Genomic DNA, 70791 nt, shown 5'->3' with positions numbered 1-70791 from the left:
GACCCCCGCCCGTCTTAGGGTGCCTTCTCTCCATCTGTGGGGGGGGGGTTGGAGATGAGGGGAAATGGATGGGAGATGCAGCAGGAGAGCAGAGGGAGAAAAGAGGGAGAAAAAGAATATGATTATTCTTATTTATAGATTCACTATGTTTGTGATCTAGATCACCTTGAAAGACCAAGTACCAGCGCTAGACAACCTTTCCATTAGTTTCTTCGAGGGTGTTCTATGGCTGTTAGATGTTAGAGGAGAACAGAGAGCAGTGCTGACCTTCCAGTCCCTGCGATGAGCGACAACAAGGACCACATATGCCAGTGATCACTCCCTCCCAACATTTTCCAACGTCACCCTATCGTACATAGTCGACTTACTTTGACCAGGCCCCAAAAAAGGATCTGGTCAAAAGGAAAGGCACTATGAAGGGACTATAGGGTTGCCATTTGGGACACAGAGCCTCTCTTTAATAATAGTCGTACTAGAACTAGCAACATCTCATACAAAGGATTAGATGTTCACCATATCTGCCAAACTTACTACATAGTAGGAGAATTGTTTTTGATTGTGTGTTGAACTGTAGTCAGCTCTATTATTGTAGGAATAGTTAGTTGTCTGATTCGTCAGTCCTCAGGGTCCGCAAATGAGGTCCTTTTACAATGCCTTGACTTGGATACAAATGCTGATGATGGTGGAGTCGTTGGTGTGTGACTAAGAGTCAGTTTAAATCGCTCTAGTGAGTTGTATGATGTATTTCCTATTCACATATACAGTTTGAAGTTCGGAATGTTTACAATACACTCAGGCGCGCAATATCATTAAACTGCAGTTTTTTTCATCAATTCCTGACATTTAATCCTTAGTAGATAAAATTTCCTGTCTTAGGTCAGTTAGGATTCACCACTTAGATTTTTTATTTTTTTAATTTGTCCCTTTTCTCGGCCCATTTTCGTGGTATCCAATCGCTAGTTGAACTTACTTATTCCGTTGTCTCATCGCTACAGACTCCCCGTACGGCGCTCGGAGGAGGAGCGAAGGGTCGAATAGCCATGCGCCTCCGAGCACAACTCAACCAAGCCGCACTGGGTTCTTAACACAGCGGTCGCTCCACCCGGAAGCCGCGCGCACGCAATGTGTCGGAGGAAACTACTCGTGCACTTGCCGCCCCACTACGGTTTAGGCGCAAACTGGCCGCCCTGGGCGCGCGCTCACAGAGTCGCTGGAGCGCAGAGCAAGACCAAGGATTACTCCCTATCGGTGCACAACATACCCTCCCTAACGCGCCGGACGATCGGCTATGTCCCAGATTGTGCGTCGCGCCAGCGGCTCCCGTCGCGGCGGCTGAGACAGAGCCTGGGCGCGAACCGAGCTCTGGTGGCGCAGCTAGCACTGCTAGTCACTGCTGCTACGGCACTGCGCCCCAGGAGGGCCTCGACCACTTAATTTTAAATGTGAAAATGGTCCAGAATAAGAAGTAGAGAGAATTGGATTATATTTCCAAGCTTGTATTTCTTTCATTCACATTCCCAGTGGGTCAGGAAGGTATTACATACATGGTCGAATTAGTATTTTGCTAGGATTCCTTTAAACTTGGTTAAGCTTGGGTCAAATGTTCAGTCAGCCTGTCCCACAGTAAGTTCGGGTGGAATTTTTTGGCTCATTCTCCTGACAGAGCTGGTGTAACTGGAGTCAGTGTTGGTAGGCCTCCTTGGCTCGCACATGCGTTTTCAGTTCTGCCGCACAGATTTTCTAGTGTGAGTTGAGGTCGTGGGTCTTTGTGATGGCGCACTGATCCAATACCTTGACTTTTGTTGTCCTTGAATAAGCCTATTTTGCGCACACTTTGATAAGTATGCTTGGTCATTGTCCCATTGTTGGAGAGACCATGTGCGGGACCAAGCTTTAACGCTACTGACTTGATGGTCTTGAGATATTGCGTTCAATCATATTCCACATAGTTTTTTATACCTGCATGATGCCCATCTATTCTGTGAAGTGCAGCCAGTACTTCCTGCAGGCAAGCACACGCTTCCAGGACATGATGCTGCCACCCATGTGGCTTCACGGTTGGCGATGGTGTTCTTCGGCTTTGCATAGCATCCCCGCTTTTCTCCAAAACGTATAACGATGGTCATTATGGCCAAACAGTTCTATTTTTGTTTCAATCAGAGCCAGAGGACATTTCTCCAAAAGTATGATGCTTTGTCGTCCCAGTGCAGTTGTGAAACCGTAGTCTGGCTTTGTTTAGTGGGCGGTTTTGAGAAGTTGTTGCTTCTTCCTTGCTGAGCGGCGACTTTCGGTTATGCGTATGAGGACTCGTTTACTGTGGATATAGGACTAGTTTTTGTAGCCTGCTCACCTTCCATGTGCATCTTCAACAGGTCCTTTTGGGCTGTTGTCTTGTGGATTGATTTGCAACTTCTTCACACCAAAGTAAGTCATTCTCTAGGAGTGTTTATGAATTGTTATGTATAGATGATTGTAAATTATTGACATAATGATGTACAAGTTATGAGCGTTTTAAAGTAATGATAGACTATAGACTAACAGAATTCTCCCGCTGTCTCTGTATTTTGAATGTTTTTTGCAAGAGGAAAAGAAGGAAACTGTTGACAGACAACTTGTGACAAGACAACTTGTGAACCTGATAACAGGAAAGGAGTTTCTCGTCACTCGCACTCTGGGAGGGCGAGAACCCCCGTTTAGGGCTTGCAGTAGATTGTGTACACTGTGGTGCGGATATGGATAAGCAATGTAGTGTTGATAAACTTGGTGTTATAAAGCAGTGTCTTTCGTCAGAGAAGGAGGAGCGGAGCACTTATCGACGTGTGATTGTGTGTTATATAAATAATGTGGCATTGGTATTTATGAATTTAGGGCTCAGCGAATAAACATGGTTGACTATTGTGTAACTGGGCTGCGGCGTCTGTCTGTTTCATTTCAACCAGAATTCTTACAAACTCTGGGTTGCAGACTGAGTAATTTTGTCTAGAAGTTAAGTTTATGATACATTTAAACTTCTTCAGGCTGCAAGCCCGACATCGGGCTTAATATGACAACAGCCCACTGCAAGTGCAGGGCGGCGAAATTCAATCTATTTTTTGTAAAGTATTTAACTTTCAACCAACTTACAAAGGTCCAATATCAGCATTTGAAAGATAAACATCTTTGGTCATAGTCCAGCCAACATGGTCCGATTTTTTTAAATGTTTTACAGAGAAAACACCACATATACTTTAATGTTAGTTCACCACCAACATAAAAAAAGCGAGGACAGACAGTTTTCACAACGCACAAGTAGGATGGAAGTAGCATGCACAAGCCACAAACTAACTGTACCAAACACAACCTAAATACCTAGAAAAACTATCCTCAGATGACAGTTCCTTATACACATGTTAGCACAATAAATCTTATGTTTTGTTAAAAAAAAAATGAATATTTTAGCTTTATAGATCAGTTTACATTACTGGCTACCGATCTTAGCCACCATCATTAGCTACGTCCAGAAATTCGCACGGGCAGTAGCCAGAAAAAGACGACCACACGTAACTACTAATTCACATCAGAAAAAGATTTCATAGAGAATATATGGCTGGATATGCTAATGAAAGAGAAAGTATTTGTGGAATCCAGACAGATATGTTCCGATTTCTGGAAGTGTTTTACAGCGAAACACAATATATTCGTTATATTTAGCTTACTACAATGCTACACTACAGCTGCATTGATTTATGTCAAACGCTAGCGATAGCATAGTATTCGACGAATATATGAAAAAAGCATCCCAAATTGGCGTTCCATTATTCTTTGTGATTTTCCTCAGACTGTTCTCCAAAGGCCTTTGTTCAGACCGTGTCTCACTTGACCTAGAACGAACGATGTCCCTGTTGAATTAGCATTGGCACACTGGCCAGTGCCGTGCTAACTCTCCCGTCTTGAAAAATTCCTTGCAATCTGGAGGGTGACCGGCGGTCTCTTCAACATGACCAGAGGGGCAGTCGGCGCGACATGGGGAGGCGTGGCCTGGGTGGGCTGTAAGAGCTATGACATCACCAAGACGGTGGTGACCAGCGTGCCGGCCGCCGGCGTGGGATTAGTCAAAGGCGGCGTTTCCGTGGTGACGGGAGGAGTTGGAGCGGTAGGGTCCGCAGTAGCCAGTAAAGTTACACCAAAGAAAAAGGACAAGTCTGATTAGACCTAGACCCAACTACCACCCCATTGCTACAGTATAGTTTATAAATGTCTCCCTGTCTCTCTGCTGTGTTTAGGTTCCATCTGGTTACTATGGGGAACCATTCAGAGTTGAAAAAGGCACAAGTAACTCGGATTTCCGTGTAAATCATTCGTTGACGTCATTGGGCGATTTGCACGGAAATCTGAGGTAAGGTTGCGGATCTCAAGTCAGAATACTGCCCTAAGGAAGCATTACAGAGGGGGATTATGGGAACGTTGATTTGTTAGGATATAGGAATTGACCAGAATGTGGAACTTACTGCCGAGGTACTCTTGAGAGGGATCTCATGTCTTTTTGATTGATCTGGGTCTGGGTGGGGAAGGGCATGATAATATGAAGACAATCCACAACAATTTGGTAGCGATTCAGCAAGGACAAATCTACACATTTCTCAAAGACTTGAGTTCATTTTAAATTCTTCCAGTTTTATTATCTTTACATTAGTATTGAAACAAAGTGAAAGGTACTTTACGCAACTTAATTTCATCAGTTTGACATCGGTGATCGGAGAATAGACACCAAACGATGTGTGTATGTGAATATGTACAGAGTATGTGTTATAATAGAATGGGAATAATAGGTACGTGAATCCTATTGATGCAGATTGAGAAGGTAGGAGAGGGACTTTGCAGTCTTGAAACTCCATTGCAACTTGGATTTTTTATTGTACAACAGGTGACGGGATTTTTTTTGGTTGAGTTGGAGACCTGTTAAATAAAGCTTGTTATTGTATAGAAACGGATCTAAAAAATCCTGAAAAATACCTTTTTGTATACATGTTACATATATCAGCAGAGGTCCTGGGCTGTTTGAATAAATGAAGCACCATTTCACCACCAACGAAACACACGTACGTAAGGTCAAGGGTCATAGTTCATGCCTGCATGGCAAATGTCACCCTATTCCCTTTATAGTGCATTACTTTTTACCAGCCCTCTTGTTTAAAAGTAGTGCGCTATATAGGGAATAGGGTGCCATGTGGGACTCATCCTATGTCATTCACTTGTATGGACTTTCCTCAAATCTATATGTATGTGCCTACCTGTACAATGTACACACATTAGATAGATAAGTACTGATAGTTGATAGTTCACACTGACATTCCCGGAGTATGAGGGCCAGTTGAAAACTAACCTGCTTCTTCGTTCCATGAATCCCATTCACTTCTGGGCGCCAATATGTTTGGCATGAAAATGAGTTGACAAGATGCCACAAACAGATCTGGGTACAGGCTAATTCATTTCCACACGGTTTACATTATTACCATAGTACTGAATTACTGTCCATTCTGATGAGACATTAGTTGTACGCCAATCTATTTTTTGTTCTCCTTTTTGGTTTGTTTTTCTTTTTGTTTTGCATTTGAATATTCACTAGAAAGAGAACACTCTTGGCATGGCATTTCCACGCCCTTACGTTATGCATCGCATGCTTCAAGTAGTCGTTTTTCTTTCTTCCTGTACACAGTACGCTGTTTATTATTATGACAAGTCTCGCCGATTTCATTTTCTGCTTTTTCCTCGTCCTGTCTATTTACTGTTTTCCTCTGCTCTTACTTCTGCTAGATAATATATGTATCGGAGACTCTGTTACTGTAACCTGTTGTGCGTTCCAAATGACACCCTATTCCCTATTTAGTGCAGCACTTTTGACCAGGGCCCATAGGGGCTTTGGTCAAAAGTAGTGCACTATATAGGGAACATGGTGCAATTTGGGACGCATACCCTGGACTTTTAAGACCAAGTCGATTTTTGTCTATGATAGAACTATTTTTGCAAAAACTGATGCTGTGTTCTATAAATAAAGCTACTCTGTATTTTAATTCAGATTGTTGCATTTTATTCGGTCGCTAAAAGAGGGTACTGATTTATGTCTGTATGTATGACCCTCTGCCCTCTCTCTACCCCACCCTCACCCTCAGAGGAAGTTATGGGTCCAGTTATAGGTCCAGCTGATAGCAAGGAAATCAATAACATGTATTGGAAAAGCAGAGACATTTGTCAGAATATACCAAACGTCTGCTTTTGTATTACATAGTATACATTTCCTCGACTCATATCTCAGTAAGCTTGACTTTCTGCTTCTGCCGCTGTTGCTGTATTCTACTTCTGCTGGTGTTGCTGACTATTCTCTCCCGCTACTCGCCTTATACTGTAGTGGCCGTTTGCTGTGTACAAGGAGCAGTGATAGGAGACGAGGATAGACGTTCAGGTTGAGTTGTTTTCAACCACTCCAAAGGTGTGAAATAATGTACTTTCCAGTTTCTATTTCATCCGTATGTGGATGTGCGGTTGATTTCGGCTTCGGTCATGCCTCTATAATGATTCTGTTCAGTGACACATGGCAACAGTCAGCACTACACCTATTACAAGCCCCTATGGGCCCTGGTCAAAGGTAGGGCACTATAAAGGGAATAGGGTGTCATTTGGGACTCAGGCTGAGCATATGGGAAGTGGCTCAAGCTGTGCTCCATCATCTCTCCCCTGTGCTGTGCACTGTACCGAATCACCAAATCACCTAGGCAAAGGGAGGAGTTGGATCTATCTCTGATGTTACTGTCAGCCCTCGTCTAGCAGCTGTGCCTCTTACTGACATGGTCTCCGCTCCTGTCCAGGGTGATGGAGGGGGTAGGAAGTACTGGTTATTACTCATAATTGCCCATGTTAAATGGGCATAATCGGATCCTACAGAGATACATACAGAGCCACAGTATGCAATGCTTGCTATCACCCCCTCAGAGCAGATCATGTCGACTTGATAGGTCATATCAGTGCTCAAGCATTGAATACGGCTACACTGTCTCCCTATTGGTATAATGTATGTCCATTTAAACAAAGGGAAGTTCAAGTAAACCTTGGTTTGAGATCCCTTTACTCCTCTCCCCTGAATGAGACATGAGCTCCCCCTAAATGCAACGAAAGTCCAACTTTGGGTGTGGTCTCTCTGTCCACAGAGCTGTCCACTCAGTAGTGCTGAATTTCAGCTGAGCTCCTTTAAACACATCGATTTTTTTGTTGTACTTGCTCATTTTCGCCCACTTGTTTGCCACACACCMTTCTTAAGGATCGGTGTCCCGCTAGCGGGACAACTTCCGGTGAACCTGGAGGGCGCGCAATTCAAATAAATAATCATAAATATTATGGATATTAAACATTTATGTACATATAAATGTCTTATTTCGACTGAAAGCTTAAATTCTTGTTAATCTAACTGCACTGTCCGATTTACAGTAGCTATTACAGCGAAAATATGCCATGCGATTGTTTGAGGACGGTGCCCCACATCAAAATATTTTTCCACCTGCACAGGTTTCATACATTCACATATAACGATAAAATATTCACTTACTTTTTGAACATCTTCCTCTGATTTGTCATCCAAAGGGTCCCAGTTATAACATGTAGTGTCACTTTAGATAAACTGTTAGATAAAATCCTTCTTTATATCCCAAAAAGTCAGTTTAGTTGGTGCCATCGATTTGAGTAATCCACTCGTTTATCTTGCAGAGAAAGGAATCTGAAAATCTACGCCTAAACTTTGTTTCAACAAGTCAAAATACGTTTCTATTTACTCCTCAGATACCCTAAAATGTAATCAAACTATAATATTTATTTAGGAAAGAAGTATGTTCAATAGGAAACAGATTTTAGCAGGTGCGTAATGTCTTCATGGCGCGCGCAACCACGAATTTCCAAGACTGTGTCCCTSTACTAAAACTGTTATTTCTTATTCGTTTTTGAAGTTACAGGCCTGAAACCTTGAACATAGACTGCTGTCACACTGGGGAAGCCATAGGAATTGCATCCAGGGAGCTAGTTTTCAATATGACCTATCTCTTGCTTTCTAAGAGGATGGTCTCGCTCTCAAAAACAATTCTGGTTGGTTTTTCTTTGGATTTTCTCCTACCATATCTATTGTGTTATATTTTCCTACATTATTTTAACATTTATACAAACTTCAAAGTGTTTCCTTTCCAATGGTACCAATTATATGCATATACTGCCTTCAGGGCCTGAGCTACAGGCAGTTTACTTTGGGCACATCATTCAGGCAGGAAGTGGAGAAAAAGGGTCCTAGACCCAAGTTATTTTTAAAAACATAGCCTATGCCTTTATTCCAATGCATTAGATGTATCCATTGATTTATCATTGTTTGCTGTTGTCAGTCAGCTGTTTAGATTGCTAATTGCTTTGTTTTTCAGATGCGCTCGGGTATTGGTGTTCTCTGTGCCGTCCATAGCTAAAAGATGTAGACCATTTATTTAGCTTTTATTTTCTATCAATATTTGTTTTCTTTCTTGGATCAACTGATGATGGTATCACTAGACAACTAGCCAATAGCTAGACATCAATGTGCATCTAATCCATCCAAAATTAATGACAGTAGGCCTATAGTTGACTCTTTCGGTTAGAAGGATTTGATTTTGCAATGGCATAGGCTTACATTATTAAGGATTTGTGTGCCCATGAGAACTGTTCATGGCAAAACATTATGAAATGTTTCGTAGGCAAAGCTACACTTACAGTATCATGGCTCAGGCCAAGACCCAGATGCAGACACAGGAGGCAGATAGTACGAGTCTCAGAGTTTATTGCAGTACAAGGGGCAGGCAATCGTTGGGCAAGGCAGGCAAATATTCGTAATCCAAATCAGAGTCAAGCAGGTAAAGAACAGCAGGCAGGATCAGGAAACAGAAGACAAAGGGCCGTGAGACAAAGGTTTAACTCTAGATACATGGAGAGTGGAAAGTATACGGATGGTGCGGAGCAACAGAAGGTGAACAGCAGAGGGACTAAGAACCTTAGAGATGGGGATAGGACTGATAAAATGGGGTGGAAAGTTTTGCAGATCCCGAGTGGAAAGTCTCAAACCCTCTGCCCAAGATGGAAGTGGGGAGCAGGGGTCCGGTGGGGGTTCGCCTGTCGTCGATACCTGAAGGTGGTCTTGAGAAGAGCGGCCTTGGCTCTCTTCCAGGTACAGCGACGGACGAACATCTGGAAGAAGGTATGCTAACCACTTGCTCCGGGAATAGCGGGGGCTGAAAAGGCGAGAGACCAGTAGCAGAACAGGGAAGGGTGTTGCAGGCTTATTCCACCCACACGAGTTGCTGGCTCCAGGTGGTGGGATTTGGGGAGATGAGGCAACGAAGAGTCGYCTCCAGGTCCTGATTGGCTCGCTGGCCGTTAGAATGGGGATGAAAACCAGAGGATAGGCTGGCCGACAACCCAATGATGGTGCAGAACACCTTCTAGAACCCGGGATGAGAACTGAGGACCGTGATCGGAGACCATGTCGACCGGAAGTCCATGGATCCGGAAGACGTGCTGCACCATGTGCTGGGCCGTCTCCTTAGCTGTGGGCAACTTAGGAAGAGGAGTAAAATGGGTGGCTTTGGAAAACCTATCCATGGAGGTGTTGCCGTCTGATGGAGGGAGACCCGTGACGAAGTCCAAGGATATATGGGACCAGGGGCAGTGAAGAACGGAATGGTTGAAGGAGGCCAGCCGGAGCTTGCCGCGGCGTCTTGTTATGCACACACACAGTGCAGACGGCAACAAATGCGGAGACGTCAGTAACCATGGTGGGCCACAAAAAATGTTGTCGGGTGAAAGCCAAGGTCCGACGGGAGCCAGGATGACAGGTGAGTCTCGAGGAATGTGCCCATTCCAGGACTGGAGAATGGGCAGAGTCAAGGACAMCCCCCCCCCCCCCCCCCSCCSCYGTCCGGCTGAGAACACTGTGCCTTGCGGACCAGACTGTCTATTCTTCAAATGATAGCAGCCGCTAGACAGGAAGTAGGGAGGATGGTCTCGGGGTCTGATGATGTAGTAGCGGGGCTGTACAGACGTGAGAGTGCGTCAGGCTTCACATTCTTGGACCCCGGGCGGTAGGAGATAGTAAAATGGAAACGAGTGAATAACAGGGCCCATCTCACCTGCCTGGAGATGAGTTGAGGCGCTGGAGTTGAGGCACTGGGCAGTGCGGAGATATTCCAGGTTCTTATGGTCCTTCCACACCAAGAATTGATGTTCCACCCCTTCTAACCAATGCCTCCACTCCAACGCTATCTTAATTGCGAGAGACCATATGAATGGAACCTTGGGAGAGGTGAGTGCAGAGAGGGGGGAAGCAAGGGTGCTGTAACCCTGGGTAAAAATGACGGTAGAGATTAGCCAACCCTAGGATACGTTGCAGCTGCACTCAGGATGTGGGTTGAGGTCAATACACTACCGCTCTCACCTTGTCAGGGTCCATCTGAATATGCCCTGCAGTGATGACGTATCCAAGGAAGGAGATGGTGGAGTGATGAAACTCACATTTATCCGCCTTCACGAAAAGCTGGTTCTCCAGGAGATGCTGGAGGACCTGTCGGACATGGAGGACGTGCTTTTGAGCTGACCGAGAATAAATGAGGATGTCGTTAAGGTTGACAAACACAAATTTGTTCAACATGTCACGGAGCACATCAATGACCAGGGCCTGGAACACTGTGGGAGCGTTGGTCAGTCCAAACGGCATCACCAGGTACTCGTAATGCCTGCTAGCCGTGTTAACCTCTCTGGGATATTCGGGACGCTAGCGTAGCACCTCAACAACAGCCAGTGAAATTATAGGGAGCCAAATTCAAAACAACAGAAATCCCATCATTAAAATTCCTCAAACATACAAGTATTTTACACCATTTTAAACATAAACTTGTTGTAAATCCAGCCACAGTGTCCGATTTCAAAAAGGCTTTACGACGAAAGCACACCAAACGATTATGTTAGGTCAGTACCTAGTCACAGAAAAACACAACCATTTTCCCAGCTAAAGAGAGGAGTCACAAAAAGCAGAAATAGAGATAAAATGAATCACTAACCTTTGATGATCTTCATCAGATGACACTCATAGGACTTCATGTTACACAATACATGTATGTTTTGTTCGATAAAGTGCATATTTATATCCAAAAATCTTAGTTTACATTGGCGTGTTATGTTCAGTAATGTTTTGCCTCCAAATTGATTTTGCAGAGAGCCACATCAATTTACAGAAATACTCATAATAAACATTGATAAAAGATACAAGTGTTTTACATGGAACTTTAGATAAACTTCTCCTTAATGTAACCGCTGTGTCAGATTTCAAAAAAACTTTTCGGAAAAAGCACACCATGCAATAATCTGAATACTGCGCTCAGACACAAAAACAAGCCATACAGATACCCGCCATGTTGTGGAGTCAAAAGAAGTCAGAAATAGCATTATAAATATTCACTTACCTTTGATGATCTTCATCAGAATGCACTCCCAAGAATCCCAGTTCCACAATAAATGTTTGATTTGTTCGATAACCTGTTATGGCTGCAGCCAGACGTCATCCCGACGCCGGTACACCTATGACAACATCCAGCTCAAGTGCACGGCGCGAAATTCAAAATCTATTTTTTTTTTATATTTAACTTTCACACCATTAACAAGTCCAATACAGCATTTGAAAGATAAACATCTTGTCAATCCAGCCAACATGTCCGATTTTTTAAAAATGTTTTACAGAGAAAACACCACATATATTTATGTTAGCTCACCACCAAATAAAAAAGGAGGACAGACATTTTTTACAGCACAAGTAGGATGCAAGTAGCATGCACAAGCCAACCTAACTAACCTAGAACCAACCTAAATAACCTAGAAAAAACTACCTCAGATGACAGTCCTATAACATGTTACACAATAAATCTATGTTTTGTTCAAAAAATGTGCATATTTTAGCTATAAATCAGTTTTACATTACTGCTACCATCATAGCTACAGTCAGAAATCGCACGGAGTAGCCAGAGAAAATACAGACACAACGTCAACTACTAATTACACATCATAAAACATTTCAGAACAATATATGGTGGATAGCTAATGAAAGAGAAAGATCTTGTGAAGAGAGCCAATATTTCCGATTTTGAAGTGTTTTACAGCGAAAACACCACATATATTTATGTTAGTTCACCCACCAAATACAAAAGACAGACAGACATTTTTCACAGCAACGGTAGCATGCAAGTAGCATGCACAAAGCTAACCTAACTAACCTAGAACCAACCTAAATAACCTAGAAAAAACTCCCTCAGATGACAGTCCTATAACATGTTACACAATAAATCTATGTTTTGTTCGAAAAATGTGCATATTTGAGCTATAAATCAGTTTTACATTACTGCTACCATCATAGCCACTCACAGCTACAGTCAGAAATCGCACGGGAGTAGCCAGAGAAAATACAGACACCAACGTCAACTACTAATTACACATCATAAAACATTTCAGAACAATATATGGTGGATAGCTAATGAAAGAATAAGATCTTGTGAACAGAGCCAATATTTCCGATTTTTGAAGTGTTTTACAGCGAAAACACAATATATCGTTATATTAGCTTACTACAATAGCTAGCACAGCAGCACATGGATTCTAGTCAAACGGTAGCATAGCACAGTTCGACAGATATATGAAAAAGCATCCCAAATTGGGTCCTTATCTTTGTTGATCTACCATCAGAATGTTCTCCAAGGGGTCCTTTGTTCAGAAATGTCTTTATTTCGATCCAGAACGAACAATTTCCCTCTTGAATTAGCAAGCACACTGGCAGTGCGACGCTAACCTCTCCATCTTGAAAAAATTATTGGTCGCATCACGTCTAAAGTCCAGAATACATTTCAATAATATAATTAAAGTATATTGAAAAAACATACTTTAGGATGATATTGTGACATGTATCAAATAAAATCGAAGCCAGAGATCATATTCACCTATAACGACGGTTTTCCAGGAGGCTACTCAGATCCAACTTCGCGCCTTCCAAAAAAAATAAAGTGCGCACTTCTCACTCCAAGATGTTGTTATACAATCCCTGACCGAGATAATCAAGTGATTTCTTCTCTCACTTCCGCATGACACCAGAGGAAGGCGTATGACGTGTTTCTACAGTCCTAAGTGACATGCCTTTTATAGACAAGGGCTTGAAAAGCGACATCGATTTTGGAAATCTCACTTCCGGATAGGAAATGGCTGTAAAAATTGTTCTGTTCCACTTAGAGAAATAATTAAAACGGTTTTAGAAACTAGAGACTGTTTTCTATCCAATAGTAATAATAATATGCATATTGTAAGAGCAAAAATTGATTAAGAGGCCGTTTGAAAATTTGCACATATTTTCCAGTTTTTCAATACGCCCCTGCAGCCATAACAGGATAAAGTCCATAATTTATGTCCAAATACCTCCTTTTTGTTTGCGCGTTTAGTACACACATCCAAACTCAGGAGGCGCGGGCAAGTCCAGGCGAAAGTTCAGACGAAAAGTCATATTACAGTTCGTAGAAACATGTCAAATGAAGTATAGAATCAATCTTTAGAATGTTTTTATCATAAATCTTCAATAATGTTTCAACCGGAGAATTCCTTTTTCTGTAGAAATGCAATGGAAAACAGCTAACTCTCACGGGAGCACGCGAGACTGAGCTCGTGGCACTCTGCCAGACCCCTGACTCAATCAGCTCTCATTCCCCCCTCCTTCACAGTAGAAGAATCAAACAAGGTTCTAAAGACTGTTGACATCTAGTGGAAGCCTTAGGAAGTGCAATATGACCCCATGGACACTGTATATTCGATAGGCAAAGACTTGAAAACCTATAAACCTCAGATTTTCCACTTCCTGGTTTTGGAATTTTATCTCAGGTTTTTGCCTGCCATATGAGTTCTGTTATACTCACAGACATCATTCAAACAGTTTTAGAAACTTCAGAGTGTTTTATATCCAAACCTACTAATTATATGCATATTCTAGCTTTTAGGACTGAGTAGCAGGCAGTTTACTCTGGTTACATTTTTATCCAAGCTACTCAATACTGCCCCCCAGTCCCAAAGAAGTTAAAGGCGGTCTTACACTCATCTTCTTCCCGTATCCGAGTCAGATGATAGACGTTCCAAAGGTCCAACTTGGAGAAGATGACAGCCCCCTAGAGACGGCTCGAAAGCCTAGGAGATGAGTGGTAGCGGGTAATGTTTTTTCACCATAATGTCATTAAGACCCCGGTAGTCGATACACGGATGCAGGGTCTTGTCCTTCTTCTCCAACAAAAAGAACCCTGCTCCTGACCTGACAGGGAATAAAGTTGCCCCCGAGATGGTGAGGTGCCCGGGAGAAGGTCGACAGCACAGTAGTAGGGCCGATGCGGAGGAAGAAATGTGGTGCGGGCAGAGGTGAAAACCTCACATAAGTCCTGGTACTCCGCGGGAATGGTGGCGAGATCCGAGGCTTTACCCAAGCCCGCAGGGAGACATCCCAGGGCAGGCTGCGCTGACTTCAGACAATGTGCGTGGAAAAACGGACTCCAACCCGTGATGGAATCCGTAGTCCAGTCAATTAAGGGGTTGTGCCTCTGGAGCCATGAGAACCCCAAAACCATGGGTACATGAGGAGACTCCAGGAGCAGAAACTGCATAGACTCACTGTGGTTGCCTGACACTCGCAGGTTGATAGGAACCATATTGTGGGCGACTGCCAATAGAGTGCCCATCCAGCGCTCTGCCATCCATCGGGATGGAAAGGGGTTGACTGGAGATACCCAGCTCCGACACCAGGGTAGTGTCCATAAAGTTCTCGTAAGCCCCAGAGTCAATGAGCACTCAGATGGATTTGGACTGGTCTCCCCACAACAGGATAGCATAGAGGGGGTTACGAGTAGTGAGAGATTGGAAACTCCCAGTATGGCTCACCAGTGTACTCGTACCTACTGATGAGCCTGGTCTTGTAATGGGCAGGTAGATAAGACATTTTCCGTAGCTCCACAATACAGACAGCTCTTGGTGTTCAGTCTGCGTAAGCGCTCAGCAGGAGACAATCTAGCTCTGCCCAGTTGCATGGGCTCCGGAGGAGGCGAGTCAACAGCCCTCTGTGATTTCCGAGGGAACTCGGGTGACACCGGATTCTCTTGGAAATGTAGACATCAGGGATTCCTTGGAGGCGATGTGGAATTGGAGGACGAGCGAGGGCGACAAGAAACAGACCCCCTCTCGCTCCTACGTTCCCGTAGCCGCCCATCGATCCGGATGGTCAAGGCTATGGGGGAGACGTGTTCCATGGGCTGCGAGCTCATCTTTAATCACCTCCGATAATCCGTGACGGAAGGTGTCGAACAGGGCTTCCAGGTTCCAGGCACTCTCAGCCGCCAATGTGCCCTCCCAGACATCAGTGTTATCAGGTACGCTATCTTCGAGCAGTCCGAGGGGAATGAAGAAGGCTGCAGCTCGAAGATGAGGGAGCACTAGGAGAGAAATGCCCGGCAAGTTCCAGAATCTCCAGCGTAGCGCTCCGGAGGAGGTAAGCAAGGTTCTCGGGACACCGGGGTAGCCTGGGAAGAAGCGCCACTGGTGGTGGGGTTGCTGAGAGTCTGGGGGATCACTGTTGTGGCTTTCTGCCTAGTTGGGAACCCGCAGAATTGCTCCAGCAATGTATTGAAAGCATAGTCTTGGCATTCTGCCAGGGTATTGAGTCCCTCCATAAGGCTTTGCAGTAACTCCTTGTGTCTTCCAATTGTGAATCCTTGGGAGGAGACAGCATTGCAGAGCTGGTCCGAGTCTGCTGGATCAGTCATGGCCAGTTCGTACTGTCACGGCTCAGGCTAAGACCCAGATTCAGACACAGGAGGTGGATAGTACAAGTCTCAGAATATATTACAGTACAAGGGGTAGGCAATCGGTAGGTCAAGGCAGGCAAATACTCGTAATCCAAATCAAAGTCAGGCAGGTACAGGACTGCAAGCAGGATCAGTGTCAGGACAGGCAGAAAGGTCAGAAATGGGGAGACTAGGAAAAGCAAAAACTAGAGCACAGGAAACACAGGAACACATTGGTAAGACTTGACGGGACAAGACGAACTGGCAACAGACAAACAGAATACGCAGGTATAAATACACATGAGGTAATGGGAGACACCTGGTGGGGGTTGGAGACAATCACAAGACAGGTGAAACAGATCAGGGTGTGACATACAGTACATTTTCCGAGATCTCCAAGATCTAGGAATCGTTCAGGGTTTAAGTTCAATGATCTAATTCAATTGTCGAATGCTTAATAATTACAAATAACACTGTCATAAATGTAATTAATGTAAGGAATGAAAGGTAGTGTTTAATGTCACATGATCTGTGAAGACTCCAAGCAGTCAACTCATGAATTATGGACAACTCATGAACTAGGGTGTAAACATGTTTTGGTTCAACTCGTGTATTATATTGAATGTAGTCTACCTGTTGTGCGTTTGTCCATGTGTGTAAAATTGCCTCAGCTGAGAGGGTAGGTTACCGGCAGTGGCGTAGGCCTAGTGGAGGGTAAACGCAACTAAACACAGTTTACCCACCTTTTTCAGAAAAATGCACTGAAAGTATAGGGAGCGTTACTTTTTCCCCCATGACTGTAGCCAAGTGTAATAAATTGACTGTGTGTTAGGGTGACCATCCCCCTTTTCCCCGGGACAGTTTCAGTCCCATTTTAGGTGTCCCAACTTTTTTAGGCTACAAAAAAGGTACATTTGTCAGTAAGACACTTCAATTAATGTAGGCCTAATCAATGGCAATTGTCAAATGTCATTAGGCACACTTTTTGGTGTTTTGTAACAGATGTATTTTTCCATTCATCAAATGGTGTGATTGTACATGCATTGCACTGTTTGGATTATTTAGAGTAGACAACATGCACAGGTAGCCTACTTTTTGAAGTGATTTGTTTGACAATAAAATGAAAGCATCATGACTGATTGTCACGCCCTGACCGAAGAGATCTTTTTATGTGATCTGGGTGGGCATTCTATGTTCATTTTCTATGTTTTGTATTTCTTTGTTGTTTGGCCGGGTGTGGTTCTCAATCAGAGGCAGCTGTCTCTCGTTGTCTCTGATTGAGAACCATACTTAGGTAGCTTTTTCCCACATGGTTATTGTGGGTAGTTGTTTTCTGTTTGTGTTTGCACCAGACAGAACTGTTTAGTTTTGTTCTATTTTGTTATTTTGTTTCAGTGTTCAGGTTTAATAAATGTATTGTAAGGGCTGTTGCTCTCCTCATCCTCGGACGAGGAGAGGAGAGAAGGATCATCAGACCAAAATGCAGCATTCGGGAAGTAAGCCATCTTTTATTTGACTAATGACGATGGCAACACGAAACAAAACACTTTCAAATATACAAAACAAGAAAACGACGTTGACGAAACCTGAACATAAACTTACATAACTAAACGTAAACTCACGGACAGGAAACAGACGACATCAAAATAAACGAACAGCCAAACAGTCCCGTATGGTACATACATACAACGACACAGGAGACAATCACCCACAAACAAACAGTGAGAACACCCTACCTAAATATGACTCTTAATTAGAGGAGAACGCAAAACACCTGCCTCTAATTAAGAGCCATACCAGGCAACCACAACCAACATAGAAACAGATAACATAGACTGCCCACCCAAAACACATGCCCTGACCTAAACACATACAAAAACAACATAAAACAGGTCAGGACCGTTACATGTATCATGAACACGTACCACGCTGCACCATGGTCCACTCCTTCTTCATTAGATGAGCGTGACACTGATTGTGTTCATGCCACATTAAAAGGTCATTAGTTTTTACTGGTAAATTATGTCTTTATTATTAGGCCCCCCTTTTGGGTGTCAGGGAAAATGTATGGAGTAAAAAGTGTATTATTTTCTTTAGGAATGTAGTGAAGTAAAAGTTATAAGTAAAGTACAGATACCCCCAAAAACTACTTAAGTCTTACTTTAAAGTATACCTTGGTTTGAGATCCCTTTACAGTTTAGGGAAGTGTAAGTAAATCTTGGTTTGAGATCCCCTTACAGTATAAAAGACCATTGTTACTTCATACAGAAGCTTTTGTTAAAGTATCAGCAATCTTTTCCCATGACTACTGTACCAGCCAGCTAGGGTAGGCTATGCTCTTTTTGGGCATCTCATTTACTTGCAGAGTTGAACAGAGGTACTAAACTAAGAAAAGAACAGAACTGTATCTCTGTCAACCTGCAAATAACTGTAATGCAATCATTGTGAGTACAGATTGTTCTCCTCCATTCATACTGTAGTACAGCTCCCTCTTTCTCTCTCTTCCTCTCTCTCTCTCCCTCCAGCTCATTCTCTCTCACCCTCTCTTTCTCTCGCTCTTTCTCATTCTCATCCTCTCTCTTTCTTTTTAACTCTCGTTCTCAACCTCTCTTGGTGGTTTGGCAGGAATATACACAGATGATTAGAGACATTTCAACAACAACAAAAAAGGTTAGAGAGAATGGATGGATGGGATCCTGAGGGCTTTTCACTGTGGCAGAATGGTAATCTGATTTGCCATGTGCGTGCTCGTCACGACAGTCCCAAAGTAATTACTTTAGTATTGGCAAGATTGGAATGTTGTTAAAACAGCAAAATTGAAAGGAATTGAGTCACTATCCCCTATCAATAAGATTTGTTCAAATAATACTTCTCAATCAATGATTTAAACCCACAAAAGCATACTACTGAGAATAAGGCAGTGTATTTGCTTTGCATTCTAAGAAGAAAACATAAAAACAAACTAACACCCAACCGTTGCCTTTCTTGCACTAACACTTGTCATTTTTTACTAGCGCTGACTGAGGAAAGGTTGTACTTTATGACTGTGATATGTAGTCGTCTTACCTATCTACCTTAAGATGAATGCACTAACTGTAAGTGGCTCTGAATAAGAGCATCTGCTAAATGACTCAAATGTAAATATATTTGTAACTGGTATGCTAGTATGGATATTGGAACATTACCTCTGTCTGTTGTACTGCACACAACAGCATAAATATATCTGAACTCGGGCCCATACAGTATATTGTCTTGATAGAATGATAGAGTGACCACAGGGCTGTGGATTGTTGCCTCGGCACACTTGTTTATAGATGAAAAAGCAATGCGTGTTGGAGTGGTCTGATAATGTGTGTTCATTTCAAAGTAGAAGGGATCTTTCGAATTGAGGCACTGTGCACAGACATAATCTGTTCCCGGACCAGCAACCTTATTAACAGTTTCTTTGAAGAGTAAAGAACTCAACTTTATGAATGACACCCCTTTAATATTTCAGAGAATATTCAAAGGAGGTTGGGAAAGGTCAGTTCCCTGCCTGTCCTTGTCACTGTCACTGTTTTATGCAAAGCAATAACAAGGGCCTTCCTCACGTTACTGTGACAGCAAAATTATAMATTTCTGTAGAAAAAAAATGTAACTTCAAATATCTATTCTATTTATATTCTATTCCTTCCAGAGACCATAACACCCACTAGCCTGACAATGTTGTGAAGACAGCAGCTAGTTTAATTCTTACTTAGTGCTTCCTGAGACTAATCAGCAACAGCAGCTGTCTCCTATTGCCTGCCTGCTCCACATCGCCAATAGATGACCTGGGAGTCTAATTAAACAATTCCAACACCTCACCGACATTTGGGCAATCCAGGCAAACTCCAGTCTCCAGTCTCTGTCCTTAATGGTACCCTATTCCCTACATAGCGCACTACTTTTGACCAGAACCCTATGGGCCAGGCCTGGAATTTCGTGATTTTAGGGGCAAGGCCATTGGCCTTCAAGAGGTGCCCAATCTGCCGTGCCCATTGAATCAGATGGCTTATTCATCACAAAACCATTTGATGTTGGCAATTATTTGAATGATTATTTCATTGGCAAAGTGGGCAAACTTAGGCAGGAAATGCCCATGACAAACAATGAGGAATTATATTCATCTATAAAAAAAAACGAATAATGAAAGAAAAGCAGTGCAAGTTTGAATTTGGTAAAATTAGTGTGGGAGAGGTGGGAAAATTATTGTTAACGATCAATAATGACAAACCTGGCATTGACAGCTACTGAGGATGGTGGCTGACTCTATAGCTACTCCTATCTGTCATATTTTTTATTTGAGCCTAGAGGAAAGTCTTTGTCCTCAGACCTGGAGGGAAGCCAAAGTAATTCCGTTACCCAAGAGTGGTAAAGCAGCCTTTACTGGTTCTAACAGCAGACCTATAAGCTTGCTGCCAGCTCTTAGCAAACTGTTGGAGAAAATTGTGTTTGACCAAATACAATGCTATTTCTCTGTAAACAAATTAAAAACAGACTTTCAGCATGCTTATAGAGAAGGGCACTCAACATGTACTGCACTGACACAAATGACAGATGATTGGTTGAAAAAAAATTATAATAAGAAGATTGTGGTAGCTGTACTGTTAGATTTCAGTGCAGCCTTTGATATTATTGACCATAACCTGTTGTTGAAAAAACTTAAGTGCTATAGCTTTTCAACCTCTGCCATATTGTGGATTCAGAGCTATATGTCTAATAGAACTCAAAGGGTTTTCTTTAATGGAAGCTTCTCTAATGTCAAACATGTGAAGTGTGGAGTACCGCAGGGCAGCTCTCTAGGCCCTCTACTCTTTTCTATTTTTATCAATGACCTGCCACTGGCATTAAAGAAAGCATGTGTGTCCATGTATGCTGATGATTCAACCATATACGCATCAGCAACCACAGCTAATGAAGTCACTGAAACCCTTAACAAAGAGTTGCAGTCTGTTTTGAAATGGGTGGCCAGTAATAAACTGGTCCTGAACATCTCTAAAACTAAGAGCATTGTATTTGGTACAAATCATTCCTTAAGTGCTAGACCTCAGCTGAATCTGGTAATGAATGGTGTGGATGTTGAACAAGTTGAGGAGACTAAATTATTTGGCGTTACCTTAGATTGTAAACTGTCATGGTCAAAACATATAGATTCAATGGTTGCAAAGATGGGGAAAGGTCTAGCCGTAATAAAGAGATGCTCTGCTTTTTTGACACCACACTCCAAAAAGCAAGTTCTGCGGGCTCTAGTTTTTGTCTAATCTTGATTATTGTCCAGTCGTGTGGTCCAGTGCAGCAAGGAAATACCTAGTTGATCTGCAGCTGGCCCAGAACAGAGCGGCACGTTTTGCTTTTAATTGTAATCAGAGGGCTGATATAAATACTATGCATGCCAGTCTCTCTTGGCTAAGAGTTGAGGAGAGACTGACTGCATCACTTATTCTTTTTATAAGAAACCTTCATGTGTTGAAAATCCCAAATTGTTTGCATAGTCAATTTACACACAGCTCTGACACACACATGTGCCTTTTTAAAAATGTATGTATTTCTGTCCTTGAGCTGTTCTTGTCTAATGATGTTCTGTATTATGTCATTCTGTATTATGTTTCATGTTTTGTGTGGACCCCAGGAAGAGTAGCTGCTGCTTTTGCAACAGTTAATAATGGGGATCCTAATAAAATACCAAATAAACAATCTGCCTGGGCACCAATGTCATCTACTAGGGCACCAAGGCCAATTCAAATAAATTAAATAGCCAATTAAATGTATTTAAAACCCGAAAAACAGTAGCTATTCTGTTAAGAAAAACATAAGTATATGTAAATATCCATAAATGTACATGAGTGTAGGTGATAGCCTATGCGTATTGGCTACTGCCTGTCATGTTCAGACCGATGCTGACATGAGGGAGGCGCCTGGAAATGTATCCAAACTTTAATGAGACTTTTAAATAGGCTAAACGCCAGTCATTTTTGACAAATATAATGTAAATATTACAAACATACTCAGGGATGCGATAGATCCCAAATGAATACAACCTCGACATAGCGGGAAAACACCATTCTCAAAAGCGCACCGGAAATACAAGCGGTTTCATATGACAGATGAAAATACCCTTCAGAAATCTAGAACGAGGGAAGATCAAAAGACGCACCAACAAGTATTGGATTGTGTCTTTCGCTGCTGGAGAAGAAAGTTGAGAACATGAGAGAAATACTGGTTTCAATGGCAAGTGTTTATAAAATATTCCCTTAACATTTCTATGTTCGGCAACATGGTAAGATGACAACAAAAAAAACGTTTATGGTTAGTTTCAAAATGTTGACTGCTTCCACTCAGATTGCAAGGTGGTTGATGTTGCAGGCTTTTGAGAATGGTGTTTTCCCGCTATGTCGAGGTTGTATTCATTTGGGATCTATCGCATCCCTGAGTATGTTTGTAATATTTATTTCCTGCACAGAAGGACACGCTGACCAATAGAATAGGTCAACATTTGTACTTTGGGGGATAGTAGATTGACATAGGCTAGTGCCCTTGCTGTTTGTTAGGCCTACTCATCTTGTTGGCTGAAGAAAGTACATGTGGACAGTTCTTCTAACATGTTCAATATGCGCCTTGGAATTCGATCAGGAGGATGCGCGCCGTTGCATCCCGGATGTGTCTGTCTCAACTGTAGCCTACTTCGGAGCTGAGAGAGCCATGTAAGCAATGCTCCCTCTAGTTATTTAGCGAAAGACGATCCTCATATTAACAACCCATACTTGTTGATGCGTCTTTTGATCATCCCTCTTTCTACATTTCTGAAGTATTTTTTAATCTCTGTCATGAAACCGCTTGCATTTCATGTGCACTTTTGAGAATGTTGTTTTTCCGCTAATTACATTTTCCCGCTAATTGCATTTTGGAACATTCGTGTTCATTGTCTACTGCCACGTGCGCATTGCTGCGTTTATAATGTGAAGAAATAGCCAACATTTGAAGATAAACATTCTGATCTGTTGCATCAGCCTCATTGCTTGACTTTTTGTCATGTCAAGGTTGTATTATTTTGTGTTATAGACATTTGGGAAGCAGAAGAAGCCTGAAGGAGGAGAGATTACAAACCCGGTTTAAAGAGTAGAGGACCTTGTGCATTTCAGGTAAAATAACAACCCAATGTTTATATCCCAGGACAAATGATCTAGCAACAGCAAGCTAGCTAGCTATTGCCATAACTGCTTTTCGACCTGTCCCCAAATGAATATAGTTGTTTCAGAGTTCGTTTTGATATTTCAACCCGCATGTCCGCGTGTGCGAAGGTGCATGCGGACGCACGCGCACGAACGGTCTGGTCAGCATGTGTCCCCGCTTTATTAACTTACAGTTTTAACAGTGGCCAAGTAGGCTACTGTGGCTATTTGATCATAATGTGGGCCTCCTAGAGTGGCCTACCATTAAAAAAAACAATGGAGAAAATGCATCCCATAACATTTTAACATGTTAATAGCTGTTCTATCATTCAGCTTACAGTAGCAGCCAATGTCTGGTGTTCAATGAAGACACCAGAAAAAAATAACAATGCAGGGCTTGACATCAACATGTTTATCCATTTGTGCTTCAGACATGGTGACTGAAAATGTTGTAATGTTGTTTGATGCAAAAAAACACTTTACAAAATAAAATGCATTATCATTCCCATACCATTATTACAGAGAATCATACAAATTATGCCAGCCTCTGTTCAAGCCTGTCTCAAAATACCTATACTGCCCCTTTAAGACAAAAAAAAACTCTGTACCTGACTAGCTTTTCAAAGATGTTTAGAAATGTACTAATTTTGTGCTCTTGTAGAAAGCAATCACTCCCCTATTGCTGACTACTACAAATTATCTATAACTGGGCTTATAACTCACTAACTAGCAAAAGATATGAACAAAAGTTGCACAAGTGGCTAAATACAGCTCTCACTTTGATCTCAAATTATCTACCCACGACCGCTCATGCTGTAAACACAGTCCAGTTCATTGTAAATGGCACAGAATCGTACTCCGATGCATTCTGCCTACAACAAAATCTCTAGTTCGTTTTGTTGTCGTTATGTTGCATTGAAAGTGGCTAATATTGTGTTGATTCGATCACACTTGCCCCAGTAAAGGGAAACATTGATAGTGTTAACAGGGAAAACTCTAGAACAGTGGTCACCAACTTTTTTCAAGATCACTTTCTGAGTCAAAATGCAAGATGATATCTACTGCTCAGAATTTTTTTTAACATGACTTAAAAATGTAAGCCTATGCAACATTAACCAATTAAAAACAGACCTGTAGCAATTAGGTTCGTGCAGTAAGCTATAGATAGGCCCATTACATTATCACAGCATATTAGCTTTACTTGAATTGCCCTGCCAATGCATTGTTGTTCAGGACATTTTTTAAATTATATTTAAATTATATTATATTTATATGATCACACCCGTAATAGATCCGTTGTTGTATTACTTGTGAGGCCCAGCTGAGTGAGCTATAATTTACTTTTTATTTTTATTTTCCTGGGCTGATGGTGCCTGCATCTGATGGTCAGTCTCAGCAGAGGGAGAGAGCAGCAGACTGAGGGTCCGCTTCTCAACATCTCTCCACTCCCCCTTTCCACCACTGACACTGACCAAAAAGGGACACCGTCTTCCAGCTGATGGCAAAAACTCGAGACGCACAGCATTATTTCTGCCTCATGCACAAATTCATGTTGTTACTCCTATGAACAGAGAAAGTGAAATATTCCTTGATATTAAAAAAGACCCAACAATTATAACAACGCAAGCATACCGMTACACTTTCCTACTCATTCATTACTACTGAAGTGCTTGTTGTAGCGCTGAGTGGAAATAGGAAGAATGCTAATTTTATGGCTTATAAAAGTGTTGAATACAAAGTGTTGACAGTGCTGAATAACAACTTAAACATGAACTCACTCATTAAAACAGCAGCTCTTTGCTGTAATAGTTGACAGTCTCTCTAGTCATTGTTTTAAATGTTTTGAAATCTCACAGCTACAACTTTGCTGTAGCTTTCTTTTATGCCTGCTACGTTACTGCAGACACGGTAATCTGAGTCATCCGATTGGCCAGCGGTAGGCCTATAGTGTACTTGATTTGCTCTCCGGGCCCACCGGGAAGGCAGAGTTTGTACCTTCAGACACATGAAATGGTTAACAATGTCAACAGTTTGCCTACCCGGTGCTCAGGGCTGCTGAATCAGGTGCACCTACCGCCAACAGCCTGAGACGGGAAAAACAAAATGGGAACACAAGGCTTTTTTATTAGGTATTTTACAGAAATGTTTTGCCATCGACTAGGAATTCCTTGGAGATTAACCAGTCGATCGCAATCGACAGGGCCCTGGTCAAAAGTAGTGTACTATAAAGAGAATAGTATGCCATTTGGGATGCATTCATTGTATAAACTATAATAACATGATTAAAGGGCCACTCCCTAATTCTTACTCTAACCCCTCAATAAAATGTAAACAACACAATTAAGGTTGATCTCAACATTCACATTTTTATTGCATGGTTGTTATCATATGCCTACACACACACATCAGCATTTATCAGTAAGGTATGATTAGGTACATTCCCTAACAATGTTGTAAGGTAGGTCCAGTTTACTTGATGTACAAATATCAACATTCGCTTTTGTCAATGCAACAGCCAGCATTCAGGGATCTTAAGTAGGATGGTGCTTTACTGTAAGTTTGTTCATGTCAATTAACCTAACATTACTTACTGTCTCTTCGATATCGCTAAAACATTGATACTGATATCTCCAAAGAGCATTCCTAAATTATGTTTTTTGTGCTCTTCTGAATGTCTTGACTTGAATCTTACCACAGGAGTCTTCAAGGTTTCTGAGGTTTAGTGCAAATCTGAGAAGAAATTAAGGCAACAATATAAATATATCAAAAATAGTTGTCGTGATAGACCTTGCTTTACTACAAAAAAGGTAAAAAAGTTTTGTCCTCGATGAGAGTCAGAGACAGATTTTTCAGCTCCTCGGGGGAACTGACAGTCTTATAACCAAGCTCCTGTAGAACTTGCTGACACACAGTCTGTGTGTAATCAACCATGTCATAAGACAATTTGAGCCTCCAGCTTTCCGCATTGGCAGCTGAGTCCCGAACAGTGCCGTATTTATGCTTGGCGGACAGATCGTTGCTTCCCCTGGTGTTGTTCTGGATCCAGTCGCCGACGTTCTTGTCCATGATCAGACCCAGGTATTCATAGATCTCCTTGGTCTTCTGGAGCGGGTTCCTGGCCAGGTCCTCATACCTGACCAACATGTACCTCCCTTTGAGCCAGGGGGGCCTGCTGAGGCCCGTGATCACAGAGCCCAGGAAGTCCTGACAGACCATGGTGAGCTGGGTGAGGTCCAGGTTGTAGGGCCTCCTCCCAGTGGCCCTCCAGATCCTCCAGAGTCTATAGGTGTCCCTGAAGGTCTCGATGCGGGAGGCCAGGATCCCTCGGGGGTCCCTGACCAGCTGGATCACCTTGAGGTTGAGCCTAGGGTCCTCCACCAGAGCCCTGAGGTCACTCACCTCCGGTATCCTCACCGTCTTGATGGCCACATGGCGCCGCTCCCGGCAGGCGTCCGACGCCAGCGTCATGTTGAGGCCGCCACACCTCCTGACGCACTCTCCTTCATCGATGTTCAACTCTCCAGGACTGAAGGCGTCGCAGACGGGCAGGGAGCACAGAGCCTTACTTGCTCCCCTCCGGAACAGCTTATCTGTGCTGTGATTGGCCGGCTGGGGTTTGATGTAGCTCTCCAGGAAGTAAAGGTCACAGTCGTAGAGGCTCCGGAGCAAGTCCCTGCTGGCCCCCAGCATCACCCTAGTGTCGCCTGCCGTCCTGCTGTGGGACAGGCGGGGGAGCAGGGTGGTCTGGACATGGTAGAGCGGCTCAAACAGATAAAACACATCCTGGTGCTGGTTGAACAGCTGACCCACGAAGGAGCTGCCGCTGCGGGTCGTGGCCAGAATGAGAACGTGGGTCTTCCTGGAGACGTTGGAGGTGAAGTAAAGGAGGTCGTCACAGATCCGCTGGTCAAAGGACGAGTCCACCGCGTCCTGCCACAGCATGCCGCAGTTCAGAGGGTTTGAGACTGTCACTGGACACATTTGGAATGGCTTGGCTGTGAACGTCCTGATGGCTGTGTACTGGATCGCTATGGACAGTAAGGCTAGCAGAATCACAGCCTTCCAGGAACATTGCATGGCTGAATTCATTCATTTAGATAGATGATACAGTCTGTTCAGATCCTGTTGGAGCAAAAAAAAAAAAAAAWATATTAGGATAACACTTTTAGAATGATTATTCGTGCTGTATAGAATACCCACACATAGACAGAAAGGCGCAGCAAAACAGCTTACATTTATACAGTCTCACTACAAAATAAAAAAGTGAAAGTGTTTTGAATCCCATAGATGTTCTTCCTAGACAGTTACTGTGGTGACCTTACAAAACGAATTATAATTGTTGTTTTGTAGAACTGTAATAAAGGGGTTACATTTATAATATAATATAATATATAATACTGTCAAATACATAAATCAAACCCAAGTTTGATGTTTTGTTGTTATTGTTGTTATGTTCCATAGCCTTTCTGTTCTTTAAGCAGCAGGCAACCCCAAATGACAGTGTATGCATTCAGATAGCGCACAACTTCAAAGCCTCTAGGATTCCCAGGGTCTAAGATTCCATAATGTAGATTCTAATTTACATAATGGTCATATTTGATGTAGATTCCATCTGAAAGAACCTCGCCATCTTCAGATCTCTAACGGCAGTAGGCCTAATGCAATCATGTGCTATTTATACTGTAAGGTCTTCTATAGTGGACTACTATCTCTAATCCCTATACTCCACAGATAAGAACGATGGTTTTTAGCTTCAAAATCAATTGATCTAAATTACAAATAAACGTAGCGTAGAAGTTGTTGGTCAATGCTGGTGGCACACAACCCATAAGTCTAAATGTGTCCAAAATAAACATTTATTTTTACTCTGTAAATGTTTAGTGTTTTATTTTCCCTTAGAATTAAAAGCTATATGCCTATTATGTAGGTGTAGGAATTCAGGGATCTCATGCAGTCTAATGCAAAGACACTGCGATAAAAGGCTGCCGGCACCTGTGGAAAAGTAATTTCTCGCGCAACGCCAAGTCACAGGATAGATGTGACAGCGAACAATTGACGACAGCGCCGAGATGTGATTTACCGCAGTGCAACAGAATACGCTTTCATTCAAAGATGATTAGCCTACACAAATGGGCTAGACGTCTAGGCATGGCCTCAATAATACTTTTTACGTTTATAAATAACCAAATAACGGTCATGTTATTCTTAAGAGCCTACACACAAAACACATTTTAAACATAAATGAAAGAGATCAACCTCAAAGCATCCAATAAGCTACTTTCTTACCTCATAAATTCATAGTGGGCAAAGGCAGGTGCTCGTGAAAAACACCATAGAAAAGCAATGCAACGGTTTCAAATGTCGTCACAAAAATCGGGTATTTTAGGACTAAACATTCTTGAAGGGCAGCTGCCCTGTCTTCTTCCCCCGTACATCTGAATAGCACATCGAGAGAAACTGTTCTCTACAGATAGAAGAGTCACAAACAGTCAGTGTTAAATAAGGAAAATATCATGATAAGGGAAATTAGTCGAAGCGCCGGGCAGAATAAGAAAATTAAACTCCAACAGGGTAGAATAGATTAGAGAAGGATGCTGCGACCGCAGCCTTCGCAAAGCCCGCCGCCGTATATTCCAGATTGCCTTGACTAATGTGCGTGTTATAGCCTAGGCTATGGCTTGGTGGTGTGGCTTTGTGTGAGGTGTGCCAACCAGAGCCCGTTCTGGACCACCCCAAACCTCCCCTACATCTCCCCTCCTACCCACAGCCCCTGGCAAAGCACACGACTTGGTCACGAATATATATATATTTTTTTTAAATACAGAATATAGCCTAAATTATGATTTAGACACATACACATGGAGGAGTTGGAGGTCAGCAGATCTTGCTTCAAATGCATACATATTTGTATTTTAAATACTTATTTTTATATGCATTTGAGTACTATTTTCAAATACTTTATGTATTTAAAGTTATATTTAAATAATTTCCTATAAATACTTCGCTATTTGAAACTACGTTCTAATATATTTGTTAAATACTGAGATTTACAATCAGTATGAAGACAGGGCATATGCAAGGCATCGATTAAGTCTAGTATAAAAGAGAGAGAATGCGTGAGAGAGAGACTGTACGAGAGAGAGACAGAGAGAAACAGAGAGAAAGAGAAAGTAAATGACGTCTGATATAGCAGGGACTGAATATTACATTTTCAATGTCCATTGTCACACTGGGGATTCTGGGGATGACGCAGCAGTATGAAAGGGATAGAAGAAGAATCCGGATTCCATCTAAATCGCAAGTCGGCTGGATATTAATGAATATTCTGTTCTTCTAGTTGCCCTTGTGTCTTACAAAATATGAACATCTGATTATGTAGCATACTGCTCTGATATTAGCTCAGCAAACAATGGCCTTTGCTTTAGTGGCAACTGAATGACAATCTCAAGGTATACAGTGCATTCAGAAAGTATTCCGATTTTTTCCCCACATTTTGTTACATTACAGCCTTATTCTAAAATGTATTAAATCGTTTTTACCCCCTCATCAATCTACACACAATGTCCCGTAATTACAAAGCAAAATCAGGCTTTTACAACATTTTAGCAAATTTATTCAAAAGAAACCCCGGAAATATCACATTTACATAAGTGTTCAGACCCTTTACTAAGTACTTTGTTGAAGTACCGTTGGCAGCGATTACAGCCTGGAGTCTTCTTGTGTATGACGCTACAAGCTTGGCACACCTGTATTTGGGGAGTTTCTCCCATTCTCTGCAGATCATCTCAAGCTCTGTCAGGTTGGATGGGGAGCGTTGCTGCACAGCTATTTTCAGGTCTCTCCAGAGATGTTTGATCAGGTTCAAGTCCGGGCTTTGGCTGGGGTACTCAAGGACATTCAGATTTGTCCCAAAGCCACTCCTGTGTTGTCTTGGCTGTGTGCTTATGGTCATGGTCCTGTTGGAAGGTAAACCTTCACACTATTCTTCACCCTATTCTGAGGTCCTGAGCGCTCTGGATGAGGTTTTCATCAAAGATCTCTCTGTACTTTGCTCGTTTCCTCCAGACGTGACGCTTGGTATTCAGGGCAAAGAGTTCAATCATCAGATCAGATAATCATGTTTCTCGTGGTCAGAGTCCTTTAGGTGTCTTTTAGCAAAGTCCAAGCAGGCTGTCATGTGCCTTTTACTGAGCAGTGTCTTCCGTCTGGCCCCTCTACCATAAAGGCCTGATTGGTGGAGTGCTGGAGAGATGGTTGTCCTTCTGGAAGGTTCTCCCATTTCCACAGAATAACTCTGGAACTCTTTCAGAGTGACCATCGGGTTCTTGGTCACCTCCCTGACCAAGGCCCTTCTCCCCCGATTGCTCAGTTTGGCCAGGCGGCCAGCTCTAGGTAGAGTCTTGGTGGTTCCAAAATTCTTACATTTAAGAAAGATGGAGGCCACTGTGTTCTTGGGGACCTTCAATGCTGCAGAAATGTTTTGGTACCCTTCTCCAGATCTGTGCCTCGACACAATCCTGTCTCTGAGTTCTACGGACAATTCCTTCGACCTCCTGGCTTGGTTTTGCCTCTGACGTGCACTGTCAACTGTGAGACCTTATTTAGACAGGTGTGTGTCTTTCCAAATCATGTCCAATCAATTGAATTTACCACAAGTGGACTCCAAGCAAGTTGTAGAAACATCTCAAGGATGATCAATGGAAACAGGATGCACCTGAGCTCAATTTCGAGTCTCATAGCAAAGGGTCTGAATAATTATGTAAATCAGGTATTTCTGTTTTTTATTTTGAATACATTCGCAAAAAATTCTAAAAACTTTATGGGGTATTGTGTGTAGATTGATGAGAAACCAAAATAATTTGATCAGTTTTAGAACTTTAGAACTACTTTCCGAATGCACTGTATATTTAAGTATTAATGCCAGAGAAGTCAGTGTTTGGTGGATATATTGACAAGGGTGTTGTTAGAACCGAGACAAAGTCGAGGTCCTGCATACTGTGGCAATATATTCTCAAAACACCGGCTTCGAAGGGCATTATCACTTTTATCCAGCGGGTTACCAACATATTCAAATAATGACAGACATATTTTCATTAAAAGCTTTATTTTGATGAATTTATTCATACTATTTCATCCTACCAGAAGATATAGTCCCGAACTCAAATCTAGCGTGGCTCCCCAAGCAAGCCGACTTGTCGTTCGTTCTATCGGTTTGTTTGCCAGAGACTCGACCCAGTCGTTCCATCTTTTTGTTCTGTATCTATGGACGCGACCCAGTCGTTCGTTCTAAATGTTCCATTGCCATACTGGCTGGCAACATTCTTATCCCTTGCTTGCTAGCTAGCCAACTATGGCTAACTTATAGTCACGTCAAAAAAATGCAGCCAAAATAACAGAAAAGTGTCTGCATTTGCATTTGTTTAAGCTGTTTTCTAGTGACATTTATTTGGATACATCCATAACGATGAGCTAATGAGGCGCTATTTCGCCTGGCATAGAAAATGTGCTCTCTCGTCAGGACACTGTTGTTCAGAGGAGCTAGCCAACAACACAGCTAACACAATCACAATTTGTTTCATTTGATCTTTTTTAAATTTACATTTCTTTGTATATATCCATAGAAAATGATGCCAGGTGATTCATGATTTCAACTGGCTGAGAAACGCTGCCTGTCTGTCTCTCGTCCTGACTCCCGACACATCCATTACTATTGGACAGATGGAGATCAAATTTGTATATTGAAACCATGTTGCAAATATTGGAGAGACAGACCGCATGGTTGATATACATTTCTACCCTCTCAATATTCACTTTCTCACTCAGTCAGAGTGTGTGTGTCTGCGAGGCGTGCGTGTGTGTTACGGTTTGTCTAATGAATACAATCTAAGCCTGATCTTTTGATTCCAGGATTGCTGGAAGGACTGTGAAGCATAAGTGTAATAGAGCAGTTTGAAGTGGTAATGTCATCRGCCTGTGAAGGACAAGGGAGGGAAGAGATAAAGGAAAAACTAGCTGTCATGTTAAAGGACAATGTAGGCATCTCTCCATGAGAGAAATAGAAAGAAAATGTCCCTTTACATGTTTAACTCTCAAACCGTCAGAAGCATTGACTTTAATCTGTGTTGTGTGGGCTTAATAAAGGGAGACCGCGCTTCCTGATTTAGATTTGGTTCATTAAGAAATGCTAACGGACATGGCTGAATTCAAACGTGAGTTGTTTTCTCCTTCGCGTACAGTTGGTCAGGCTGTTCATTTTCGACTGTGGCATGTTGCCCAACTTCTCTTCAATGGCTGTGCAAAGTTGCTGGATATTGACGGGACCTGGAACAAGCTGTTGTGCATGTCAACCCAGAGGATCCCAGACATGCTCAATTGGTGACATGTCTGGTAAGTATGCAGGCCATGGATGAACTGGGACATTTTCAGCTTCCAGTAATTGGGTACAGATCCTTGCGACATGGGGCCGTGCATTATCATGCTGAAATATGAGGGGATGGTGGAGGATGAATGGCACGACAATGGGCCTCAGGATCTCGCCACGGTATCTCTGTGCTTTTAAATTGCCATCAATAAAATGCAATTGTGTTTGTTGTCTGTATTATTATGCCTACCCATACCATAACCTCACCGTCRCCATGGGTCACTCCATTTACAACGTTTACATCAGCAAACCACTCGCCCACACGACACCATGCACAGGGTCTGCGGTTGGACATACTGCCCAATTATTTAAAACGACGTTGAATGCGGCTTATGGTAGAGAAATTAACATTCAGTTATCTGGCATACAGCTCTGGTGGGCATTCCTTCTGTCGGCATACCAATTGCATGCTCCCTCAAAACTTGAGACATCTGTTACATTGTGTTGTGTGACAAAACTGCACATTTCAATTTTCCCCAGCCAAAGGTACATCTGTGTAATGATCATGCTGTTTAATCAGCTTCTTGTTATTGTCACGGCCGTCGTCGTGGAAATGACCGGACCAAGGTGCAGCGTGGTGAGCGTACATGTTACTTTATTTATGAATGTGTCGCCAACAAAACAAGAAACAAAGAAACGACCGTGAAGCTTACTAGGGCTATAGTGCCACCAACAAAGATAACTACCCACAAAATACAAAGGATAAAAGGCTGCCTAAGTATGATTCCCAATCAGAGACAACGATAGACAGCTGTCCCTGATTGAGAACCATACCCGGCCAAAACATAGAAACAAACAACATAGAATGCCCACCCCAAATCACACCCTGACCTAACCAAATAGAGAAATAAAACGACTCTCTAAGGTCAGAGTGTGAACAGTACCGCCCCCCCCCCCAAGGTGCGACTCCCGCCGCAAACCTGAACCTATAGGGGAGGGTATGGTGGGCATCTACCCTCGGTGGCGGCTCCGGCTTGGGACGTAGCCCCAGCTCCAACTCTGGCTCCCCCACTTTGGTGGCGCCTCTGTGCGGGGACCCTCGTCGCCAACCCCGGACTGGGGACCCTCTCTGCAGGCCTGGACTGGGGACCCTCGCCGCATGCCCCGGACTGGGGACCGTTGCTGGAGGCTCCGGACTGGGGCCGTCGCTGGAGGCTCCGGACTGACCCGTGGAGCAGGCACAGCATGAACCGGGCTGTGGGGGAGCACTGGAGATCTGGTGCTTAGACTTTGCACCACTCCTCTTGGCTGAATGCCCACTTTAGCCCGGCACGTACGGAGCGCAGTCATAGGACGAACCGGGCTGTCACAGCGCACCGGAGACACAGTGCGCAGAGCCGGCGCAGGACTCACCGGCCTGTGGAGGTGACTGGAGGTCTGGAGCATAGAGCTGGCACAAGACGTGCGGGGCTGGGGAGGCGCACAGGAGGCTTGGTTACTGGGGCTGGCACAGTCTTCACCAGACGGCTAGCACGCACCTCAGGACGAGTATGGAGAGCTGACTCAGGTGACATTAAACTGAGGACACGCTCCGTAGGGCGAATGTCGTGCCTCATGCACCAACACAACAGCTCTCTCCTAACTCTCTCCTCCAACGGCTCTCTTAAGGTCAATGCGTGACAGTTATGCCACACATACCAGGTGGATGGATTATCTTGGCAAAGGAAAAATGCTCATTAACAGAGATGTAAACAAATTTGTGCACAACATTTTAGAGAAGTAATCTATTTGTGCGTATTGAACATTCCAGTTGAAGCTGGTTGAGAGAATGCCAAGTGTGCAAAGCTATCATCAAGGCAAAGGGTGGCTATTTGAAGAATCTCAAATATTAAATGTATTTAGATTTGTTTAACACTTTTTTGGTGACTACATGATTCCATATGTGTTATTTCATAGTTTTGATGTCTTCACTATTATTCTACAATGTAGAAAATCGTAAAAATAATGGAAAACCCTTGAATGAGTAGGTGTTCTAAAACTTTTGACCGGTATTCTACATGTAACCCTCGTTGGATCTTGTTTTAATCCACGTCCTGTTTCGAGGCATAGGCCTAATGGTTCAGTTCTAGGCAATCTTGTATCTATTCCAATTCAAGCCAACCCCATGGTATTTTCTTAACCTGCTGCACATGGCAGGTTCATATTAGAGACTGTCTGATCTGAATACCCACAGCTGTAGCCTTGGGCTGATTCATGTAAATGCCAGCAGTTTGATTTCGAAGTTAGATTTTATTATAACTCTGGCTTCTCAAACCAATGCAGACATTCTGGCTATGACTGAATCTTGGTTAAAGAAGTCTATGCCGGACTCTGTTGTGTCTCTGACGGGTTATAATGGTTTTAGGTTTGGCAGAGGTCTAACTTGTTTTGACTCAGGGGGTTGAATACTTACAGCATGCAATCAAGATATATTAGTGATTTATTTCACTTCCACCTTGACATTAAAGTATTTTGTATAGTTCGTTGACCAAAAATGACAATTAAATAAATTTTAATCCCACTTTGTAATCACAACAAAATGTGGAAAAATCAAGGAGTGTGAATACTGTCTGAAAGCACTGTATACTTTTTACTTGACAATTGTTTCTGATGTTATCCCTAAGATCTGGAAAGTGGCACATATCCTCCCCCTACATAAAGGAGAAGATCCTTCTGACTTAGATAACTACCGTCCAATTTCCAAATGATCTTGCCTTTCCAAAGTTTTAGAATCCCTGGAAAACTCTCAGATAATAACTTTTTTAACTTCTCACTCCATTTTTAGACCTGGACATTGCACCATTTCAGCTGCTATGCTTGTTTTATATAATGTATTAGATTGCTTAGTTCATAAAATCATTGTGCTGCCTTAATTATAGACCTTTCAAAGGCCTTTGACACTGTTGACCATCGCATCCTCAACTGGCAGCGTCAAAACACCTGTGTCAATGTCAACGGTGAAGAGGCGACTCCGGGATGCTGGCCTTCTAGACAGAGTTCCTCTGTCCAGTTTCTGTGTTCTTTTGCACATTTTAATCTTTTCTTTTTATTGGTCAGTCTGAGATATTGCTTTTTCTTTGCAACTCTGCCTAGAAGGCCAGCATTCCGGAGTCGCCTCTTCACTGTTGACGTTGAGACTGGTGTTTTGTGGGTACTACTTAATGAGACTGCCAGTTGAGGACTTGTGAGGTGTCTGTTTCTCAAACTAGACACTCTAATGTACTTGTCCTCATGCTCAGTTGTGCACCGGGGTCTCCCACTCCTCTTTCTATTCTGGTTAGAGACAGTTTGCGCTGTTCTGTGAAGGGAATAGTACACAGTGTTGTTCGAGATCTTCAGTTTCTTGGCAATTTCTCGCAAGGAATAGCCACATTTTTACATTTTAGTCATTTAGCAGACGCTCTTATCCAGAGCGACTTACAGTAGAGTGCATACATTTTATACATACTGAGACAAGGATATCCCTACCGGCCAAACCCTCCCTAACCCGGACGACGCTATGCCAATTGTGCGTCGCCCCACGGACCTCCCGGTTGCGGCCGGCTGCGACAGAGCCTGGGCGCGAACCCAGCCCAGCCTGGGCGCGAACCCAGAGACTCTGGTGGCGCAGCTAGCACTGTGATGCGGTGCCCTAGACCACTGCGCCACCCGGGAGGCCCGGGTGGCGCAGCCTTCGTTTCTCATGACAAGAATAGACAAACGAGTTTCAGAATAAAGGCCATTTTGAGCCTGTAATCGAACCCACAAATGCTGATGCTCCAGATAGTCAACTAGTCTAAAGAAGGCCAGTTGTATTGCTTCTTTAATCAGCACAACAGTTTTTAGCTGTGTTAAAATAATTGCAAAAGGGTTTTCTAATGATCAATTAGTCTTTTAAAATGATACACTTGGATTAGCTAACACAACGTGCCATTGGACCACAAGAGTGATGGTTGCTGATAACTGGCCTCTGTACGCCTATGTAGATATTCCATAAAAAACATCCATCTACAATAGTCATTTACAACATTAACAATGTCTACACGGCAGGTAGCCTAGTGGTTAGAGCGTTGGGCCAGTAACCAAAAGGTTGCTAGATCGAATCTCTGAGCTAACAAGGTAAAAAATCTGTCGTTCCGCCCCGAACAAGGCAGTTAACCCACCGTCATTGTAAATAACAATGTTTTCTTAACTGTCTTGCCTAATAAAATACATTGTATTTCTGATCAATTTGATGTTATTTTAATGGACAAAAAAGGTGCTTTTCTTTCAAAAACAAGGACATTTCTAAGTGACCCCAAGCTTTTGAACGGTAGTGTATCTGGATATTTGAATTGACAAGATGTAATGTTTAAAAAAATAAACGSATGAGCTAGTTAAAAAAGCTACAATTTAAGGTGGGCTTCTTTTTTAGAATTAGATCTTTCCTCTCCCTAAATAGCAGGAAGCAGATTCTACAGTCAACTTTCCTGCCAGTTCCTGACTAAGGTGACATCATTTACCAGATTGCAGCAGCCACTAGTCTTAAAACTTTTGGATGCCGTTTACCCTTCGCTTTCTCACAGGTGACTGTTTTAATACTCACCACTGCATCCTGTATCAAAACGTTGGCTGGTCCTTATTGAAGGCCTGTAGATCACTTCATTACTCTCTTTTTGTTTTACTACACACACTTCCAACTTACCTAACTTCATTGCTAAAGTATAAAAGAACGAGCTATGAAACCCGAAGGGTTGGTTAACTCTGGAGCTCTCTCTGCTCTCGACCATTTTAGGTAAATCCTCCTTTAGTTTAGTCCCCCACATTGTTTTAATAACCTGCAAAATGCCTTGCATCTTGATTCCTTGGTGCCGCTACCACAGTTTAGGACTGGTGTTAAATGAATTCATTAAGGATTGCAGTTGTTTTAATTGATTCTAATGATTTTTTGTTTAAATTGTAGTATTGTAATTGTACCTTGTAGTTCTTTGTATTCTTTTTTTTTTTTTTGGAATGTTCATTTTCTTGATTGTGAACATGTTTGTACTCAGGGCACCATTGTGAATTAGACTCTGGTCTCAATTGGGCTCCCTTGAATAAATACAAGTCAAATAAAAATAAAAAACATTAAAGTAATTATGTTGTGTAATTTACCGATGGTCCTTAAAAGTTACCCCTAAATTTACCACGGGCATTACGACCGGGTCGCTTGCAGCTGGACTCCGAATTGATGGTTACTTGTGTTCTGCCATCTGTGGGGATGTGGGCAGGCTTGAAACAAACTCAACCTTCATTTACGTTTTGATGCAATTATTTTGTATTTATTTATTTAACCTTTATCCAGGTAAAACCCGTTGAGGTTAAAAACCTCTTTTGCGAGGGTGACCAGGCAAGAAGGCAAAACAGGGAAATAGCAGCTTGTCCATAAGACATTACAGAAAAATACAGAATACACACAAAAGACAAAGTGTCACGAGTTAAAGATACAATTGAAGATTAGAAACAACTGCAGTTTTCACAAACAGTGTGGTCGATCAGAGTCTTAAAAACTGGCAAAGACACTAACTCCCCTAACTTTAAAATCTTCTGAAGTATGTTCCAGGACGAAGGGGCATTATGCGAAAAATATTTATTTTCCCCATCTCAGTTCTAGCCTTACACGGAACCCAAACCGGCTGTGCGCATGCGCCATTGTGCGCTATCGTGCATAAATGTATTTTGTCCCCCTACACCAAACGCGATCACGACACGCAGGTTAAAATATCAAAACAAACTCTGAACTAATGACATTAATTTGGGGACAGGTCGAAAAGCATTAAACACGTATGGCAATTTAGCTAGTTAGCTTGCACATGCTAGCTAATTTGTCCTATTTAGCTAGCTTTCTGTTGCTAGCTAATTTGTCCTGGGATATAAACATTGAGTTGTTATTTTACCTTAAATGCACAAGGTCCTCTACTCCGACAATTAATCCACACATAAAACGACCAACCGAATTGTTTCTTGTCATCTCTCCTCCTTCCAGGCTTTTTCATCTTTGAACTTATATGGTGATCAGCATCTAAACTTTCATACTATTACCACGACTACCGGCAAAACAGTTCGTCTTTCAATCACCCACGTGGGTATAACCAATGAGGAGATGGCACGTGGGTATCTGCTTCTATAAACCAATGAGGAGATGGGAGAGGCAGGACTTTCAGCGCGATCTGCGTCAGAAATAGGAATTACTTCTATTTTAGCCCTTAGCGTCGCAGACGCTCGTTGGCGCGCGCAAGCAGTGTGGGTGCAATAATTGAATAACATGGATTTCTAAATTTATTTTGCGACGCTCGCGCATGCAACGTGTACGGTCTGGTCAGCATGTTAGGGACAGACGAGGACAGCAGCGACTGTGAACGAAGACTATATTGAGTGACTAAACTGTTCAGTAAAGAACAGAGATACAAAGGGAGTTGTCCCATCCATGCTTAGTACACAGAAGTGTACCAGTGTTTTATCCTCCTAGTGGAGAGAGAGGTCCTTTGCACCATAGCATACAGATCACAGTGATGGGTAAATGATCTAGCGTTTGTAATGAATCTTAAAGCACCATGATACACTGTGTCCAGAGTTTTCAAGGTACTTGCTGAGGCCTGCATATAGACAATATCACCATAATCCAGCACTGATTTTAAAAAAGTGCTTTGAACTAACATTGAAAAGCACGATTTGTTCCTGTAATAAAAACCCAATATCAACTTCAGTTTCTTGGTCATGGTATCAATGTGCTGTTTAAAATTCAACTTTTCATCTAACCAAATCCCAAGTTACTTATAGGAGGTGACCCTATCAATTTGCTGGCCTGTTATAGTTCAAATCTGCAAGTGGCTCCATCTGTTAACTTTCCATCTGTTAACCATACATTTTGTTTTCCTTTTATTAAGCGCGAGTTTCAATTGGAAAAGCTGCCTTTGAATAACGTCAAAGGCCAACAGTAAGTCCTGAAAAGCCTTCTCAATATTAGATGTGCTAGAATAAATAATTGTGTCATCAGCTTACAGATGGAGATTTGCAGAGTCAACAGTCTTCCCTATATCATTTATATACAGTGTGAAAAGGATCAGACCTAAAATTGAACCCTGGGGAACTCCTTTTGTAAGCCTTCGAAACTTAGATTTCATACCCTACTGAGCTACTGTCAGAAAGGTATTTCTGGAACCAATCCAATGCACCAACAATTAAACCAACCTTTTTTAGTCTATACAACAGCAGTCTAGACTTTATGACCAACAATACCCTATTTACACTTTTTAGTACATTTTGACAGTAGAATAAATGTTACTGACTCAAATCAATGGCACATTTTTTAAATGAGAAGTTGTTTTTTAGGTATGGTTGCTCTGTGGAAAACTGCTTCAAAAAGATTTCAGTGAAAATGTATCAAGTCATATCAAGTCTACTGAGAGTCACACATAAAAGACAACAACCTAAAACGTAGTAAGTAAGTATTAGGTAAGGCTGGCATGGCTTGGCTAGCAACATCATTGAGCTAATGCAGCTTGAATGAGAAGAGATGTTCTCAGCACCACTCTTGTCAGTCTAGCTGCATTTAAAAAAAGGAGAAAAGTCTAAATTTGTCCCAACACTTCAGGTTGGATCTGATCTCAGAGCTCAACGACGTCCCAAATGGCACCCTATTCCCTAAGACTCTGGTCAAGAGTAGTGCACTACATAGAGAATAGGATGCCATTTGGGATGCAGGCCCAGTCCCTTAGTGCAGCTGGAGATGTGATGGCTGCAGGCCAAAACAGACAGTGCAGAACACCAAGTCGGTTGTTGGAGAGAACATGAATAGCATTTATTGGTGCCAATAGCTAACAAGTGTGCTTGCTGAAAGCAGGAAAGAGCACTGTAATCCAACATACTAATTATTAGTGTACTTGCTGAAGGCAAGGTATCTAGCTGGTCAAGGTGTTGGCATAATACAGTGTGCTACTTTGGATCCACAGACTTGCCCAACTTGACCTCTACATACAGGACTATAGATCAAGACTAAAGATTGTGGCCAACTATAAGACTATAGATCAAGACCAACTAGATTGTATATCTAGAGCAATACTAACTACACATCTAGCTTGGCTGTAGATCAAAGATAACTAATAGCTGAAGCAAGCACCCATATTTTCTTCAGAAAATGTACCTTTCCTAGTAGCTTCCTATTATTCTGACTTTTAAGTATTAAATCTGAAAACAAAGCGAGAGAACCTTCACACGTGGTCTCTCATGGCCTCTCTACCTTTACCTCTCCACTGCCTCGTCTCTCCTCTCATCCCCCTCTCATCTCTCCCCCCCTCTCTTCTCTCCTCTCCCCTCATCCACCTCTCATCTGCAGTCCCCGGCCTCAACACTTCTGTTTTTCCTCTCCTACTGCTCAATTTGCTTGAAGCCAGCCTGCATTTGAAATAGGATTTTCTCTCACCCACCCCCTCCAAGCAATTTCAACCAAACCCCCAGACTGCCAAAAGTAAGATTATGGTTGGCTTTAGCTAAATCACTTTTATCTTTGTGTGTTCAACACAACTTCAATTTCAATCAGCATGTGTGCTCAGGCATTGGAAAATGTCTGCCTGCATATTGGGCAGGCTCAGTGTGGCTCAGCGCGGTGTGGCACGGCAGGGCAAGAAGTCGGTGGTGGAGCAGAGATGGGCCTGTGCTCCACATTGGTGAACGTTTGTAATAAGCGTTCTATATGTGTCAAGCAGCCTCACATACAGGCCTGTCCAGTCGTCTCCATGCCACACCACTCTTTATCTTCAGTAAAGCAAAGGGACTCCACAAATAAGTGTTTATGAAATAGGATATATAGGTTTATATAGGTTTACTACCTTTTTATTTGGGCATTTTTATTGTTCAGAAATGTGGTGGGTACTCTCTTCGTTCGCTGGACTTTATCCTGCTAACTGTTCCAAATGTCCGAACGGAATTTGGTAAAAGGGCTTTTATGTACTCTGCGCCATCGTCTTGGAACAACTTACAAAATACTTTTACACTGGAAGAACTTGTCCCGATTGGTGTTTTTAAATCACTGATGAAGGATTTTGAGGCTGATTCCCTGCCCTGTCAATGTTTTTAATTTGCTGTTTTTGATTTTGTTATACTCTTGTGAATTCAATGGTTTTTACGAGATTACTTGTAGTTTTTCATGTTGTTTGTCTGTAATTTTTGTAATGACTTGGTGCTGCCTATCTTGGCCAGGTCGCTCTTGAAAAATAGATTTTAAATCTCAATGAGCCCTTCCTGGTTAAATAAAGGTTAAATAAAAAAATAAAAAATAAAACATTTATGAAAAATGGCCAGCTAAGTCTTAGAACCCGAGTGGTGCCTTGGTGTAGTGCATGCAAGGAGTACTAATCATTAAGGAGAGACACATAAAAAAAAACACCAAGGCTGCATCCCAAATGGCACCCTATTCCTTATAGAGCACACTACTTTTGACCAGGGCTCATATAGGGAATAGGGTGCCATTTGGAACGCAGCCCAAGGCTAAAGGCCGATAATAACCCGAGCCAGGTTGAGAGGGGACACTCGCTGATAGCCTGAGATATGACATCAACTATAAGAATAAACATTTCCCATCAGTGCTAGCATGCCAATTAAGAACTGAATCGTTAAATGGTTTCCCTATATGGCCACATTCCCTCTATCTGTTCATCATTTGATCTAAACACAATCACTAGCTACAATATGGAGGGAAAAACATCCAACATCTGTGTTTGCACAGTCGTTAAGTCACACAGGCTAGAGAGAGTTTACAGTTGGAATAAGATTAAGGCAAGCTCTGTGGGAATTGACTGTGAATTACTGTGATATGCTGTAATAATCAACTTTGCAAATGGCTTACACCTCTACAGTTCCACACCTCCCACAGACATTGTGAGAGTGAGATATGAATAAGTGAGATATGAATAGCCCACCTAGTGTGTGTGTGTGTGTGTGTGTGTGTGTGTGTGTGTGTGTGTGTGTGTGTGTGTGTGTGTGTGTGTGCGCGTGCGTGTGCGTGTGTGTGCGTGCGTGCGTGCGTGTGCCTCCCAGAGCTGATCATTTGAATGAAAAAGAAGCCAAGAACATGCCACAGTTGGTCAAGGTTGTTCCCTCGCCGTCTGCGGATGCTTCCAGGGACGAACTGGGACCAGAAATTAGCCTGGGCATTTTTAACACACTGGCCCATTTATTCTCCTCAAGGCCCCCACACAGGCCCATTTTTTTTTTTCAGGCTCCCATTATTAGCCAAAGAAATTATAATTCTTTGCATTTGCCCTAACTGCCCTATGGCCAGTCCGTTTCCAGGTCTCTCCCTCTAGATGGGACAGCTGTTTTGATTTGGAATAATTGAAATGATTTGGTGTAGAGGAGAGAAGAGAGAAGTGCTTGGAAAACAGTCTGCTGTCAGGTTCAACTGTAATTAAGACAAGCACAGCGCACGGCAGTCTGGGGTTACGTCTCAAATGGCATCCTATTCCCTATATAGTGCACTACTTTTGACCAGGGCCCTTAGCCCTCTGGTCAAAACTAACGCACTATGTAGGCAATAGGGTATCATTTGGGACTCAATCTGTGTGTTTTCCATTATTCAGAGAAGCTGTATGTTGACAGAGGCCACCTCTATTAGATTAGCTAGGGAGGGAATTAGCTTTATGGCACCAGCTTTTAGTTTCAGGGAACAGCTCAGAGTTTTACTCCGTAGTAAGCTGATCAAAACGCTCTAGAGTCAGAGGTTAAGGCTACATTTTCCCATCTAGTGTGGAAGTGTAACATATATTTTTGAACAGTACAGCTATGAAATGTACTTTATGCTTTTAGGCAAATTCTGTTATCTCCTTTTTGTTGCGGTTAGATCGACGTTGAATAGAAGCCCATTACCTACAACTGCATGGCTTTTCTTGTGATCTGTGAAAGTCTTAAACAAACACACAAAAAAGAAAGATGTTGATTAAACATTCAATTGTAAGGCAAACAGTTTGCTCAACAAAATGTTCACACACAAACTTGTTGTTGTGAGTTTGCTCAATAAAATTGTTGTTGAGCAAACTCACAATTTTATTGCAGCTGGTTGCCTTACAATTGTACGTTGAATCTTCTTCTTTTTTCTTTTTTTACAGTGCAGAGGCCCTTGCAAAGAGACCACTGACTCTTAGTAATTATACCTTAGTAATATATTTTGTGTGGGGACCCATTTTGGTGTTGTTATTGCACAGTAATATACTTTCTGTTTGACATTTTGATGTGGATTATTATAATTTTTCTTCTGTATGAAGGAAAGCTATATGAATCCAATTCGTGGTATGAAGTATATGGCTTTTTATAAATATCTGATACTTCCCCAGTCTTTGATGAAACTTACACGCAGCACCCATCTAATAGGTAGTAGAAATGTGAGGTAATAATCGGATTCTGTATAATTAATTTCTTCTTCGCACCCACAGTAGATTTAAGATTTAAGAATTTCTCACGCTTTATATGAGGGTCGGTTTGGAGGGGGGTGATTACTCGATACACAAGCGGTAACACCGGTATTTGTGAAGAGATTACATTGACGTTAGCGCTTTGTGGAGAAGTAAAATGATCATCTTGGTGGAATTAAAACGGCAATTCATTCCTGTTGCTAATTAACCTTGCCGAACCACTGAGCCACTCAGTCCTCACTGTAAATTACAGAGGAAAATATTAKTTCAACCCAAACGTGACCAGGGCTAGTAATATGAGAGGAAGGGATTTTAATGGCCACTAACAGTGATGTATGCTGCTCAAATCTCTTTCTAGTGAGAGCTAAAGGCCTTCATAGTTCACTGCTGTTGGGCTTTTTCTAATTGGAATGGGTGGCATTTAGGAATATTATATCATTGTTATTACCTCAAATAATAGACCAATGAACATAATAGACCTTAATCTTTACGGTGGATTTTATGTTGAGTGGAACTAGGATAGGTTTTTGGTCTTGCACTATGCACCGCATAAGGCCTATTGTAACATGAGGCCTGGCTGTAAATTGGTCTGGATAACAGCGTCTGCTAAATTACCTAAATGTTATGTAAAAAAAATGTMATTTGCAGACAGTTTGAATATGAGTATTGTAGATTAGTCAAGCTGGACAATACGTCTACAGTCTCTCTAGAAAGGAAAATATGCCTTTTTAAAYGTTTTCTGAAGTATTAAAGAACGCACATCCTTTGAAACGTTTTCCAACAGATGAACAGTTTGTGACTGAGGCCTAGCCTAACTTTTGGTTCTAATCACCTGAACTGAATAGACGGGGACATCTCTTGTTATCCCAGATCTATTCCTGAAGTGGAATGGAAGTGGTGCCCACCGTATGCCTGTTCAAACAGTACTCTTCACCCAAGTGTTTCATATAACCAGCTACACACTCAGCTCCTCAGCTACACTACCATGAACAGCTCCTTAATTCAAATGAATTAATGATGGATGACAGAAATTCTCCAATGTAGCCCAAACCCTGACAGACCTCCAGCTGCTGTATGAGCCACACTCAACATACAGTATACAAACATACAGTATGGTGGGCCTGATCACCAACGTCGATGAGACAGCCTATAGGGAGGAGGTCGGAGACAACATATCCCTCAACGTGGGCAAGATAATCGTGGAATACAGAAAACGGAGGGCCGAATACGCCCCCATTCACATCGAAGAGCCTGTAGAGGAGCGGGTCGAGAGCTTCAAGTTCCTCTGTGTCCACATTGCTAAGGACCGATCATGGTCCAAACACACCAGCAGAGTCATGAAGAGGGCACGACAATGCCTCTTCCCCCTCAAGGGGCTGAAAAGATTTGGCATAGGCCCTCGGATCTTCAAAGGTTCTACAGCTGCACCATTGAGAGCATCTTGACTGGCTGCATCACCGCTTGTTATGGCAACTGCTTGGCATCCGACCGTAAGGTGCTACAGAGGGTAGTGTGTACGGCCCAGTACATCGCTGGGGCCGAGCTCCCTGCCATCCAGGGACCTCTATACCAGGCGGTGTCAGAGGAAGGCCCCTAAAAATTGTCAAAGACTCCAGCCACCCAAGTCATAAACTGTTCTCTCTGCTACCGCATGGCAAACGGTACCGGAGCGCTAAGTCTTGGGCCAAAAGCCGTCTACCTCCAAGCCATGAGACTAAATAGTTACCAAATAGCTACACGGACCATCTGCGATGACCCTTTTTGTACTAACTCTTATTGACTCTATGCACACCCACTGGACTCTACCCACACACTCACACATACTTACACTGATCCTCCAACACATACACACACACTCATTCACACATAACATGTACCCACAGGCACACATTCGCCACACACTTCCATGCTATTATCTATCCTGTTGCCTAGTCACTTTACCCCTACCTATATCTACATATAGTTGAAGTCGGAATTTTACATACACTTAGGTTGGAGTCATTAAAACTAGTTTTTCAACCACTCCACAAATGTCTTGTTAACAAACTATAGTTTTTGCAAGTCGGTTACGACATGTACTTTGTGCATGACACAAGTCATTTTTCCAACAATTGTTTACAGACAGATTATTTCACTTATAACTCACTGTATCACAATTCCAGTGGGTCAGAAGTTTACATACACTAAGTTGACTGTGCCTTCAAACAGCTTGGAAAATTCCAGAAAATTATGTCATGGCTTTAGAAGCTTCTGATAGGCTAATTGACATCATTTGAGTTAATTGGAGGTGTACCTGTGGGTGTATTTCAAGGCCTACCTTCAAACTCAGGGCCTCTTTGCTTGACATCATGGGAAAATCAAAAGAAATCGGCCAAAGACCTCCACAAGTCTGGTTCATCCTTGGGAGCAATTTCCAAACGCCTGAAGGTACCGCGTTCATCTGTACAAACAATAGTACACAAGTATAAACACCATGGGACCACGCAGCCATCATACCGCTCAGGAAGGAGACACGTTCTGTCTCCTAGAGATGAACGTACTTTGGTGCGATAAGTGCAAATCAATCAAAGAACAACAGCAAAGGACCTTGTAAAGGTGCTGGAGGAAACAGGTACAAAAGTATCTATATCCGCAGTAAAACGATTCCTATATCGACATAACCTGAAAGGCCGCTCAGCATGGAAGAAGCCACTGCTCAATAAAAAACCAGACTGTGGTTTGCAACTGCACATAGGGACAACGATCTTACTTTCTGGAGAAATGTCCTCTGGTCTAATGAAACAGAAAATAGAACTGTTTGGCCATAATGACCATCGTTATGTTTGGAGGAAAAGGGGGGATGCTTGCAAGCTGAAGAACACCATCCCAACCGTGAAGCACGGGGGTGGCAGCATCATGTTGTGTGGGTGCTTTGCTGCAGGAGGGACTGGTGCACTTCACAAAATAGATGGCATCATGAAGGGGGAAAATTATGTGTATATATCGAAGCAACATCTCAAGACATCAGTCAGGAAGTTAAAGCTTGGTCGCAAATGGGTCTTCCAAATGGACAATGACCCCAAGCATACTTCCAAGGTTGTAGAAAAATGTCTTAAGGACAACAAAGTCAAGGTATTGGAGTGGCCATCACAAAGCCTTGACCTCAATCCCATAGAAAATATGTAGGCAGAACTGAAAAAGCATGTGCAAGCAAGGAGGCCTACAAACCTGACTCAGTTACACCAGCTCTGTCAGGAGGAATGGGCCAAAATTCACCCAACTAATTTTGGGAAGCTTGTGGAAGGCTACCCGAAACGTTTGACCCAAGTTAAACAATTTAAAGGCATTGCTACCAAATACTAATTGAGTGTATGTAAACTTCTGACCCACTGGGAATGTGATGAAAGAAATAAAAGCTGAAATAAATCATTCTCTCTACTATTATTCTGACATTTCACATTCTTAAAATAAAGTGGTTATCCTAACTGACCGAAGGCAGGGAATTGTTACTAGGATTAAATGTCAGGAATTGTGAAAAACTGAGTTTAAATGTATTTGGCTAAGGTGTATGTAATCTTCCGACTTCAACTGTATTTACCTCAATTACCTTGACTCTGTATTGGTACCCCATTTATATAGCCAAGCTATCATTGCAAATTTTGTACTATATATTTTTTCTTCTATTATATAAATGTTTAATTATTGCATTGTGAATTGTTGGGAAGGGCCCATGAGCAATGTTCCCTCAAATTTATTTCAGCATCGAGCAAATTTCAGGTCTGCTGAGCACAAACTTGAACGATGTGTAAATTCTGTGCAACTTCCAGCGTGGGTTTAGTGTGAACACTGAGGCTGTACCCGCCTTAAGTTACAGTTTCAAACAGTGGTCAAGTAGGCTACTGTGGGTATTTGATCATAATGTAGGTCTACCAGAGTGGCCTACCATCAAAAACAATGGAGAAAATGATCCCATAACATTTTAACCTGTTCTATCATTCAGGCTACAGTAGCGGCCAATGTGTGGTGTTCAATGTAGGCTTACAATCCATGAAACTTTTGAAAAAAACATGCAGGGCTTAACATTAACTTGTTTATCCACTTGTTCTTCAGACAAGGAGGTGACTGGAAATGTTGTTGTGTTGTTTGATGCAAGAAACCACTTTACAAAATAACATCCATTATTATTCCCATACTGTACCATTATTACAGAGAATCAGACAAATGATGCTACCCTCTGCCTATTGGCTACTTAGCTTATTCAAGCCTGTCTCAAAATTCAACATTGCCCCTTTAATACAAAAAAAGCTCTTTACCTGACTTGCGTTTCAAAGGTATCTAGAAATGTACACGTTTTGTGCTCTTGTAGAAAGCAATCACTTCCCCATTGCTGACTACAAATGATCTATAACTGGGCTAATATGTCACTAACTAGCAAAGGATATGAACAATGTGCACATGTGGCTACATGCTGTCGGGTAAAGTACTTAAGTAAAAATACTTTAAAGTATTACTTAAGTAGTTTTTTGGGGTATCTGTATTTTACTTTACTATTTATATTTTTGACATCTTTTACATTTACTTCACTACATTCCTAAAGAAAATAATGTACTTTTTACTCCAAACATTTTCCCTGACACCCAAAAGTACTCGTTACATTTTGAATGCTTAACAGGACAGAAAAATGTGTCCAATTCATGCACTTSACTGCCTCTGATCTGGTGGACACACGAAACACAAATGCTCTTTTTCTTTTTTTCTTTTGTAATTATGATTTACTTTTATATATTTATTTTTTAGCGGTTGCTTGTTTGTAATTTATGTCTGAGTGTTGAAGAGTACCCCTGGCTATTCGTAAATTTAAAAAACAAGAAAAATGCGCCTTCTGGTTTGCTTAATATAAGGATTTTGACATTTACGCCGCTGCTACTCTCTGTTTATTATCTATGCATAGTCACTTGAATAACTCTACCTACATGTACATATTACCTCAGTTACCTCGACTAACTGGTGCCCCCGCACATTGACGCTGTATTACTTTGTCTTCTTCTTTTTTTCTTAAAACTGCACTGTTGGTTAAGGGCTTGTAAGTAAGCATTTCACTGTAAGGTCGACACATTTTGTATTCGGCGCATGTAACAAATAAAATGAGATTTAGGCCTACTGCAGCTCTGGTTGGTTATGGTGCACCGGTCTGTGTAGAATACGGGATGGGTATGGGGTGTCAATTAATAGAATCCTACACTGATGCGTTCGTTTTGTTTCGGTATGTTGCGTTGAAAGTGGCTAATATTGCGTTGATTCAATCACAGTTCCCAGAGTAAAGGGAAACGTTGATAGTTTTAATTAACTAAGGGGGAAAACTCTAGATAGTTGAGTGAAGTTCAATCTCATGCTTCTCTGCGTGGGCTGATATTTCTTCTGTGCAGCAGTCCCGGTGAGCTGAGTGTCTGCGCGCAGTTTCACTGCTTGTTTACACCTGTTGTTTACAAAGCATGTGACAATTAAAATTTGATTTAAACTTTGATTTGATACCTTAGAGAATCTCTAGTGGGGGATTGGAAAACATTTCCTACAGTATGAATCCCCTCCTTCAACATATAGGCTAGCCTAGTAGGCTACATGTCAGTCAACAAGTACAGTAAGTCATAGCTCTTGTCCTGCCTTGCTTAGCTCTGGACCAGAGCCAAGCAAAGCAGTATATTGACTCTGCTGATTCCCTGATTCTCATGGTCACCTACAGTGCTTCACTGATAACTGTGACCAGGGAATTAAAACAAGGTACAATAGCTCTGTCCCATGTTACACACAGCCGTTACCTTCCTCACAGTATTCTTTGATACCAGACATTCGACACTGTTGAGCTTCATTGAAAAGCCGCTTATTCTCTGTATATCTGCCTTAAACTCTCTATGGTGTATGTTTCTACCACTGTGACTGCTGTGCTGTGGTATTACATAAAGATGCTCAACTCTGGCGCTAAACAGATACTTAAAAAAAATCTTTGTCATTAAAGTCAAATTTGAAATGTTGTCTCTGTTATCTTTCTTTGCAACAGTGTGTACTGTTGTCTTGAGTTTATTGCCTATAATGATGCATTTTGTGAGATGTGACACAATTCTGAACTTTTAAGTTGATTCAGTGTTCTTGGACATTCTTATTGTAATATCAAGCCATGAAATGTATTGCGTGGGGAGGCATCATATTCGGTTAACTTTTTTCCTTATCCTTTACCAAGTTAATTCATCCACCTGACAGGTGTGGCATATCAAGAAGCTGATTAATTTCAACAGCATGATCATTACACAGGTACACCTTGTACTGGGGGACAGTAAAAGGCCACTATAAAATGTGAAGTGTTGTCACACAACACAATGCCACAGATGTCTTTTGAGGTAACATGCAATTGGCACGCTGACTACAGGAATGTCCTCCAGACCTGTTGCCAGATAATTTAATGTTAATTTCTCTACCATAAGCCGCCTCCAACTTAGTTTTAGAGAGTTTGGCAGTACGTCCAACAGGCCTCTCAACCGCGGATCACGTGTAACCACGCCAGCCCGGGACCTCCACATCCGGCTTCTTCACCTGGACAACTGATGAAACTGTGGGTTTGCACAACCGAAGAATTTCTGCACGGGGAAGCTCATCTGCGTCCTCGTCGTCCTCACCAGGGTCTTGACCTGACTGCAGTTCGGCGTCGTAACTGACTTCAGTGGGGAAATGCTCACCTTTGATGGCCACTGGCATGCTGGAAAAGTGTGTTCTTCACAGAAGTGTGCTCTTCACGGATGAATCCCAGCGTGTATGGCGTCGTGTGGTCGAGCGGTTTGATAATGTCAACGTTGTGAACAGAGTTCCCCATGGTGGCGGTGGGGTTATGCTATGGGCAGGCATAAGCTGTGGACAACGAACACAATTGCATTTTTTCAATGGTAATTTGAATGCACAGTGGTAATTTGAATGCACAGAGATACTGTGACAAGATCCAGAGGCCCATTATTGTGCCGTTCATCCACTGCCATCATCTCAGCATGATAATGTATGGCCCCATGTCGCAAGGATCTGTACACAATTCCTGGAAGCTAAAAATATCCCAGTTCTTCCATGGCCTGCATACTCACCAGACATGCCACCCATTGAGCTGTTTGGGATGCTCTGGATCAACGTGTACGACAGCTTGTTCTAGTTCCCGCCAATATCCAGCAACTTTGCACAGCCATTGAAGAGGAGTGGGACAACATTCCACAGGCCACAATCAACAGCCTGATCAACTCATTGTAAAGGAGACGTGTCACGCTGCATGAGGCGAAAGGTGGTCACACCAGATAGTAACAGGTTTTCTGATCCACGCCCCTACCTTTAATTTTTTAAGGTATCTGTGACCAACAGATCATATCTGTGTCCCCAGTCATGTGAAATCCATAGATTAGGGCCTAATTTATTTATTTAAATTTACTGATTTCCTTATATGAACTGGAACAGTAAACTCTTTGAAATGTTTGCATGTTGCATTTACAGTGTATTCGGAAAGTATTCAGACCGCTTAACTTTTTCCACATTTTGTTACGTTACAGCCTTAATCTAAAATGAATGTTTTCCCTTATCTATCTACAGACAATACCACATAATGACAAAGAGAAACAAAATATGAAATTTTTGCAAATGTATTACAAATAAAAAACAGAAATACCTTATTTACATAAGTATTCAGACTCTTTGCTATGAGACTCGAAATTGAGCTCAGGTGCATCCTGTTTCCATTGATCATACCTGAGATGTTTCTACAACTTGAATGGAGTCCACCTGTGGTAAATTCAATTGATTGGACATGATTTGGAAAGGCACACACCTGTCTAAATAAGGTCCCACAGTTGACAGTGCATGTCAGAGCAAAAACCAAGCCATGAGGTCGAAGGAATTGTGCGTAGAGCTCAGAGACAGGATTGTGTCGAGGCACAAATCCTCATTTCTGTAGCATTGAAGGTCCCCAAGAGCACAGTGGCCTCCATCATTCTTAAATGGAATGAGTTTGTAGCCACCAAGACTTCCTAGAGCTGGCCGCCCGGCTAAACTGAGTAATCGGGGGAGAAGGGCCWTGGTCAGGGAGGTGATCAAGATCCCTATGGCTCCAGAGTTCCTCTGTGGAGATGGGAGAACCTTCTAGAAGAACAACCATTTCTGCAGCACTCCACCAGACAGGCCTTTATGGTAGACTGGCCAGTAAAAGGCACATGACAGCCTGCTTAGAGTTTGCCAAAAGGCACCTAAAGGACTCTCAGACCACGAGAAACAAGATTCTCTGGTCTGACGAAACTCTTTGACCTGAATGCATAGCGTGGAGGAAACCAGGCACCACTCATCACCTGGCCAATGCCATCCCTACGGTGAAGCATGGTGGTGGCAGCATCATGCTGTGGGGACTGGGAGACTACTCAGGATCGAGGGAAAGCTGAACGGAGCAAAGTACAGAGAGATCCTTGTTGAAAACCTGCTTCAGAGCACTGAGGACCTCAGACAGGGGCGAAGGTTCACCTTCCAACAGGACAAAGACCCTAAGCACACAGCCAAGACAATGCAGGAGTGGCTTCAGTACAAAACTCTTGAGAGAGCTTGAGAGGATCTGCAGAGAAGAATGGGAGAAACTCCCCAAATACAGATATGCCAAGCTTGTAGCGTCATACCCAAGAAGACTTGAGGCTGTAGTAATTGCCAAGGGTGCTTCAACAAAGTACTGAGTAAAGGGTCTGAATACTTATGTAAATGTGAACATTTTTGTTTTTTATAAATTTACAAAATGTCTGAAACCCGGTTTTTGCWTTATCATTATGGGGTTTTGAGTGTAGATTATTGAGGGGAAAAAACGTTTTAATCCATGTTGGAATAAGACTGTAACATAACAAAATGTGGAAAAGTGAAGGGGTCTGAATACTTTCCGAATGCACTGTATATTTTTGTTCAGTGTATTTATAAAACTTGTTGTCACAGTAAGAAATTAAGCATTTACATTWAATTCTAATGTAATGAGTTAGTGGAAAACAAAACTAAAACATTTGATATGATCTTAATTGGCTGGTGAATAAAGATAATTTCCTGGAGTTCAGGTAAGATATGTCAAAAGAATGATTAAATGGCTGTGGGTTCTAAATGTCCTACTATTCCCTATGTAGTGCACTACTTTTGACTAGGGCCTTGGTCAAAAGTAGTGCACTACTGTATATAGGTAGTGGGATGCCAGTTGGGACATAGAAATGGATACTTGTTCTATCTGGACAGCATCCCAGAGCTTTTCTTATCAGCCTGCTGTCTGTCTGGGATTCAGAGAGGCCATAGTCCTCTCCTTTCACAGAGGCATAATGGGTTCTCTGAGAGTCAATGCATGTCTGGACAGGTGGCTAGGTACAGAGGGAGGCTTAATGTATGTCCAAAAGAGCACCCTAATCAATGTGTAGTGCACTACTTTTGACAAGGGCCCATAGGGTGCCATTTAGGACGCAGTCTTGAGGTTTTCCGAGAAGCCAAACGAGACCTTGGACGTAGAAGTCATCACAAAAGGTCTCTCTCTAAATCAAATCAAATCAAATTTATTTATATAGCCCTTCGTACATCAGCTGATATCTCAAAGTGCTGTACAGAAACCCAGCCTTAAACCCCAAACAGCAAGCAATGCAGGTGTAGAAGCACAGTGGCTAGGAAAAACTCCCTAGAAAGGCCAAAACCTAGGAAGAAACCTAGAGAGGAACCAGGCTATTGCAGGGGTGCCAAGTCCTCTTCTGGCTATTGTGCCGGGTGGAAAGATATAAACGAACATGGCCAAGATGTTCAAATGTTCATAAATGACCAGCAATGGTTTCAAATCAATTTAATTAATCACAGTAGTTGTCGAGGGTGGCAGCAATGTCAGTCACCTCAGGAAAATGTCAGTTGGCTTTTCATAGCCGATCATTAAGAGTATCTCTACCGCTCCTGCGGCTTCTCTAGAGAGTTGAAAAGCAGGTCTGGGACACGGTAGCACGTCCGGTAACAAGCGTCAGCGGTTCCATAAGCCGCAGCAGAACAGTTGAAACTGGTCGCCAGTCAGCACGACCAGGTGGACTGGGGACAGGCAATGTAGTAAATTATGCCAGGTCGTCCTGAGGCATGGTCCTAGGGCTTCAGGTCCGCCGAAGAGAGAGAGAAAGAGAGAATTAGAGAGAGCATACTAAATTCACACAGGAACACCGCGATAAGACAGGATAAGTACTCCAGATATAACTAACTGACCCTAGCCCCCAACACAGGAACTACTGCCAGATAAATACTGGAGGCTGAGACAGGAGGGTGCGGCGTCAGGAGGACCACGTGGCCCCATCCGATGATACCCCCTTGACAGTGGCAAAAGCAGAAGGGATACTTAACCGCAGCCCATCTTTGCCAAGCACAGCCCCCACTACCTCTAGAGGGATACCTTCAACCTCCACAAAGGGCCAGCGGGTTAGTCCCAAAAGACTCTCGCAGCCATCGGCACAACCCAGGTGGGGGGGAGGGTAGCGCAACCGCGACAGCGGCTCACGTCAGTGGACTCAACCCACTCACGTGACGCACCCTCCTTGGTGGCGATGGAAAGAGCACCCAGTACCAGGACTCAGCCCTGTAATGGGTTCTGAGGCAGAGATCCCAGTGGAGAGAGGGGAACCGGCCAGCAGAGACGACTGCGGGCGGTTTCTGTTGCTCCAGATCCTTTCGTTCACCTTCCACATCCTGGGCCAGACGTACACTCAATCATATAGCCGACTGAGAATGAATTCTTCGTAAGACTTAAAGGTTGAGACCGAGTTCTGCGTCTCTTTCAACATGTGGGTAGGCAGACCATTTCCATAAAAAATGGAGATCTGTATAGGAGGAAGCCCTGCCCTCCAAGCTAGTTTGCTTAGAAATTCTAGGGACATTAGTAGGCCTGCGTCTTGTGGACCGTAGCTACGCTGTAGGTATGTACGCTAGTGACCACTCGGAAAGATAGGTAGGAGAAGCCCATATAACGCTTTGTAGGTTAACAAGTAAACCTTGAAATCAGCCCTTGCAGTAACAGGGAAGCCAGTGATAGGAGGCTAGCGCACTGGAGTATAATATGATCAAATTTTCTGTTCTAGTCAGGATCAGCAGCCGACTGGAAGTTTATTTAGTGCTTTATCGTGTAGCCGCGTGAATTAGTATGAGCATTGCAGTAAGTCAACTAGAAAGTAACAAACGCTTGGACTAATTTTTCTGCATTCATTTTTGCGACAGAACATTTCTGATTTTTGCAATGCTACGTAGATGGAAAAAAGCTGTCCTTGAAACAGTCTTGATATGTTCGTCAAAAGAGAGATCAGGGTCCAGAGTAACGCCAAGGTCCTTCACAGTTTTATTTGAGATGACTTTACAACCATCAAGATTAATTGTCAGATTCAACAGAAGATCTCTTTGTTTCTTAGGACCTAGAACAAGCATCTCTGTTTTGTCCGAGTTTAAAAGTAGAACGTTTTCAGCCATCCACTTCCTTATGTCTGAAACACAGGCTTCTAGCGAGGGCAATTTTGGGGCCTCACCATGTTTCATTGAAATATACAGCTGTGTGTCATCCGCATAGCAGTGAAAGTTAACATTATGTTTTCGAATGACATCCCCAAGAGGTAAAATATATAGTGAAAACAATAGTGGTCCTAAAACGGAACCTTGAGGAACACCGAAATGTACAGTTGATCTTTCCGACAGATAAGATCTAAACCAGGCCAGAACTTGTCCGTGTAGACCAATTTGGGTTTCCAATCTCTCCAAAAGAATGTGGTGATCGATGGTATCAAAGGCAGCACTAAGGTCTAGTAGCACGAGGACAGATGCAGAGCCTCGGTCTGACGCCATTAAAAGGTCATTTACCACCTTCACAAGTGCAGTCTCAGTGCTATGATGGGGTCTAAAACCAGACTGAAGCATTTCGTATAGATTGTTTGTCTTCAGGAAGGCAGTGAGTTGCTGCGCAACAGCTTTTTCAAAAAAAATTGAGAGGAATGGAAGATTCGATATAGGCCGATAGTTTTTTATATTTTCTGGTTCAAGGTTTGGCTTTTTCAAGAGAGGCTTTATTACTGCCGCTTTTAGTGAGTTTGGTACACATCCGGTGGATAGAGAGCCGTTTATTATGTTCAACATAGGAGGGCCAAGCACATGAAGCAGCTCTTTAAGTAGTGTAGTTGGAATAGGGTCCAGTATGCAGCTTGAAGGTTTAGAGGCCATGATTATTTTCATCATTGTGTCAAGAGATTTAGTACTAAAACACCTAAGTGTCTCTCTTGATCCCAGGTCCTGGCAGAGTTGTGCAGACCCAGGACAGCTGAGCTTTGGAGGAATACGCCGATTTAAAGAGAAGTCCGTAATTTGCTTTCTAATGATCATGATCTTTTCCTCAAAGAAATTCATGAATTTATTACTGCTGAAGTGAAAGCCATCCTCACTTGGGGAATGCTGCTTTTTAGTTAGCTTTGCGACAGTATCAAAAATACATTTTGGATTGTTCTTATTTTCCTCAATTAAGTTGGAAAAATACATGTCTCTCTCTCTGTATGGTGAGATCCAGTCGCTTGAAAGAGAGGTAAAGGTATCCAGTCTGCAGTTATATACACAGACAGATACAACTCAGTGGCCAGTTTATTAGGTACACCACCGTGTTCATGAAAATGGTTCGCTCCTAAAGACAGTGAGTCACGTAGCCTTGGCTTGCTATATAAACCGAGGCCGACAGGCATCAAGGCATTCAGTTACTGTTCAATTGAACGGACAAAACGAGTGACCTAAGCGACTTTAAGCGTGGTATGACCGTCCGTGCAAGGCCCGCCGATTCCAGTATCTCAGGCATGGCCGGCCTCCTGGGATTTTCACGCACGACAGTGTCTAGGGTTACCGAGAATGGTGCAACAAACAAAAAGCATCCAGTCAGCGGCAGACCTGTGGGCGAAAACAGCTTATTGATGAGAGGTCGAAGGAGAATGGCAAGAACCGTGCAAGCTAACAGGCGTGCCACAAACAGGCAAATAATGGCGCAGTACAACAGTAGTGTGCAGAACGGCATCTCGGAACGCACAACTCGTCAGTCATTGTCACAAATGGGCTATTGCAGTGAACGACCACACTGGGTTCCACTCCTATCAGCTAAAAACAAAAAGAACCGGCTCCAGTGGTCACACGATCACCAACAATGGACAACTGAGGAGTGGAAAATATTGCCTGGTCCGACGAATTCCGGTTCCTGTTGCGTCATGGTGATGGCAGAGTCAGGATTTGGCGTACACACATTAGGTCCCTTGATACCAATTGAGCAATGTGTCCAAGGGGGTCCGACCCGGTACTAGATTGGTGTACCTAATAAACTGATCACTGAGTAAATACACAGACAGTGTTTCTGAAACAACCTCCATTCCCAACGTGTTCGTATCTCAGAGGTCCCACTGTAGAACCAGTCTGTCTTGGAGCCTCTTGATTGGTGGATCTAGGAAATTAAGTGGGCGTTGTACCCCCCGGAGTTAGATCCCATCACTGTCGTACAGAGTCTTCTTTGAGTTTGCCATCCCTCTACAGCCTAATGAGGAGGACATAGGGCGACTTAAAGCCAAGCTGTCAGTAGTGGTCATTCAATTCTGTGGGGGTTCAAACATGAAGGATAACCAGAGTTATATATCAACAACATGAAACATGTCATGTTACTGGACTGTAACGTGTCTGGTTACTGGTTAAAGGTGAGGTCTGATGTGTTTTTCATCATTCAGGATGGATGATATTAACGAGGCTGATACTGAATGGTCTTCAGACCTGGGTTCAAATACTATTTGAAATCATTTCAAATACTTTAGCTGTGCTTGAATTAGCTTGCCTGTTGCATGTGAACCGATAGAAAAATCCCAAAAGTGCAGTGCAAACTCTACCCAATTGATACACAAGCAGGATGAAGAAAGAGCTCAAAGTATTTCAAATATTTCAAATTGTATTTTAAAACCCGATCTGATGCTCCTCATTGACCAGAATACTGGTTATGAAACAGCAGCCTCATTCTGAAAGGTTTGTATGTCCCCACTGACACCTTATTCCATTTATAGTGCACTCCTTTAGTAATGCAATGTATAGAGAACAGTGTGTCTTTTGGGACCTAATCGTTGTAATCAACAAAAACTCTGCAAGTGAAAAATAAGATACTTTGTATAATTTAGTACTTTACTTTAAAACCCCTGTTTTCTAAGTCCAATAACTATTCCTTTCATGTCCTGTAAGCCATCTGGGTATTTTTTTATCCAAAACAGTATTAGACAACAATGTCCTATAAAGATATTCACAGACGGTAGTCCCAAGTACAAAAGGCCTACTGTGCATTATGAGATTTGCTTTTGAACCCGGCAGAGTTTGTGCATGGTTATTAAATGAATATCTAAGTGAACAATAATTATGTTCCCATCCATCTGGGTATTTTTATCCAAAACAGTCAGACAACAGTGTGCTAGAAAGATATTCCCAGACAGTAGTCCAAATACAAAAGGCTTTATGAGATTATATGTTTTTGTATCTGTCAGTGTGCTTATACAGCCCTTTCTACTCCCTTTCTTTGTGTATGGTTATGAAATGAATATCTAAGTGAACAATGTGTTCTAACATTAATAAGATATAAATTATTCAGTGCAGAAGAAGAATCTCCAGTTGTCTCACTGGCTGCATCCTAAGTGGCCTCATGGGTGCATTTAGGATAATTATTTTTCATTTGTGGGAATTGGATAGTGTGGTGTTTTAAGGGGGGGAGTAAATCAATGCACCCTTTGCAAGCCCAATCTATTGCAGCATGTCTGCATCAGGTCCTGGCTACATCCCAAATGGCACCCTATTCTATATAGGGAATAGGGTGCCATTTGGGAAACATAACAAGTCCTTTCTACTCAGATCTGTGAGAACTGAGAAGCACCATCATTCAATCACTCATTCATTTCACACATGTATTGTATTCACAGATTTACTCATTGATTAATCCTCTCTTTCTCAGATACCTCGCCCTTTATGACTTTGCATTTTCAAGCATTTCTCACCAGAATTGGAGTGGTTACTTCTACCTGAAATATGGCTCATATTTTCTGAAGATATTATTTGGTGTCACAGCCTGCTCTTCACTAATGATCAAATCATTGTGCCAGCCAAACACTGTATTGGATTTCCATTTATACTGCATGGGCTTGGGAGCCACGGGCTGCGTTCCAAACGGCACCCTATTCCTTATATAGTGCACTACATTTGACCAGGGCCTTGGGCACTATGTAGGGAATACGGTGCCATTTGGAACGCAAAGAAATGCCGTTGTTCCATTCCTCCCTCTCTCTGTTCATTCTCTCCGTTCCCCAGGCCTCTTCCTGGTAATGATCTCCTCTGATGTGTAATTTCTCCTTGGCAGCGACAGTCCCCCAGCAGAGCAGAGGGGAGAAACTCTTAGATGATCCTCCACGCCATCAGACTTATTTTCTGCTCTTCACTACGCCGTTACCCTAATGGAAAAGAAAATCCCCTTTTAGGTGGAAACGCTTTTGAACCAGACACAGCGGGTTACATCCAGTATCTTCCTAATAGATACAAAAGTTAGACACAAAGAAATGAGATATTGGAGTTTTAAAAGTTGACAATACTGTTTATAGCCATTGTTTATGTTGAGAATATCTCATTTAGACAAGTCAAAGGCCTGAATGTGACTGTCCACTGTCTGCTAGTGAGACATAMATGTATTTCTCTCCTCTCTCGTTTCTCCTTTCTGCCATCCAGGACCTATACCAGGAAGGGTCARAGGAAGGCCTGGAAAATTGTCAAAGACCCCAGCCAACCCAAGCCATAGACTGTTCACTCTCCTACCGCATGGCAAGAGATACCAGAGTGCCAGATCTGTCACCAAAAGGGACCTAAAAAGCTTTTACTCCCAAGCCATAAGACTGCTGAACAGTTAATCAAATGGCTATTGCACACTTTTTTGCACTTTCCACTGAGTCTCTTATACTGACTCTACCCACACACTCACTCATACTTACACTGACACTTCAACACACACACACACACACACACACACACACACACACACACACACTCACACTCACACTCACACTCACACTCACACACACACTCACACACACACACACACACACCAACCACACACACACACACACACACACACACACACACACACACACACACATATTGATGCCACACACATACTTTCACTCTCTCCATATGCTGCCACTACTCTGTTTTATTGTCTATCCTTATTGCCTAGTCACTTTTATACCCCTATCTACATGTACATTCTACTTCAACTACCTCGTACCYCTGCACATTGCCTCAGTACCGGTACTGCTTGTATATACAGTGTAGCCTCATTATTGTTATTTGTGTTACTATTTTCTGTTTGCTAATGCTCTTCCTTTTTAACTCTGCATTGTTGTGAAAGRGCTCGTGAGTAAGCATTTCACAGTAAAGTCTACACCTGTTGTATTCAGCGCACGTGACAAATAAAAATGTATTTGATTTGACTTTCTCCTTTCTCTTCTTTCCTCCTCTTTTTTTGTCTCATCTCCCCCTCTCTCTTTTTTCTTCAGCCAGGATGATGAATGTGTAGACGGAGGCAGGAATAAATGGCCTTGCTCTAATTACTGCTAGTCTTTATCACAATGCTGCACAATACATTCCCCTCCTCCTTCCATTAATAATGCACTTGAGTAAACTTAAATTAAACTTCAACCGGGCTACTTTACTTCCCGTTCTCCCTTCCGTTAATTCTGTTCATCTGTTTGTAAGTCCTCCCGCGTTCCATTGTCCCCGCCATCTGTCGTCCGTCCTTCCATCCGTCCGTCTCTCCTCCTCCCTCCATCCGCCCCTCTGTCCATCCATCCATACCCGTTTCCTCCATCCCTCTGTCCCTCCATCCTCCGTCCCTACTTCTTGACCGATCTGGAGCTACAGGATGAATAAGGATAAATAATTCAATAGTGCAGATTTATGAGCACTAAGCTTTTTTCTATGGAACAGATTACAGAAGCAACACAAAGGCCCGAGCTGGATTAGCATGGTTGTATTGTTGCTGTGTGACATATCTGAAGCAGACAGCTGCTACTGAACATTTAGGGCTTAGGCATAAAGAACCCAAAAATCATGACACATGCTGTAGACTATAGCAGACGTTCGTGTACATGACACATCTGGGACACATTAGCCCCTACAGATGTCATTTTTCTATATTCCCCCATATTCAATCCCTTATTTTGATTTGGCGGTATTTTCCTAGATAGATTAAGCTTTCTGAGACGTTAGTCTTCTGAAGAATCCAGTGAGTCATGCGCAGACGGAAAATGGAATCATGTTTTTAGTTACGTGGATGGAACAGAGTGGTTTAGCATGCCATTTCCTACGGAGAAAATAGATTTGAATAGGTTTATGTGCTTCACGTGGATGGGTGACACAATACAGATGTACATGCAGCCACCCCAGGACTACACACAGAAAGATAGAAATCGCCGGGAGGTAAGACTGATTGTATGGCAGAGGGATGGGGACACGTGAGACTGAGTGACTGACTAAGTGAGGGGGTGGTCCAGGGATGGAGACATGTGGGACTGAGTGACTAACTGAGTGAGTGGCCCAGCCCAGGGACAAACTTTACAGAGGTTGGACTCACTCACTGACCCTGAGGACGGTGGGTTGACTGGCTGATCCTGCTACCTGAAGGCWAACCTTAATGATGATTAATCGAGGCTAGGAGAACTAATGAAGATACTGTCTGAATCTTAAATCCCTCAATCCCTGGCTATGAAGACTCCTAGTCTGCTGCAGGGAGAGGGCCGGGCCCCCTGCCTCTCCAACCCTGTCTGTGTCCGAAATGGCACAAAAAGTAGTGCACTATAAAGAGAAKAGGGTACCATTTTGGACACWGCCCCTCTCTTTCCAACCATCTCATCCTCCCTGTGATCTGGGTGTGTGTAGAGCACAGTAAAGGACAGTGACGTGACATCTATCCTTTCCATTAGTTTGTTCTTAAAAGCATCTGTGGCAGTGTTAATTATCCCTCTCCCGGTCTGTTTAAGCTAGATGTCGTGACTTTACTTTCATTAATATGATGATTGTTATTTATCTCATCAACTAACTGTGTTTAATTGTTACCCGATTAAATTAATCATGTAACAATTAACTCATTAATTGAATCTAGTCGGCTTCCTATTTCTCAAAAAAGCATCCTTCACTCATGCTGCCAAACATACCCTGGTAAAACTGACTATCCTACCGATCCTTGACTTCGGCGATGTCATTTACAAAATAGCCTCCAACACTCTACTCAGCAAATTGGATGCAGTCTATCACAGTGCCATCCGTTTTGTCACAAAAGCCCCATATACTACCCACCACTGCGACCTGTATGCTCTCATTGGCTGGCCCTCGCCAAACCCACTGGCTCCAGGTCATCTATAAGTCTTTGCTAGGTAAAGCCCCGCCTTATCTCAGCTCACTGGTCACCATAGCAGCCCCACCCATAGCAGCCCCTACCCATAGCACGCGCTCAAGCAGGTAATATTTCGCTGGTCAAAGCCAATTCCTCCTTTGGCCGCCTTTCCTTCCAGTTCTCTGCTGCCAATGACTGGAACGAATTGCAAAAATCCTGAAGCTGGAGACTCATATCAGAGCAGCTCACAGATCACTGCACCTGTACATAGCCCATCTGTAACTAGCCCATCCAACTACCTCATCCCCATACTGTAATTTTTTATTTTATTTTGCTCCTTTGCACCCCAGTATCTCTACTTGCACATTCATCTTCTGCACATCTATCACTCCAGTCTCTATCACTCCAGTGTTTAATTGCTAATTTGTAATTATTTTGCCATTATAGCCTATTAATTGTCTTACCTCCCTTATCTTACCTCATTTGCACAAACTGTATATAGACTTTTTTTCTATTGTGTTATGGACTGTATGTTTCGTTTATTCCATGTGTAACTCTGTGTTGTTGTTTGTGTCGCACTGCTTTGCTTTATCTTGGCCAGGTCGCAGTTGTAAATGAGAACTTGTTCTCTACTGGCCTCAACTGGCCTATTAAAAAAAAAAAAATCCAGGTGGCAAGGTGGCTGAGTAACAACGGTGTTTGTCAGACAAGGAGATCTCCTGAAAATCGGTCTTCTGACAAAAACATCTGTAGCATCTGTAACGGTTTGGCCTAATATGAGAAGCTTGCGATGGTGTTCTCCTTTCGCTCTACACAACCCCACAAGTTTCACGGGACACACACTAAAATGACCCAAATCGAAAGGTGAGACTCTCACGTACACTACCGGTCAAAGTTTTAGAACACCTACTCATTCAAGGTTTTTCTTTATTTTATGATTTTCTACATTGTAGAATAATAGTGAAGACATCAAAACTATGAAATAAGACATATGGAATCATGTAGTAACCAAAAAAGTGTTAAACAAATCGAAATATGTTTTATACTGTATTTCAGATTCTTTCAAATAGCCACCCTTTGCCTTGATGAAAGCTTTGCACTCTTGGCATTTCTCTCAAACAGCTTCATAAAGGTAGTCACCTGGAATGCATTTCAAGTAAAAGTTTGTGAAATAAAAATTTGTGGAATATCTTTCTTTCTTAATAACCCCCTAAGGACTAAGGGCCGGGGCTGGGTTTCTACTAAGCTATATGGAATAGTTTTAAGAAGGTCATACCATGGATCATTTAGCTATTTGATTAGAATTGTAGGACCCCTGTAAGTATAAAAATTGTATATAAAAACATTATTTGATGAAACTTGAATTTTGCCTTACTGATTTTAGCCCATAGAAATGCATTGAATTACATATTTATGAATGGCAAAACAGATAATCTAAAAATAAATCAAAAGGAAGTAGGTTTTGAAGTGTCTGCCCTATATTTGAAAGATATAAGAAAGCACTTCCATATATACTGCCATAAGTGTTTTAGCTGTACCGGGCTACCTTCAGACAAGTCTTGTGAGGCATGTACACTACCGGTCAGAAGTTTTAGAACACCTACTCATTCAAGGGTTTTTCTTTGTTTTTACAATGTTCTGCATTGTAGAATAATAGTGAAGACATCAAAACTATGAAATAAGACATATGGAATCATGTAGTCACCAAAAAAAGTGTTAAACAAATCAAAATATAACTTTTATGTTTGAGATTCTTCAAATAGCCACCCTTTGCCTTGATGACAGCTTTGCACACTCTTGGCATTCTCTCAAACACTCCATCACTCTCCTTGGTCAAATAGCCCTTACACAGCCTGGAGGTGTGTTGGGTCATTGTCCTGTTGAAAAACAGTTGATAGTCCCACTAAGCCCAAACCAGATGGGATGGCGTATCGCTGCAGAACGTTGTGGTAGCCATGGTGGTTAAGTGTGCCTTGAATTCGAAATAAATCACAGACAGTCACCAGCAAAGCACCCCCACACCATAACACCTCCTCCTTCATGCTTTACGGTGGGAAATAGACATGCGGAGATTATCCGTTCACCCACACCGCGTCTCACAAAGACACGGTGGTTGGAACCAAAACTCTCAAATTTGGACTCCAGACCAAAGGACACATTTCCACCGGTCTAATGTCCATTGCTGGTGTTTCTTGGCCCAAGCAAGTCTCTTCTTCTTATTGGTGTCCTTTAGTAGTGGTTTCTTTGCAGCAATTCGACCTTGAAGGCTTGCTTCACACAGTCTACTCTTGAACAGTTAATGTTGAGATGTGTCTGTTACTTTAACTCTGTGAAGCATTTATTTGGGCTGCATTTTCTGAGCCTGGTAACTCCAACGAACTTACCGCAGAGGCGGTCCTCATGAGAGCCAGTTTCATCACAGCGCTTGATGGTTTTTGCAACTGCACTTGAAGAAACTTTCAAAGTTCTGAAATGTTCCGTATTGACAGACCTTCATGTCTTAACCTCTCTTGGGTACGTGAGACGTTAGCGTCCCACCTCTTCAACAGCCAGTGAAACTGCTGGGCGCCAAATTCAAATACAGAAATACTCATTATAAAAATTCAGAAAACAAAACATATTTTACATAGGTTTAAAGATGAACTTCTTGTGAATCCAACCATGGTGTCAGATTTAAAAAATGCTTTACGGCGAAAGCATACCGTACAATTATTTGAGAACATAGCCCAGCAGACAAATCATTACAAACAGTAACCAGCCAAGTAGAAGAGTAACACAAGTCAGAAATAGAGATAVAATTAATCCCTTACCTTTGATGATCTTCATATGGTTGCACTCAGCAGACATTCATTTACTCAATAAATGTTCCTTTTGTTCGATAAAGTCTCTTAAATATAATCCAAAAACCTTTGTTCGCACGGTTTTCTTCAGTAATCCACAAACTCAAACGCAGTCAAAACAGGCAGACAAAAAATCCAAATGGTATCCGTAAAGTTCATAGAAACATTGTCAAAACGATGTTTATATTCAATCCTCAGGTTGTTTTTATCCTAAATAATAGATCATATTTCAACCGGACAATAACGTTGTCAGTATAAAAGGTAAACAAGAAAGGCACCCTCTCGGTCGTGCGCATGATAAAGCTCTGTGACACTTTAGGTCAACTCATTCGAGACTTGCCTTACTTCCTCATTTTTTCAGAATACAAGCCTGAAACAATTTCTAAAGACTGTTGACATCTAGTGGAAGGCATAGGAATCTGCAATTTGAGTCCTAAGTCAATGGATACTGTCACGTTCCTGACCTGTTTTCTGTTTAGTTTTGTGTGTTAGTTGGTCAAGGACGTGAGTTTGGGTGGGCATTCTATGTTGTCTGTTTCTATGTTGGTTTAGGGTTGCCTGGTATGGCTCTCAATTGGAGGCAGGTGTTGGCGTTCCTCTAATTGAAGAGTATATTTAGGTAGGCTGTTCACAGTGTTTGTTTGTGGGTGGTTGTCTTCCGTGTCGTGTATTGTTTGCACCATACGGAACTGTTACGGTTTGTTCGGTTTGTGTAGTCTATTTGTCCTATTCGTTGCGTTCTTGTTGTTTGTAGTTCGTCGTTCAGTCTGTCTACTTTCATTTTGTTATTTTGTATCATTTTCAAGTATATTCGTTTTCGTGTTTGTTCGTTTTGTTTATTAATAAATTCATTATGTCATTTCAACGCGCTGCACCTTGGTTCAATCCCTGCTCCTCCTCTTCGGATGAAGAGGAGGAGGACCGCCGTTACAGAACCACCCACCGATCCAGAACCAAGCGGCGTGAATTCGAGCAGTGGCCTGCTACACAGGAATCATGGACTTGGGAGGAAATATTAGAGGAAAAGGACCCTGGGCGCAAACTGGAGAATATCGCTGCTCTCCTAGAAAGAGTGAGGCAGCCACAGCCCAGGAGCGGTGGTTTAAGGAGGCAGCTAGGAGCGTGGATGGAAGCCGGAGAATCAAGCTCGAAACCGGAATTATGAGGGGACGCGTCTTGCACGGAAGCCCGAAAGCCCGTGAGTAACTCTCCAAAATTTCTTGGGGGGGGGCTAAGGGGTAGTGGGCCTAGGGCAGGTAGGAGACCTGCGCCCACTTTCCCAGGCTAACCGTGAGAGCGGGAGTACGGGCAGACACCGTGTTACGCAGTAGAGCGCACGGTGTCTCCTGTACGTGTGCATAGCCCGGTGCGGGTTATTCCACCTCCCCGCACTGGTAGGGCTAGATTGGGCATTGAGCCAGGTGTCATGAGGCCGGCTCAACGCGTCTTGGTCTCCAGTGCGGCTCCTCGGGCCGGCATACATGGCACCTGCCTTACGCATGGTTTCCCCGGTTCGCCTACACAGCCCGGTGCGGGTTATTCCACCTCCCCGCACTGGCGGGCGCGACCGGGAGCATTCAACCAGGTAAGGTTGGGCAGGCTCAATGCTCAAGAGAGCCAGTACGCCTGCACGGTCCGGTATTTCCGGCGCCACCTCCCGCCCCAGCCTAGTACCTACATGTGCCTACACTACGCACTAGGCTACCAATGCATTTCCAGAGCCCTGTTCCTCCTCCACGCACTCTCCCTATAGTGCGTGTATCCAGTTCGGTGCCTCCAGTTCCGGCCCCACGCACTAAGCCACCTGTGCGTCTCCTAAGTCCTGTACACACTGTCACTTCTCCCCTACTAGTCCTGAGGTGCGTGCCCTCAGCCCGGTGCCACCAGTGCCGTACCACGCACCAGGTATAGAGTACGCTTTGAGAGTTCAGTGTGCCCTGTCCTGCTCCCGCACTAGTATGAGGTGCGTGTCCTTAGCCCGGTGCCTCCAGTTCCGGCACCACGCACCAGGTCTACAGTGCGCCTTATCCGGCCAGAGCCATCCGTTTCCCCAGCGCTATCTGAGCCATCCGCTCCCCGCCATCTGAGCCTCGCTTCCCCAGCGCCATCTGAGCCATCCGTCTCCCCAGCGCCATCTGAGCCATCCGTCTCCCCAGCGCCATCTGAGCCATCCGTCTCCCAGCGCCATCTGAGCCATTCCGTCTCCCCAGCGCCGTCTGAGCCGCCCGTCTGCAATGAGCCTGCAAAGCCGCCGTCTGCCATGAGCCTGCAAAGCCGCCCGTCTGCCATGAGCCTACAGAGCCGTCCGCCAGACAGGAGCCGCTAGAGCCGCCCGCCAGACAGGAGCCGCTAGAGCCGCCCGTCAGACAGGGTCTGCCAGAGCCGCCAACCAGACAGGATCTGCCAGAGCCGCCAACCAGACAGATCTGCCAGAGCCGCCAACCAGACAGGATCTGCAGAGCCGCCAGCCAGACAGGACTGCCAGAGCCGCCAGCCAGACAGGATCTGCCAGAGCCGCCAGCCAGACAGGATCTGCCAAGAGCCGCCAGCCAGACAGGATCTGCCAGAGCCGTCAGCGAGCCATGAGCAGCCAGAGCCGTCAGCGAGCCATGAGCACAGAGCCGTCAGAGAGCCATGGCAGCCAGAGCGTAGAGAGCCTGAGCAGCCAGAGCCGTCAGAGAGCCATGAGCAGCCAGAGCCGTCAGCCATGGCGCCAGGCCGTCAGCCAGCCATGAGCGTCCAGAGCCGTCAGCCAGCCATGAGCGTCCAGAGCCGTCAGCCTGCCATGAGCGTCCAGAGCCGTCAGCCTGCCATGAGCGTCCAGAGCCGTCAGCCTGCCATGAGCGTCCAGAGCCGTCAGCCTGCCATGAGCGTCCAGAGCCGTCAGCCTGCCATGAGCGTCCAGAGCCGTCAGCCTGCCATGAGCGTCCAGAGCCGTCAGTCAGCCATGAGCTGTCCCTCAGCCAGAAGCGGCTAGTAATTCAGAACTGCCCCTCAGTCCAGAGCTGTCTCTCTGTCCGGAGCTGCCCTTCAGTCCGGAGTTGCCCCTCTATCCTGGGCTACCTCTTTATCCTGAGCTACCTCTCTCTCCTAAGCTATCCCTCTGTCCTGAGCTATCCTATGTCCTGAGCTACCTTGTCCCAGAGCTGTCCTTGATTCTGGTGTTGCCCCTAATTTTAGGTGGGTTATTTGGAGGGTGGTCATTGTGGGTAGGCTACGGAAGCGGGGATTGATTATGTGGGGTGGGAACCACGCCCGGAGCCTAAGCCACCACCGTGGTCAGATGCCCACCCAGACCTCCCCTGGACTTTTTGGTGATGCGTTCGGAGTACGCATCTTGAGGGGGGGTTATGTCACGTTCCTGACCTGTTTTCTGTTTAGTTTTGTGTGTTAGTTGGTCAGGACGTGAGTTTGGGTGGGCATTCTATGTTGTCTGTTTCTATGTTGGTTTAGGGTTGCCTGGTATGGCTCTCATTGAGGGCAGGTGTTTGGCGTTCCTCTAATTGAGAGTCATATTTAGGTAGGCTGTTCACAGTGTTTGTTTGTGGGTGGTTGTCTTCCGTGTCTGTGTATTGTTTGCACCATACGGAACTGTTACGGTTTGTTCGGTTTGTGTAGTCTATTTGTCCTATTCGTGCGTTCTTGTTGTTTTGTAAGTTCGTCGTTCAGGTCTGTCTACTTTCATTTTGTTATTTTGTATCATTTTCAAGTATAGTTCGTTTTCGTGTTTGTTCGTGTTTGTTTATTTAATAAATTCATTATGTCATTTCAACGCGCTGCACCTTGGTTCAATCCCTGCTCCTCCTCTTCGGATGAAGAGGAGGAGGACCGCCGTTACAGATACTGTAATGGCATTGAATAGAAAACTACAACAAACAAAAAAAAACTACTTCCCGATTTGATTTTTTCTCAGGTTTTCGCCTGTCAATCAGTTCTGTTATACTCACAGACACTATTTTAACAGTTTTGGAAACTTTAGAGTGTTTTCTATCCCAAATCTACCAGTTATATGCATATAATATCTTCTGGGCCCGAGAAGAAGGCAGTTTAATTTGGGCATGCTTTTCATCCAAAATTCCGAATGCTGCCCCCTACCTAGAAAAGTTTTTAAAGTATGATGGACTGTCGTTTCTCTTTGCTTATTTGACCTGTTCTTGCCATAATATGTACTTGGTCTTTTACCAAGTAAGGCTAGCTTCTGTATACCCCCCCCCCCCACTCCCCCCACCTTGTCACAACACAACTGATTGGCTAAAACGCATTAAGTGTATACTGAAATTAATATATGAAAAGAGGAAGACAGATTTGGGTGCAGCTGGAGGAAGTAGTGTGACCATATGCAGCACAGTCTAATTTCTCCTTACTCAACATTTTAACAGGGTACATTAATCATAGACACACTGCAAGTTCTTGTTGTATCCCTCCAACGCCACGTTGTCCAGGCCGCCTGACAACAGCTGCAATAAAAACAAGAAACATGGAGCTAAAAGCAAATTGCTGTGGAATTACTTACCCAAATGACCGGATAAATGATTACAAATGTAAATCATTAAGCATTTAAGTGCCAAAGAAAGGGAATAGGATACACTTGCATCTGCCAGGGATAATTAAATACAGAGGAAGTGTAAGTCTGACAAAAAGCAACTTATCACACACACACGCACAAGCCCACGCCGCATGCACGCACGCATCACACACACACACACACACACACACACACACACACACACACACACACACACACACCACACACACACACACACACACACACACACACACACACACACACACACACACACACACACACACACACACACACACACACACACAGGAGAGTGAGAAAAAGCAACTCAATCAGCAAAGCTAGAGAAACAGTAATGCTGTCCTATCTAGGTGTAGATAGATGTGCCAGACTATAGAAAACCCATTACTGAGAGAAAGTGCTATGATTTGTGCTTGTTTAAATCTAGTTAAATTAAGTTTTCTATTTAAAAGCTTTACATTCATTTGTCATTTTGGTCTGAAGATCCATCCCTGGACAAATGACTTTGTCTGAGTCTGAGAGACTTTTGGCAGAGGATGTCATGAGTCTGTCTGTCTGCACATCCGCACGCCCGCCCTCCCGCCAACTCGTCCCTCCATCCATCCTTCTGTCTGTGTCCTATACTCTTTATGACCTTTCATCCATACAAGAACTATGTACTGGATTCTACATTTCCATTTCCCATCTGTTGCTCTGTGAACAGTGCAAGGACAAACATTCATTTGGGAGACGTCTTGCTTTCCCAAAGAACATTATTCATCTGACACCTTGACCTCACACACTTCCATTTTCTTCACAACATTACTCTCTTCGCCAAATTCCCTTTTCAAACTATTTTCTATTCAAACTCTTCACATACAGTACGTACAGTAGCCATAGCTATCAACACCTGCAGTTTCTCTGTAACTTTTGAAAGTCTACTTTTTGTTGTGGACTTTCAGCCTTTCAACGGGTGTGTTCCAGGCCTGATATCAACAGACACAGAGAGCGCTAATTCAGTCGCAGTCTGTGGCCCAACACTGGGGCTTAAATTAGATCATTGTAATCATATAGGATAGTGTGTGTGTGTGCATGTGTATGTCTGCAGTTTGTTTGTGTTTGCGTG

General features: G+C 43.0%; 2 protein-coding genes across 2 annotated transcripts; one reads left to right on the top strand and one right to left on the bottom strand.

Moving 5' to 3' along the window:
- The first annotated feature begins 1963 nt into the window (after window positions 1–1963).
- On the top strand, window positions 1964–6050 carry LOC139023023 (transmembrane protein 263-B-like). Its single transcript, XM_070435035.1, has 2 exons — window positions 1964–2057; window positions 3951–6050. Exons 1-2 carry the CDS (start codon window positions 1964–1966, stop codon window positions 4187–4189), a joined length of 333 nt encoding a protein of 110 aa, XP_070291136.1. The 3' UTR covers window positions 4190–6050.
- A 19364-nt stretch (window positions 6051–25414) lies between these two features.
- On the bottom strand, window positions 25415–28733 carry LOC111952822 (carbohydrate sulfotransferase 1-like). Its single transcript, XM_023971742.2, has 2 exons — window positions 28355–28733; window positions 25415–27190 (listed from the first exon to the last, which is right to left on the bottom strand). The coding sequence occupies exon 2, from the start codon at window positions 27155–27157 to the stop codon at window positions 25865–25867; it is 1293 nt and encodes a 430-aa protein (XP_023827510.1). The 5' UTR covers window positions 27158–27190; window positions 28355–28733; the 3' UTR covers window positions 25415–25864.
- Between the last annotated feature and the right edge of the window lie 42058 nt (window positions 28734–70791).

The sequence above is a fragment of the Salvelinus sp. IW2-2015 genome, linkage group LG26 (assembly GCF_002910315.2).
Source record: "Salvelinus sp. IW2-2015 linkage group LG26, ASM291031v2, whole genome shotgun sequence".
Taxonomy (NCBI): Eukaryota; Metazoa; Chordata; class Actinopteri; order Salmoniformes; family Salmonidae; genus Salvelinus; species Salvelinus sp. IW2-2015.
Note: the sequence above shows the minus strand (reverse complement) of the source record. Positions and strands in the feature narration are given on the sequence as shown.

Bases quoted from the DNA above. Each gene is read 5' to 3' on its own strand.
- LOC139023023 (XM_070435035.1), top strand. From the start codon at position 1,964: ATGATGCCCATCTATTCTGTGAAGTGCAGCCAGTACTTCCTGCAGGCA. The intron at 2,058-3,950 runs GTTGGCGATGGT...TCCTTGCAATCT, and splicing joins GCCACCCATGTGGCTTCACG to GGAGGGTGACCGGCGGTCTC.
- LOC111952822 (XM_023971742.2), bottom strand. From the start codon at position 27,157: ATGAATTCAGCCATGCAATGTTCCTGGAAGGCTGTGATTCTGCTAGCC.